This window comes from Rhinoderma darwinii, chromosome 11, assembly GCF_050947455.1.
Source record: "Rhinoderma darwinii isolate aRhiDar2 chromosome 11, aRhiDar2.hap1, whole genome shotgun sequence".
Taxonomy (NCBI): Eukaryota; Metazoa; Chordata; class Amphibia; order Anura; family Rhinodermatidae; genus Rhinoderma; species Rhinoderma darwinii.
The window spans coordinates 96,890,481-96,952,633 of record NC_134697.1 but is presented as its reverse complement, the minus strand read 5'-3'; the positions used below and the strand labels follow the sequence as shown (position 1 = coordinate 96,952,633).

Below are 62,153 nucleotides of genomic sequence, written 5' to 3'. Positions count from 1 at the left end.
TAATGGTGATTCCCGGGGTGATATATACAGGTATGGTGGATGTGATACAATGATGAGGTGTAATGGTCATTCCCGGGGTGATATATACAGGTATGGTGGATGTGATACAATGATGGGGTGTAATGATCATTCCCGGGGTGATGTATACAGGTATGGTGGATGTGATACAATGATGGGGTGTAATGGTGATTCCCGGGGTGATATATACAGGTATGGTGGATGTGATACAATGATGGGGTGTAATGGTGATTCCCGGGGTGATATATACAGGTATGGTGGATGTGATACAATGATGGGGTGTAATGGTCATTCCCGGGGTGATATATACAGGTATGGTGGATGTGATACAGTGATGGGGTGTAATGGTGATTCCCGGGGTGATATATACAGGTATGGTGGATGTGATACAATGATTGGGTGTAATGGTGATTCCCGGGGTGATATATACAGGTATGGTGGATGTGATACAATGATGGGGTGTAATGATCATTCCCGGGGTGATGTATACAGGTATGGTGGATGTGATACAATGATGGGGTGTAATGGTGATTCCCGGGGTGATATATACAGGTATGGTGGATGTGATACAATGATGGGGTGTAATGGTGATTCCCGGGGTGATATATACAGGTATGGTGGATGTGATACAATGATGGGGTGTAATGGTGATTCCCGGGGTGATATATACAGGTATGGTGGATGTGATACAATGATGAGGTGTAATGATCATTCCCGGGGTGATATATACAGGTATGGTGGATGTGATACAATGATGGGGTGTAATGATCATTCCCGGGGTGATGTGTACAGGTATGGTGGATGTGATACAATGATGGGGTGTAATGATCATTCCCGGGGTGATATATACAGGTATGGTGGATGTGATACAATGATGGGGTGTAATGATCAGTCCCGGGGTGATATATACAGGTATGGTGGGTGTGATACAATGATGGGGTGTAATGGTGATTCCCGGGGTGATATATACAGGTATGGTGGATGTGATACAATGATGGGGTGTAATGATCAGTCCCGGGGTGATATATACAGGTATGGTGGGTGTGATACAATGATGGGGTGTAATGGTGATTCCCGGGGTGATATATACAGGTATGGTGGATGTGATACAATGATGGGGTGTAATGGTGATTCCCGGGGTGATATATACAGGTATGGTGGATGTGATACAATGATGGGGTGTAATGGTCATTCCCGGGGTGATATATACAGGTATGGTGGATGTGATACAATGATGGGGTGTAATGGTGATTCCCGGGGTGATATATACAGGTATGGTGGATGTGATACAATGATGGGGTGTAATTCTGATTCCCGGGGTGATATATACAGGTATGGTGGATGTGATACAATGATGAGGTGTAATGATCATTCCCGGGGTGATATATACAGGTATGGTGGATGTGATACAATGATGGGGTGTAATGATCATTCCCGGGGTGATATATACAGGTATGGTGGATGTGATACAATGATGAGGTGTAATGATCATTCCCGGGGTGATATATACAGGTATGGTGGATGTGATACAATGATGGGGTGTAATGGTGATTCCCGGGGTGATATATACAGGTATGGTGGATGTGATACAATGATGGGGTGTAATGGTGATTCCCGGGGTGATATATACAGGTATGGTGGATGTGATACAATGATGGGGTGTAATGGTGATTCCCGGGGTGATATATACAGGTATGGTGGATGTGATACAATGATGGGGTGTAATGATCATTCCCGGGGTGATATATACAGGTATGGTGGATGTGATACAATGATGGGGTGTAATGATCATTCCCGGGGTGATATATACAGGTATGGTGGATGTGATACAATGATGGGGTGTAATGGTGATTCCCGGGGTGATATATACAGGTATGGTGGATGTGATACAATGATGGGGTGTAATGATCATTCCCGGGGTGATATATACAGGTATGGTGGATGTGATACAATGATGGGGTGTAATGGTCATTCCCGGGGTGATATATACAGGTATGGTGGATGTGATACAATGATGAGGTGTAATGGTCATTCCCGGGGTGATATATACAGGTATGGTGGATGTGATACAATGATGGGGTGTAATGATCATTCCCGGGGTGATATATACAGGTATGGTGGATGTGATACAATGATGGGGTGTAATGGTGATTCCCGGGGTGATGTATACAGGTATGGTGGATGTGATACAATGATGGGGGGTAATGATCAGTCCCGGGGTGATATATACAGGTATGGTGGATGTGATACAATGATGGGGTGTAATGGTGATTCCCGGGGTGATATATACAGGTATGGTGGATGTGATACAATGATGAGGTGTAATGGTCATTCCCGGGGTGATATATACAGGTATGGTGGATGTGATACAATGATGGGGTGTAATGATCATTCCCGGGGTGATATATACAGGTATGGTGGATGTGATACAATGATGAGGTGTAATGGTGATTCCCGGGGTGATGTGTACAGGTATGGTGGATGTGATACAATGATGGGGTGTAATGATCATTCCCGGGGTGATATATACAGGTATGGTGGATGTGATACAATGATGAGGTGTAATGGTGATTCCCGGGGTGATATATACAGGTATGGTGGATGTGATACAGTGATGGGGTGTAATGGTGATTCCCGGGGTGATATATACAGGTATGGTGGATGTGATACAATGATGGGGTGTAATGGTGATTCCCGGGGTGATATATACAGGTATGGTGGATGTGATACAATGATGGGGTGTAATGATCATTCCCGGGGTGATATATACAGGTATGGTGGATGTGATACAATGATGGGGTGTAATGGTGATTCCCGGGGTGATATATACAGGTATGGTGGATGTGATACAATGATGGGGTGTAATGATCATTCCCGGGGTGATATATACAGGTATGGTGGATGTGATACAATGATGGGGTGTAATGGTGATTCCCGGGGTGATATATACAGGTATGGTGGATGTGATACAATGATGGGGTGTAATGGTGATTCCCGGGGTGATGTATACAGGTATGGTGGATGTGATACAATGATGGGGTGTAATGGTGATTCCCGGGGTGATATATACAGGTATGGTGGATGTGATACAATGATGGGGTGTAATGATCATTCCCGGGGTGATATATACAGGTATGGTGGATGTGATACAATGATGGGGTGTAATGATCATTCCCGGGGTGATGTATACAGGTATGGTGGATGTGATACAATGATGGGGTGTAATGGTCATTCCCGGGGTGATATATACAGGTATGGTGGATGTGATACAATGATGGGGTGTAATGGTCATTCCCGGGGTGATATATACAGGTATGGTGGATGTGATACAATGATGGGGTGTAATGGTCATTCCCGGGGTGATGTGTACAGGTATGGTGGATGTGATACAATGATGGGGTGTAATGATCATTCCCGGGGTGATATATACAGGTATGGTGGATGTGATACAATGATGGGGTGTAATGATCATTCCCGGGGTGATATATACAGGTATGGTGGATGTGATACAATGATGGGGTGTAATGGTGATTCCCGGGGTGATATATACAGGTATGGTGGATGTGATACAATGATGAGGTGTAATGGTGATTCCCGGGGTGATATATACAGGTATGGTGGATGTGATACAATGATGGGGTGTAATGGTGATTCCCGGGTGATATATACAGGTATGGTGGATGTGATACAATGATGGGGTGTAATGGTGATTCCCGGGGTGATGTATACAGGTATGGTGGATGTGATACAATGATGAGGTGTAATGATCATTCCCGGGGTGATATATACAGGTATGGTGGATGTGATACAATGATGGGGGGTAATGGTGATTCCCGGGGTGATATATACAGGTATGGTGGATGTGATACAATGATGGGGTGTAATGATCATTCCCGGGGTGATATATACAGGTATGGTGGATGTGATACAATGATGGGGTGTAATGGTCATTCCCGGGGTGATATATACAGGTATGGTGGATGTGATACAATGATGGGGTGTAATGATCATTCCCGGGGTGATATATACAGGTATGGTGGATGTGATACAATGATGGGGTGTAATGATCATTCCCGGGGTGATATATACAGGTATGGTGGATGTGATACAATGATGGGGTGTAATGGTGATTCCCGGGGTGATATATACAGGTATGGTGGATGTGATTCAATGATGGGGTGTAATGGTGATTCCCGGGGTGATGTATACAGGTATGGTGGATGTGATACAATGATGGGGTGTAATGATCATTCCCGGGGTGATATATACAGGTATGGTGGATGTGATACAATGATGGGGTGTAATGGTGATTCCCGGGGTGATGTATACAGGTATGGTGGATGTGATACAATGATGGGGTGTAATGGTCATTCCCGGGGTGATATATACAGGTATGGTGGATGTGATACAATGATGGGGTGTAATGGTGATTCCCGGGGTGATATGTACAGGTATGGTGGATGTGATACAATGATGGGGTGTAATGGTGATTCCCGGGGTGATATGTACAGGTATGGTGGATGTGATACAATGATGGGGTGTAATGGTCATTCCCGGGGTGATGTATACAGGTATGGTGGATGTGATACAATGATGGGGTGTAATGATCATTCCCGGGGTGATATATACAGGTATGGTGGATGTGATACAATGATGGGGTGTAATGGTCATTCCCGGGGTGATGTATACAGGTATGGTGGATGTGATACAATGATGGGGTGTAATGGTGATTCCCGGGGTGATATATACAGGTATGGTGGATGTGATACAATGATGGGGTGTAATGGTCATTCCCGGGGTGATATATACAGGTATGGTGGATGTGATACAATGATGGGGTGTAATGGTGATTCCCGGGGTGATATATACAGGTATGGCGGATGTGATACAATGATTGGGTGTAATGGTGATTCCCGGGGTGATATATACAGGTATGGTGGATGTGATACAATGATGAGGTGTAATGGTCATTCCCGGGGTGATATATACAGGTATGGTGGATGTGATACAATGATGGGGTGTAATGATCATTCCCGGGGTGATATATACAGGTATGGTGGATGTGATACAATGATGGGGTGTAATGGTCATTCCCGGGGTGATATATACAGGTATGGTGGATGTGATACAATGATGGGGTGTAATGGTGATTCCCGGGGTGATGTGTACAGGTATGGTGGATGTGATACAATGATGGGGTGTAATGGTGATTCCCGGGGTGATATATACAGGTATGGTGGATGTGATACAATGATGGGGTGTAATGATCATTCCCGGGGTGATATATACAGGTATGGTGGATGTGATACAATGATGGGGTGTAATGGTCATTCCCGGGGTGATGTATACAGGTATGGTGGATGTGATACAATGATGGGGTGTAATGGTCAGTCCCGGGGTGATATATACAGGTATGGTGGATGTGATACAATGATGGGGTGTAATGATCAGTCCCGGGGTGATATATACAGGTATGGTGGATGTGATACAATGATGGGGTGTAATGATCATTCCCGGGGTGATATATACAGGTATGGTGGATGTGATACAATGATGGGGTGTAATGGTGATTCCCGGGGTGATATATACAGGTATGGTGGATGTGATACAATGATGGGGTGTAATGGTCATTCCCGGGGTGATATATACAGGTATGGTGGATGTGATACAATGATGGGGTGTAATGGTGATTCCCGGGGTGATGTATACAGGTATGGTGGATGTGATACAATGATGGGGTGTAATGGTCATTCCCGGGGTGATATATACAGGTATGGTGGATGTGATACAATGATGGGGTGTAATGATCATTCCCGGGGTGATATATACAGGTATGGTGGATGTGATACAATGATGGGGTGTAATGGTGATTCCCGGGGTGATGTATACAGGTATGGTGGATGTGATACAATGATGGGGTGTAATGGTCATTCCCGGGGTGATATATACAGGTATGGTGGATGTGATACAATGATGGGGTGTAATGATCATTCCCGGGGTGATATATACAGGTATGGTGGATGTGATACAATGATGGGGTGTAATGATCAGTCCCGGGGTGATATATACAGGTATGGTGGATGTGATACAATGATGGGGTGTAATGATCATTCCCGGGGTGATATATACAGGTATGGTGGATGTGATACAATGATGGGGTGTAATGGTGATTCCCGGGGTGATATATACAGGTATGGTGGATGTGATACAATGATTGGGTGTAATGGTGATTCCCGGGGTGATATATACAGGTATGGTGGATGTGATACAATGATGAGGTGTAATGGTCATTCCCGGGGTGATATGTACAGGTATGGTGGATGTGATACAATGATGGGGTGTAATGGTCAGTCCCGGGGTGATATATACAGGTATGGTGGATGTGATACAATGATGGGGTGTAATGATCAGTCCCGGGGTGATATATACAGGTATGGTGGATGTGATACAATGATGGGGTGTAATGGTGATTCCCGGGGTGATATATACAGGTATGGTGGATGTGATACAATGATGGGGTGTAATGATCATTCCCGGGGTGATATATACAGGTATGGTGGATGTGATACAGTGATGGGGTGTAATGGTGATTCCCGGGGTGATATATACAGGTATGGTGGATGTGATACAATGATGGGGTGTAATGGTGATTCCCGGGGTGATATATACAGGTATGGTGGATGTGATACAATGATGGGGTGTAATGGTGATTCCCGGGGTGATATATACAGGTATGGTGGATGTGATACAATGATGAGGTGTAATGGTGATTCCCGGGGTGATGTATACAGGTATGGTGGATGTGATACAATGATGGGGTGTAATGGTGATTCCCGGGGTGATATATACAGGTATGGTGGATGTGATACAATGATGGGGTGTAATGGTGATTCCCGGGGTGATATATACAGTTATGGTGGATGTGATACAATGATGGGGTGTAATGGTCATTCCCGGGGTGATGTATACAGGTATGGTGGATGTGATACAATGATGAGGTGTAATGGTGATTCCCGGGGTGATGTGTACAGGTATGGTGGATGTGATACAATGATGGGGTGTAATGGTGATTCCCGGGGTGATGTATACAGGTATGGTGGATGTGATACAATGATGGGGTGTAATGATCATTCCCGGGGTGATATATACAGGTATGGTGGATGTGATACAATGATGGGGTGTAATGGTGATTCCCGGGGTGATATATACAGGTATGGTGGATGTGATACAATGATGAGGTGTAATGGTGATTCCCGGGGTGATATGTACAGGTATGGTGGATGTGATACAATGATGGGGTGTAATGGTGATTCCCGGGGTGATGTGTACAGGTATGGTGGATGTGATACAATGATGGGGTGTAATGATCATTCCCGGGGTGATATATACAGGTATGGTGGATGTGATACAATGATTGGGTGTAATGGTGATTCCCGGGGTGATATATACAGGTATGGTGGATGTGATACAATGATGGGGTGTAATGATCATTCCCGGGGTGATATATACAGGTATGGTGGATGTGATACAATGATGGGGTGTAATGGTCATTCCCGGGGTGATGTATACAGGTATGGTGGATGTGATACAATGATGGGGTGTAATGGTCAGTCCCGGGGTGATATATACAGGTATGGTGGATGTGATACAATGATGGGGTGTAATGATCAGTCCCGGGGTGATATATACAGGTATGGTGGATGTGATACAATGATGGGGTGTAATGGTGATTCCCGGGGTGATATATACAGGTATGGTGGATGTGATACAATGATGAGGTGTAATGATCATTCCCGGGGTGATATATACAGGTATGGTGGATGTGATACAATGATGGGGTGTAATGGTGATTCCCGGGGTGATATATACAGGTATGGTGGATGTGATACAATGATGGGGTGTAATGATCATTCCCGGGGTGATATATACAGGTATGGTGGATGTGATACAATGATGGGGTGTAATGGTGATTCCCGGGGTGATATGTACAGGTATGGTGGATGTGATACAATGATGGGGGGTAATGGTGATTCCCGGGGTGATATATACAGGTATGGTGGATGTGATACAATGATGGGGTGTAATGGTGATTCCCGGGGTGATATATACAGGTATGGTGGATGTGATACAATGATGAGGTGTAATGATCATTCCCGGGGTGATATATACAGGTATGGTGGATGTGATACAATGATGGGGTGTAATGGTGATTCCCGGGGTGATATATACAGGTATGGTGGATGTGATACAATGATGGGGTGTAATGGTGATTCCCGGGGTGATATATACAGGTATGGTGGATGTGATACAATGATGGGGTGTAATGGTGATTCCCGGGGTGATATATACAGGTATGGTGGATGTGATACAATGATGGGGTGTAATGGTGATTCCCGGGGTGATATATACAGGTATGGTGGATGTGATACAATGATGGGGTGTAATGATCATTCCCGGGGTGATATATACAGGTATGGTGGATGTGATACAATGATGGGGTGTAATGATCATTCCCGGGGTGATATATACAGGTATGGTGGATGTGATACAATGATGGGGTGTAATGGTGATTCCCGGGGTGATATATACAGGTATGGTGGATGTGATACAGTGATGGGGTGTAATGGTGATTCCCGGGGTGATATATACAGGTATGGTGGATGTGATACAATGATGGGGTGTAATGGTGATTCCCGGGGTGATATATACAGGTATGGTGGATGTGATACAATGATGGGGTGTAATGGTCATTCCCGGGGTGATGTATACAGGTATGGTGGATGTGATACAATGATGAGGTGTAATGGTGATTCCCGGGGTGATATATACAGGTATGGTGGATGTGATACAATGATGGGGTGTAATGGTCATTCCCGGGGTGATGTATACAGGTATGGTGGATGTGATACAATGATGGGGTGTAATGGTCATTCCCGGGGTGATGTATACAGGTATGGTGGATGTGATACAATGATGGGGTGTAATGGTGATTCCCGGGGTGATATATACAGGTATGGTGGATGTGATACAATGATGGGGTGTAATGGTGATTCCCGGGGTGATGTATACAGGTATGGTGGATGTGATACAATGATGGGGTGTAATGATCATTCCCGGGGTGATATATACAGGTATGGTGGATGTGATACAATGATGAGGTGTAATGGTGATTCCCGGGGTGATGTATACAGGTATGGTGGATGTGATACAATGATGGGGTGTAATGGTGATTCCCGGGTTGATATATACACGTATGGTGGATGTGATACAATGATGGGGTGTAATGGTGATTCCCGGGGTGATATATACACGTATGGTGGATGTGATACAATGATGGGGTGTAATGGTGATTCCCGGGGTGATATATACAGGTATGGTGGATGTGATACAATGATGGGGTGTAATGATCATTCCCGGGGTGATATATACAGGTATGGTGGATGTGATACAATGATGGGGTGTAATGGTGATTCCCGGGGTGATGTATACAGGTATGGTGGATGTGATACAATGATGGGGTGTAATGATCATTCCCGGGGTGATATATACAGGTATGGTGGATGTGATACAATGATGAGGTGTAATGATCATTCCCGGGGTGATATATACAGGTATGGTGGATGTGATACAATGATGGGGTGTAATGATCATTCCCGGGGTGATATATACAGGTATGGTGGATGTGATACAATGATGGGGTGTAATGGTCATTCCCGGGGTGATATATACAGGTATGGTGGATGTGATACAATGATGGGGTGTAATGATCATTCCCGGGGTGATATATACAGGTATGGTGGATGTGATACAATGATGGGGTGTAATGGTCATTCCCGGGGTGATATATACAGGTATGGTGGATGTGATACAATGATGGGGTGTAATGGTGATTCCCGGGGTGATATATACAGGTATGGTGGATGTGATACAATGATGGGGTGTAATGGTCATTCCCGGGGTGATATATACAGGTATGGTGGATGTGATACAATGATGGGGTGTAATGGTGATTCCCGGGGTGATATATACAGGTATGGTGGATGTGATACAATGATGGGGTGTAATGGTCATTCCCGGGGTGATATATACAGGTATGGTGGATGTGATACAATGATGGGGTGTAATGATCATTCCCGGGGTGATATATACAGGTATGGTGGATGTGATACAATGATGGGGTGTAATGATCATTCCCGGGGTGATATATACAGGTATGGTGGATGTGATACAATGATGGGGTGTAATGATCATTCCCGGGGTGATATATACAGGTATGGTGGATGTGATACAATGATGGGGTGTAATGGTCATTCCCGGGGTGATATATACAGGTATGGTGGATGTGATACAATGATGGGGTGTAATGGTGATTCCCGGGGTGATGTATACAGGTATGGTGGATGTGATACAATGATGGGGTGTAATGGTGATTCCCGGGGTGATATATACAGGTATGGTGGATGTGATACAATGATGGGGTGTAATGGTGATTCCCGGGGTGATATATACAGGTATGGTGGATGTGATACAATGATGGGGTGTAATGGTCATTCCCGGGGTGATGTATACAGGTATGGTGGATGTGATACAATGATGGGGTGTAATGGTGATTCCCGGGGTAATATATACAGGTATGGTGGATGTGATACAATGATGAGGTGTAATGATCATTCCCGGGGTGATATATACAGGTATGGTGGGTGTGATACAATGATGGGGTGTAATGGTCATTCCCGGGGTGATATATACAGGTATGGTGGATGTGATACAATGATGGGGGGTAATGGTGATTCCCGGGGTGATATATACAGGTATGGTGGATGTGATACAATGATGGGATGTAATGGTGATTCCCGGGGTGATGTATACAGGTATGGTGGATGTGATACAATGATGGGGTGTAATGGTGATTCCCGGGGTGATATATACAGGTATGGTGGATGTGATACAATGATGGGGTGTAATGATCATTCCCGGGGTGATATATACAGGTATGGTGGATGTGATACAATGATGGGGTGTAATGATCATTCCCGGGGTGATATATACAGGTATGGTGGATGTGATACAATGATGGGGTGTAATGGTGATTCCCGGGGTGATATATACAGGTATGGTGGATGTGATACAATGATGGGGTGTAATGATCATTCCCGGGGTGATATATACAGGTATGGTGGATGTGATACAATGATGGGGTGTAATGATCATTCCCGGGGTGATATATACAGGTATGGTGGATGTGATACAATGATGGGGTGTAATGGTGATTCCCGGGGTGATATATACAGGTATGGTGGATGTGATACAATGATGGGGTGTAATGGTCATTCCCGGGGTGATGTATACAGGTATGGTGGATGTGATACAATGATGGGGTGTAATGGTGATTCCCGGGGTGATATATACAGGTATGGTGGATGTGATACAATGATGGGGTGTAATGGTGATTCCCGGGGTGATATATACAGGTATGGTGGATGTGATACAATGATGGGGTGTAATGATCATTCCCGGGGTGATATATACAGGTATGGTGGATGTGATACAATGATGGGGTGTAATGGTGATTCCCGGGGTGATATGTACAGGTATGGTGGATGTGATACAATGATGGGGTGTAATGGTCATTCCCGGGGTGATATATACAGGTATGGTGGATGTGATACAATGATGGGGTGTAATGGTGATTCCCGGGGTAATATATACAGGTATGGTGGATGTGATACAATGATGGGGTGTAATGGTGATTCCCGGGGTGATGTATACAGGTATGGTGGATGTGATACAATGATGGGGTGTAATGGTGATTCCCGGGGTGATATATACAGGTATGGTGGATGTGATACAATGATGGGGTGTAATGGTGATTCCCGGGGTGATATATACAGGTATGGTGGATGTGATACAATGATGGGGTGTAATGGTGATTCCCGGGGTGATATATACAGGTATGGTGGATGTGATACAATGATGGGGTGTAATGATCATTCCCGGGGTGATATATACAGGTATGGTGGATGTGATACAATGATGGGGTGTAATGATCATTCCCGGGGTGATATATACAGGTATGGTGGATGTGATACAATGATGGGGTGTAATGGTGATTCCCGGGGTGATATATACAGGTATGGTGGATGTGATACAATGATGGGGTGTAATGATCATTCCCGGGGTGATATATACAGGTATGGTGGATGTGATACAATGATGGGGTGTAATGGTGATTCCCGGGGTGATATATACAGGTATGGTGGATGTGATACAATGATGGGGTGTAATGGTGATTCCCGGGGTGATGTATACAGGTATGGTGGATGTGATACAATGATGGGGTGTAATGGTGATTCCCGGGGTGATATATACAGGTATGGTGGATGTGATACAATGATGGGGTGTAATGATCATTCCCGGGGTGATATATACAGGTATGGTGGATGTGATACAATGATGGGGTGTAATGATCATTCCCGGGGTGATGTATACAGGTATGGTGGATGTGATACAATGATGGGGTGTAATGGTCATTCCCGGGGTGATATATACAGGTATGGTGGATGTGATACAATGATGGGGTGTAATGGTCATTCCCGGGGTGATATATACAGGTATGGTGGATGTGATACAATGATGAGGTGTAATGGTGATTCCCGGGGTGATATATACAGGTATGGTGGATGTGATACAATGATGGGGTGTAATGATCATTCCCGGGGTGATATATACAGGTATGGTGGATGTGATACAATGATGGGGTGTAATGATCATTCCCGGGGTGATGTATACAGGTATGGTGGATGTGATACAATGATGGGGTGTAATGGTCATTCCCGGGGTGATGTATACAGGTATGGTGGATGTGATACAATGATGGGGTGTAATGGTCAGTCCCGGGGTGATGTATACAGGTATGGTGGATGTGATACAATGATGGGGTGTAATGGTGATTCCCGGGGTGATATATACAGGTATGGTGGATGTGATACAATGATGGGGTGTAATGGTGATTCCCGGGGTGATATATACAGGTATGGTGGATGTGATACAATGATGGGGGGTAATGGTGATTCCCGGGGTGATATATACAGGTATGGTGGATGTGATACAATGATGGGGTGTAATGGTGATTCCCGGGGTGATATATACAGGTATGGTGGATGTGATACAATGATGGGGTGTAATGGTGATTCCCGGGGTGATATATACAGGTATGGTGGATGTGATACAATGATGAGGTGTAATGGTGATTCCCGGGGTGATATATACAGGTATGGTGGATGTGATACAATGATGGGGTGTAATGGTGATTCCCGGGGTGATATATACAGGTATGGTGGATGTGATACAATGATGGGGTGTAATGGTGATTCCCGGGGTGATGTATACAGGTATGGTGGATGTGATACAATGATGAGGTGTAATGGTGATTCCCGGGGTGATATATACAGGTATGGTGGATGTGATACAATGATGAGGTGTAATGATCATTCCCGGGGTGATATATACAGGTATGGTGGATGTGATACAATGATGGGGTGTAATGGTGATTCCCGGGGTGATATATACAGGTATGGTGGATGTGATACAATGATGGGGTGTAATGGTCATTCCCGGGGTGATATATACAGGTATGGTGGATGTGATACAATGATGGGGTGTAATGGTGATTCCCGGGGTGATATATACAGGTATGGTGGATGTGATACAATGATGAGGTGTAATGATCATTCCCGGGGTGATATATACAGGTATGGTGGATGTGATACAATGATGGGGGGTAATGGTGATTCCCGGGGTGATATATACAGGTATGGTGGATGTGATACAATGATGGGGGGTAATGGTGATTCCCGGGGTGATATATACAGGTATGGTGGATGTGATACAATGATGAGGTGTAATGATCATTCCCGGGGTGATATATACAGGTATGGTGGATGTGATACAATGATGGGGGGTAATGGTGATTCCCGGGGTGATATATACAGGTATGGTGGATGTGATACAATGATGGGGGGTAATGGTGATTCCCGGGGTGATATATACAGGTATGGTGGATGTGATACAATGATGGGGTGTAATGGTCATTCCCGGGGTGATATATACAGGTATGGTGGATGTGATACAATGATGGGGTGTAATGATCATTCCCGGGGTGATATATACAGGTATGGTGGATGTGATACAATGATGGGGTGTAATGATCATTCCCGGGGTGATATATACAGGTATGGTGGATGTGATACAATGATGGGGTGTAATGGTGATTCCCGGGGTGATATATACAGGTATGGTGGATGTGATTCAATGATGGGGTGTAATGGTGATTCCCGGGGTGATGTATACAGGTATGGTGGATGTGATACAATGATGGGGTGTAATGATCATTCCCGGGGTGATATATACAGGTATGGTGGATGTGATACAATGATGGGGTGTAATGGTGATTCCCGGGGTGATGTATACAGGTATGGTGGATGTGATACAATGATGGGGTGTAATGATCATTCCCGGGGTGATATATACAGGTATGGTGGATGTGATACAATGATGGGGTGTAATGGTGATTCCCGGGGTGATATGTACAGGTATGGTGGATGTGATACAATGATGGGGTGTAATGGTGATTCCCGGGGTGATATATACAGGTATGGTGGATGTGATACAATGACGGGGTGTAATGGTGATTCCCGGGGTGATGTATACAGGTATGGTGGATGTGATACAGTGATGGGGTGTAATGGTGATTCCCGGGGTGATATATACAGGTATGGTGGATGTGATACAATGATGGGGTGTAATGGTGATTCCCGGGGTGATATATACAGGTATGGTGGATGTGATACAATGATGGGGTGTAATGGTCATTCCCGGGGTGATATATACAGGTATGGTGGATGTGATACAATGATGGGGTGTAATGGTGATTCCCGGGGTGATATATACAGGTATGGTGGGTGTGATACAATGATGGGGTGTAATGGTGATTCCCGGGGTAATATATACAGGTATGGTGGATGTGATACAATGATGGGGGGTAATGGTGATTCCCGGGGTGATATATACAGGTATGGTGGATGTGATACAATGATGGGGGGTAATGGTGATTCCCGGGGTGATATATACAGGTATGGCGGATGTGATACAATGATTGGGTGTAATGGTGATTGCCGGGGTGATATATACAGGTATGGTGGATGTGATACAATGATGAGGTGTAATGGTCATTCCCGGGGTGATATATACAGGTATGGTGGATGTGATACAATGATGGGGTGTAATGATCATTCCCGGGGTGATATATACAGGTATGGTGGATGTGATACAATGATGGGGTGTAATGGTCATTCCCGGGGTGATATATACAGGTATGGTGGATGTGATACAATGATGGGGTGTAATGGTGATTCCCGGGGTGATGTGTACAGGTATGGTGGATGTGATACAATGATGGGGTGTAATGATCATTCCCGGGGTGATATATACAGGTATGGTGGATGTGATACAATGATTGGGTGTAATGGTGATTCCCGGGGTGATATATACAGGTATGGTGGATGTGATACAATGATGGGGTGTAATGATCATTCCCGGGGTGATATATACAGGTATGGTGGATGTGATACAATGATGGGGTGTAATGGTCATTCCCGGGGTGATGTATACAGGTATGGTGGATGTGATACAATGATGGGGTGTAATGGTCAGTCCCGGGGTGATATATACAGGTATGGTGGATGTGATACAATGATGGGGTGTAATGATCAGTCCCGGGGTGATATATACAGGTATGGTGGGTGTGATACAATGATGGGGTGTAATGGTGATTCCCGGGGTGATATATACAGGTATGGTGGATGTGATACAATGATGAGGTGTAATGATCATTCCCGGGGTGATATATACAGGTATGGTGGATGTGATACAATGATGGGGTGTAATGGTGATTCCCGGGGTGATATATACAGGTATGGTGGATGTGATACAATGATGGGGTGTAATGATCATTCCCGGGGTGATATATACAGGTATGGTGGATGTGATACAATGATGGGGTGTAATGATCATTCCCGGGGTGATATATACAGGTATGGTGGATGTGATACAATGATGGGGTGTAATGGTGATTCCCGGGGTGATATATACAGGTATGGTGGATGTGATACAATGATGGGGTGTAATGGTGATTCCCGGGGTGATGTATACAGGTATGGTGGATGTGATACAATGATGGGGTGTAATGATCATTCCCGGGGTGATATATACAGGTATGGTGGATGTGATACAATGATGGGGTGTAATGGTGATTCCCGGGGTGATATATACAGGTATGGTGGATGTGATACAATGATGGGGTGTAATGATCATTCCCGGGGTGATATATACAGGTATGGTGGATGTGATACAATGATGGGGTGTAATGGTGATTCCCGGGGTGATATATACAGGTATGGTGGATGTGATACAATGATGGGGTGTAATGGTGATTCCCGGGGTGATATATACAGGTATGGTGGATGTGATACAATGATGGGGTGTAATGGTGATTCCCGGGGTGATATATACAGGTATGGTGGATGTGATACAATGATGGGGTGTAATGATCATTCCCGGGGTGATATATACAGGTATGGTGGATGTGATACAATGATGGGGTGTAATGATCATTCCCGGGGTGATATATACAGGTATGGTGGATGTGATACAATGATGGGGTGTAATGATCATTCCCGGGGTGATATATACAGGTATGGTGGATGTGATACAATGATGGGGTGTAATGATCATTCCCGGGGTGATATATACAGGTATGGTGGATGTGATACAATGATGGGGTGTAATGGTGATTCCCGGGGTGATGTATACAGGTATGGTGGATGTGATACAATGATGGGGTGTAATGATCATTCCCGGGGTGATATATACAGGTATGGTGGATGTGATACAATGATGGGGTGTAATGATCATTCCCGGGGTGATATATACAGGTATGGTGGATGTGATACAATGATGGGGTGTAATGGTGATTCCCGGGGTGATATATACAGGTATGGTGGATGTGATACAGTGATGGGGTGTAATGGTGATTCCCGGGGTGATATATACAGGTATGGTGGATGTGATACAATGATGGGGTGTAATGGTGATTCCCGGGGTGATATATACAGGTATGGTGGATGTGATACAATGATGGGGTGTAATGGTCATTCCCGGGGTGATGTATACAGGTATGGTGGATGTGATACAATGATGAGGTGTAATGGTGATTCCCGGGGTGATATATACAGGTATGGTGGATGTGATACAATGATGGGGTGTAATGGTCATTCCCGGGGTGATGTATACAGGTATGGTGGATGTGATACAATGATGAGGTGTAATGGTGATTCCCGGGGTGATATATACAGGTATGGTGGATGTGATACAATGATGGGGTGTAATGGTCATTCCCGGGGTGATGTATACAGGTATGGTGGATGTGATACAATGATGGGGTGTAATGGTGATTCCCGGGTTGATATATACACGTATGGTGGATGTGATACAATGATGGGGTGTAATGGTGATTCCCGGGGTGATATATACACGTATGGTGGATGTGATACAATGATGGGGTGTAATGGTGATTCCCGGGGTGATATATACAGGTATGGTGGATGTGATACAATGATGGGGTGTAATGATCATTCCCGGGGTGATATATACAGGTATGGTGGATGTGATACAATGATGGGGTGTAATGGTGATTCCCGGGGTGATGTATACAGGTATGGTGGATGTGATACAATGATGGGGTGTAATGATCATTCCCGGGGTGATATATACAGGTATGGTGGATGTGATACAATGATGGGGTGTAATGGTCATTCCCGGGGTGATATATACAGGTATGGTGGATGTGATACAATGATGGGGTGTAATGATCATTCCCGGGGTGATATATACAGGTATGGTGGATGTGATACAATGATGGGGTGTAATGATCATTCCCGGGGTGATATATACAGGTATGGTGGATGTGATACAATGATGGGGTGTAATGGTGATTCCCGGGGTGATATATACAGGTATGGTGGATGTGATACAATGATGGGGTGTAATGGTCATTCCCGGGGTGATGTATACAGGTATGGTGGATGTGATACAATGATGGGGTGTAATGGTGATTCCCGGGGTAATATATACAGGTATGGTGGATGTGATACAATGATGAGGTGTAATGATCATTCCCGGGGTGATATATACAGGTATGGTGGGTGTGATACAATGATGGGGTGTAATGGTCATTCCCGGGGTGATGTATACAGGTATGGTGGATGTGATACAATGATGGGGTGTAATGGTGATTCCCGGGGTGATATATACAGGTATGGTGGATGTGATACAATGATGGGGTGTAATGATCATTCCCGGGGTGATATATACAGGTATGGTGGATGTGATACAATGATGGGGTGTAATGATCATTCCCGGGGTGATATATACAGGTATGGTGGATGTGATACAATGATGGGGTGTAATGGTGATTCCCGGGGTGATATATACAGGTATGGTGGATGTGATACAATGATGGGGTGTAATGATCATTCCCGGGGTGATATATACAGGTATGGTGGATGTGATACAATGATGGGGTGTAATGATCATTCCCGGGGTGATATATACAGGTATGGTGGATGTGATACAATGATGGGGTGTAATGGTGATTCCCGGGGTGATATATACAGGTATGGTGGATGTGATACAATGATGGGGTGTAATGGTCATTCCCGGGGTGATGTATACAGGTATGGTGGATGTGATACAATGATGGGGTGTAATGGTGATTCCCGGGGTAATATATACAGGTATGGTGGATGTGATACAATGATGGCGTGTAATGGTGATTCCCGGGGTGATGTATACAGGTATGGTGGATGTGATACAATGATGGGGTGTAATGGTGATTCCCGGGGTGATATATACAGGTATGGTGGATGTGATACAATGATGGGGTGTAATGGTGATTCCCGGGGTGATATATACAGGTATGGTGGATGTGATACAATGATGGGGTGTAATGGTGATTCCCGGGGTGATATATACAGGTATGGTGGATGTGATACAATGATGAGGTGTAATGGTGATTCCCGGGGTGATGTATACAGGTATGGTGGATGTGATACAATGATGGGGTGTAATGGTGATTCCCGGGGTGATATATACAGGTATGGTGGATGTGATACAATGATGAGGTGTAATGGTCATTCCCGGGGTGATATATACAGGTATGGTGGGTGTGATACAATGATGGGGTGTAATGGTGATTCCCGGGGTGATATATACAGGTATGGTGGATGTGATACAATGATGGGGTGTAATGATCATTCCCGGGGTGATATATACAGGTATGGTGGATGTGATACAATGATGGGGTGTAATGATCATTCCCGGGGTGATATATACAGGTATGGTGGATGTGATACAATGATGGGGTGTAATGGTGATTCCCGGGGTGATGTATACAGGTATGGTGGATGTGATACAATGATGGGGTGTAATGGTGATTCCCGGGGTGATGTATACAGGTATGGTGGATGTGATACAATGATGGGGTGTAATGGTCATTCCCGGGGTGATGTATACAGGTATGGTGGATGTGATACAATGATGGGGTGTAATGGTCATTCCCGGGGTGATATATACAGGTATGGTGGATGTGATACAATGATGGGGTGTAATGGTGATTCCCGGGGTGATATGTACAGGTATGGTGGATGTGATACAATGATGGGGTGTAATGGTCAGTCCCGGGGTGATGTATACAGGTATGGTGGATGTGATACAATGATGGGGTGTAATGGTGATTCCCGGGGTGATATGTACAGGTATGGTGGATGTGATACAATGATGGGGTGTAATGGTGATTCCCGGGGTGATATGTACAGGTATGGTGGATGTGATACAATGATGAGGTGTAATGGTCAGTCCCGGGGTGATATATACAGGTATGGTGGATGTGATACAATGATGGGGTGTAATGGTCATTCCCGGGGTGATATATACAGGTATGGTGGATGTGATACAATGATGGGGTGTAATGGTGATTCCCGGGGTGATATATACAGGTATGGTGGATGTGATACAATGATGGGGTGTAATGGTGATTCCCGGGGTGATATATACAGGTATGGTGGATGTGATACAATGATGGGGTGTAATGGTCAGTCCCGGGGTGATATATACAGGTATGGTGGATGTGATACAATGATGGGGTGTAATTCTGATTCCCGGGGTGATATATACAGGTATGGTGGATGTGATACAATGATGAGGTGTAATGATCATTCCCGGGGTGATATATACAGGTATGGTGGATGTGATACAATGATGGGGTGTAATGGTCATTCCCGGGGTGATGTATACAGGTATGGTGGATGTGATACAATGATGGGGTGTAATGGTGATTCCCGGGGTGATGTATACAGGTATGGTGGATGTGATACAATGATGGGGTGTAATGGTGATTCCCGGGGTGATATATACAGGTATGGTGGGTGTGATACAATGATGGGGTGTAATGGTGATTCCCGGGGTGATATATACAGGTATGGTGGATGTGATACAATGATGGGATGTAATGGTGATTCCCGGGGTGATGTATACAGCTATGGTGGATGTGATACAATGATGGGGTGTAATGATCATTCCCGGGGTGATATATACAGGTATGGTGGATGTGATACAATGATGGGGTGTAATGGTGATTCCCGGGGTGATATATACACGTATGGTGGATGTGATACAATGATGGGGTGTAATGGTGATTCCCGGGGTGATATATACAGGTATGGTGGATGTGATACAATGATGGGGTGTAATGATCATTCCCGGGGTGATATATACAGGTATGGTGGGTGTGATACAATGATGGGGTGTAATGGTGATTCCCGGGGTGATATATACAGGTATGGTGGATGTGATACAATGATGGGGTGTAATGATCATTCCCGGGGTGATATATACAGGTATGGTGGATGTGATACAATGATGGGGTGTAATGGTGATTCCCGGGGTGATATATACAGGTATGGTGGATGTGATACAATGATGGGGTGTAATGATCATTCCCGGGGTGATATATACAGGTATGGTGGATGTGATACAATGATGGGGTGTAATGGTGATTCCCGGGGTGATATGTACAGGTATGGTGGATGTGATACAATGATGGGGTGTAATGGTGATTCCCGGGGTGATATATACAGGTATGGTGGATGTGATACAATGATGGGGTGTAATGATCATTCCCGGGGTGATATATACAGGTATGGTGGATGTGATACAATGATGGGGTGTAATGATCATTCCCGGGGTGATATATACAGGTATGGTGGATGTGATACAATGATGAGGTGTAATGATCATTCCCGGGGTGATATATACAGGTATGGTGGATGTGATACAATGATGGGGTGTAATGATCATTCCCGGGGTGATATATACAGGTATGGTGGATGTGATACAATGATGGGGTGTAATGGTCATTCCCGGGGTGATATATACAGGTATGGTGGATGTGATACAATGATGGGGTGTAATGGTGATTCCCGGGGTGATATATACAGGTATGGTGGATGTGATACAATGATGAGGTGTAATGGTGATTCCCGGGGTGATATATACAGGTATGGTGGATGTGATACAATGATGGGGTGTAATGGTCATTCCCGGGGTGATATATACAGGTATGGTGGATGTGATACAATGATGGGGTGTAATGATCATTCCCGGGGTGATATATACAGGTATGGTGGATGTGATACAATGATGAGGTGTAATGATCATTCCCGGAGTGATATATACAGGTATGGTGGATGTGATACAATGATGAGGTGTAATGGTGATTCCCGGGGTGATATATACAGGTATGGTGGATGTGATACAATGATGGGGTGTAATGATCATTCCCGGGGTGATATATACAGGTATGGTGGATGTGATACAATGATGGGGTGTAATGGTGATTCCCGGGGTGATGTATACAGGTATGGTGGATGTGATACAATGATGGGGTGTAATGGTGATTCCCGGGGTGATATATACAGGTATGGTGGATGTGATACAATGATGGGGGGTAATGGTGATTCCCGGGGTGATGTATACAGGTATGGTGGATGTGATACAATGATGGGGTGTAATGGTCATTCCCGGGGTGATATATACAGGTATGGTGGATGTGATACAATGATGGGGTGTAATGGTCATTCCCGGGGTGATATGTACAGGTATGGTGGATGTGATACAATGATGGGGTGTAATGGTGATTCCCGGGGTGATATATACAGGTATGGCGGATGTGATACAATGATTGGGTGTAATGGTGATTCCCGGGGTGATATATACAGGTATGGTGGATGTGATACAATGATGAGGTGTAATGATCATTCCCGGGGTGATATATACAGGTATGGTGGATGTGATACAATGATGAGGTGTAATGATCATTCCCGGGGTGATATATACAGGTATGGTGGATGTGATACAATGATGGGGTGTAATGGTGATTCCCGGGGTGATATGTACAGGTATGGTGGATGTGATACAATGATGGGGTGTAATGGTGATTCCCGGGGTGATATATACAGGTATGGTGGGTGTGATACAATGATGGGGTGTAATGATCATTCCCGGGGTGATATATACAGGTATGGTGGATGTGATACAATGATGGGGTGTAATGGTGATTCCCGGGGTGATATATACAGGTATGGTGGATGTGATACAATGATGGGGTGTAATGATCATTCCCGGGGTGATATATACAGGTATGGTGGATGTGATACAATGATGGGGTGTAATGGTCATTCCCGGGGTGATATATACAGGTATGGTGGGTGTGATACAATGATGGGGTGTAATGATCATTCCCGGGGTGATATATACAGGTATGGTGGATGTGATACAATGATGGGGTGTAATGATCATTCCCGGGGTGATATATACAGGTATGGTGGATGTGATACAATGATGGGGTGTAATGGTGATTCCCGGGGTGATATATACAGGTATGGTGGATGTGATACAATGATGGGGTGTAATGATCATTCCCGGGGTGATATATACAGGTATGGTGGATGTGATACAATGATGGGGTGTAATGGTGATTCCCGGGGTGATATATACAGGTATGGTGGATGTGATACAATGATGGGGGGTAATGGTGATTCCCGGGGTGATATATACAGGTATGGTGGATGTGATACAATGATGGGGTGTAATGATCATTCCCGGGGTGATATATACAGGTATGGTGGATGTGATACAATGATGGGGTGTAATGGTGATTCCCGGGGTGATATATACAGGTATGGTGGATGTGATACAATGATGAGGTGTAATGGTCATTCCCGGGGTGATATATACAGGTATGGTGGATGTGATACAATGATGGGGTGTAATGGTGATTCCCGGGGTGATATATACAGGTATGGTGGATGTGATACAATGATGGGGTGTAATGATCATTCCCGGGGTGATGTATACAGGTATGGTGGATGTGATACAATGATGGGGTGTAATGGTGATTCCCGGGGTGATATATACAGGTATGGTGGATGTGATACAATGATGGGGTGTAATGGTGATTCCCGGGGTGATATATACAGGTATGGTGGATGTGATACAATGATGGGGTGTAATGGTGATTCCCGGGGTGATATATACAGGTATGGTGGATGTGATACAATGATGGGGTGTAATGGTGATTCCCGGGGTGATATATACAGGTATGGTGGATGTGATACAATGATGGGGTGTAATGGTGATTCCCGGGGTGATGTATACAGGTATGGTGGATGTGATACAATGATGGGGTGTAATGGTGATTCCCGGGGTGATATATACAGGTATGGCGGATGTGATACAATGATGAGGTGTAATGGTCATTCCCGGGGTGATATATACAGGTATGGTGGATGTGATACAATGATGGGGTGTAATGGTCATTCCCGGGGTGATATATACAGGTATGGTGGATGTGATACAATGATGGGGTGTAATGGTGATTCCCGGGGTGATATATACAGGTATGGTGGATGTGATACAATGATGGGGTGTAATGGTGATTCCCGGGGTGATATATACAGGTATGGTGGATGTGATACAATGATGGGGTGTAATGGTGATTCCCGGGGTGATATATACAGGTATGGTGGATGTGATACAATGATGGGGTGTAATGGTGATTCCCGGGGTGATATATACAGGTATGGTGGATGTGATACAATGATGGGGTGTAATGGTCATTCCCGGGGTGATATATACAGGTATGGTGGATGTGATACAATGATGGGGTGTAATGGTGATTCCCGGGGTGATGTATACAGGTATGGTGGATGTGATACAATGATGGGGTGTAATGATCATTCCCGGGGTGATATATACAGGTATGGTGGATGTGATACAATGATGGGGTGTAATGATCATTCCCGGGGTGATATATACAGGTATGGTGGATGTGATACAATGATGGGGTGTAATGATCATTCCCGGGGTGATATATACAGGTATGGTGGATGTGATACAATGATGGGGTGTAATGGTGATTCCCGGGGTGATATATACAGGTATGGTGGATGTGATACAATGATGGGGTGTAATGGTGATTCCCGGGGTGATATATACAGGTATGGTGGATGTGATACAATGATGGGGTGTAATGGTCATTCCCGGGGTGATATATACAGGTATGGTGGATGTGATACAATGATGGGGTGTAATGGTGATTCCCGGGGTGATATATACAGGTATGGTGGATGTGATACAATGATGAGGTGTAATGATCATTCCCGGGGTGATATATACAGGTATGGTGGATGTGATACAATGATGGGGTGTAATGGTGATTCCCGGGGTGATATATACAGGTATGGTGGATGTGATACAATGATGGGGTGTAATGGTCATTCCCGGGGTGATGTATACAGGTATGGTGGATGTGATACAATGATGGGGTAACTCCGTTTTCATTCTGTCCTTCAGTTCCCTCCTGAAGTATATAAGATGCCCAGATGCTTTGTTGAGCGATGCCACAATTATGGGGGGAAGAGACTGAACATCATTCTGCACTCGTTCCCCAACCACCTGGAGAAGATAAAGACGTGGCTGCGGTGCATTGAGGGGAGCGGGCACGTGGTCCGGGACATAGAAGAACTGGCTGAGAGGATATTCCAGGGCAAAACCAACAACCGCTTCCGGGTGTGCTCCGAGCACTTCACCGAGGCGTCCTATCAGCCCAGCGGCCTGCGCAAGACTCTGCGGAAGGACGCGCTTCCCACAATATTCCGTGATGTCCCACCACAAAAATGTCCATGGCAGAAAGTGAGACCAGCGCTTAAGAGCGCACGCCTGGAGCCAGGAGAACCCCGCCGCGGGACGTTAACCCCGTACCAGCCCAATCCGCAGAATATGATTCCCATAAACCCATCGGTTGTCCTGGATCATCATCGACATGCCCGGGTACGTTGTGCTTCTAGTATGGGGTCAAAGATATGGAATTCTTGCCACCCATCATCCAACTGGGTTACAACCTTTTGTGACCCGCATCGATCTCTAGAACAGCGCCCCCGATGCCCGTCCTTTCTGTCGCTGGGCTCCGACCGCCGTCACTTCTATGAGTTCCGCAAACTATGTAGCAAAATGTAAAGCCCGGAGCCGAGTGGCAGAAGGTAGAACAGGAGTCAGGGGTGCCCGCTCTAGAAAGGGGTGCGGGTCCTGTCAATGTGCCATAAATGTCAGACTACCACGTTCAGCCTGCTGGCAGACGTCTGACCACGTTGGGAGTAAGAATCCTTCCACAGATGGGAAACTCCTATTGAGAGATATTCTTATGGGGAGAAATCTTTTTGCCAATGGCCAATCTTAAAGATTAACTAAACTCAGAAATCTCCTGACAGGTCATAAGTTCTGATGGGTGGAGGTCCGAGCACTGAGACCCCCACCGATCGCTAAAACGATGCGGCAGAAGCGCTCGGGTGATCACTGAGCCGCTTCGTCTCTGATCGGCTTCTCCCGGAAAGCTCCGGTAACGGTGTACGGGCTCAATAAAAATTCTATGGGCCCGGACGCCGCTACATCGGCTTTCTCATGACTTGGATACCACGGTCACTATTGACAGCGGCGTATAAGCGTTAGACGAGCGGGATGGTGATCGGTGAGGTGTCTGTTGTAACATACAGCCGACGTACGCGAGATATGTCGGGAAGGGGTAAAAGAACTTCCAATATGCCGATTCTTTTCTAAATGTAATACAACAAAAAGTCCCGTTAACCCCTCTGGTGACTTGTAGGGTAACGTGAAGGCCACTGTGAAGGTCACGGAGTATTTCCAACAAAATACCAAGAAAACAGCCAAAGATGATTCCAGTTTGGGCCCGAAGAGAATGGACGTTACACACGTGATCCTTAATCTCACCCTAGAGATCATCTGCCTGCTGACTGGAGAGGTGAGGGGTCTGAGGGGGTCTCAAGGTCGTCCGCACATTTTAAATGTCTTCGGTTGTATGAGATGGAGGATACAGTAAGTCCGGGGTGTATGGGGGATGTTCTCTGTGAGGTGATGAGATGGAGGATACAGTAAGTCCGGGGTGTATGGAGGATGTTCTCTGTGAGGTGATGAGATGGAGGATACAGTAAGTCCGGGGTGTATGGGGGATGTTCTTCTCTGTGTGGTGATGAGATGGAGGATACAGTAAGTCCGGGGTGTATGGGGGATGTTCTTCTCTGTGTGGTGAGGAGATGGAGGATACAGTAAGTCCGGGGTGTATGGAGGATGTTCTTCTCTGTGAGGTGATGAGATGGGGGATACAGGAAGTCCGGGGTGTATGGAGGATGTTCTCTGTGAGGTGATGAGATGGAGGATACAGTAAGTCCGGGGTGTATGGAGGATGTTCTTCTCTGTGAGGTGATGAGATGGGGGATACAGGAAGTCCGGGGTGTATGGAGGATGTTCTTCTCTGTGTGGTGATGAGATGGGGGATACAGGAAGTCCGGGGTGTATGGAGGATGTTCTTCTCTGTGTGGTGATGAGATGGAGGATACAGTAAGTCCGGGGTGTATGGAGGATGTTCTTCTCTGTGAGGTGATGAGATGGAGGATACAGTAAGTCCGGGGTGTATGGAGGATGTTCTCTGTGAGGTGATGAGATGGGGGATACAGGAAGTCCGGGGTGTATGGGGGATGTTCTTCTCTGTGTGGTGATGAGATGGAGGATACAGTAAGTCCGGGGTGTATGGGGGATGTTCTTCTCTGTGTGGTGATGAGATGGAGGATACAGTAAGTCCGGGGTGTATGGGGGATGTTCTTCTCTGTGTGGTGAGGAGATGGAGGATACAGTAAGTCCGGGGTGTATGGAGGATGTTCTTCTCTGTGAGGTGATGAGATGGGGGATACAGGAAGTCCGGGGTGTATGGAGGATGTTCTTCTCTGTGAGGTGATGAGATGGAGGATACAGTAAGTCCGGGGTGTATGGAGGATGTTCTTCTCTGTGAGGTGATGAGATGGGGGATACAGGAAGTCCGGGGTGTATGGAGGATGTTCTTCTCTGTGTGGTGATGAGATGGGGGATACAGGAAGTCCGGGGTGTATGGAGGATGTTCTTCTCTGTGTGGTGATGAGATGGAGGATACAGTAAGTCCGGGGTGTATGGAGGATGTTCTTCTCTGTGAGGTGATGAGATGGAGGATACAGTAAGTCCGGGGTGTATGGAGGATGTTCTCTGTGAGGTGATGAGATGGGGGATACAGGAAGTCCGGGGTGTATGGGGGATGTTCTTCTCTGTGTGGTGATGAGATGGAGGATACAGTAAGTCCGGGGTGTATGGAGGATGTTCTTCTCTGTGAGGTGATGAGATGGAGGATACAGTAAGTCCGGGGTGTATGGGGGATGTTCTTCTCTGTGTGGTGATGAGATGGAGGATACAGTAAGTCCGGGGTGTATGGGGGATGTTCTTCTCTGTGAGGTGATGAGATGGAGGATGCAGTAAGTCCGGGGTGTATGGAGGATGTTCTTCTCTGTGTGGTGATGAGATGGGGGATACAGTAAGTCCGGGGTGTATGGAGGATGTTCTTCTCTGTGAGGTGATGAGATGGGGGATACAGTAAGTCCGGGGTGTATGGAGGATGTTCTTCTCTGTGTGGTGATGATGGAGGATACAGTAAGTCCGGGGTGTATGGGGGATGTTCTTCTCTGTGTGGTGATGAGATGGAGGATACAGTAAGTCCGGGGTGTGTGGGGGATGTTCTTCTCTGTGTGGTGATGAGATGGGGGATACAGTAAGTCCGGGGTGTATGGAGGATGTTCTTCTCTGTGAGGTGATGATGGAGGATACAGTAAGTCCGGGGTGTATGGGGGATGTTCTTCTCTGTGTGGTGATGATGGAGGATACAGTAAGTCCGGGGTGCATGGAGGATGTTCTTCTCTGTGAGGTGATGAGATGGAGGATACAGTAAGTCCGGGGTGTATGGAGGATGTTCTTCTCTGTGAGGTGATGATGGAGGATACAGTAAGTCCGGGGTGTATGGAGGATGTTCTTCTCTGTGTGGTGATGAGATGGGGGATACAGTAAGTCCGGGGTGTATGGGGGATGTTCTTCTCTGTGAGGTGATGAGATGGGGGATACAGTAAGTCCGGGGTGTATGGGGGATGTTCTTCTCTGTGAGGTGATGAGATGGAGGATACAGTAAGTCCGGGGTGTATGGAGGATGTTCTTCTCTGTGATGTGATGAGATGGGGGATACAGTAAGTCCGGGGTGTATGGGGGATGTTCTTCTCTGTGTGGTGATGAGATGGGGGATACAGTAAGTCCAGGGTGTATGGGGGATGTTCTTCTCTGTGAGGTGATGAGATGGAGGATACAGTAAGTCCGGGGTGTATGGGGGATGTTCTTCTCTGTGAGGTGATGAGATGGAGGATACAGTAAGTCCGGGGTGTATGGAGGATGTTCTTCTCTGTGTGGTGATGAGATGGAGGATACAGTAAGTCCGGGGTGTATGGGGGATGTTCTTCTCTGTGTGGTGAGGAGATGGAGGATACAGTAAGTCCGGGGTGTAGGGAGGATGTTCTTCTCTGTGAGGTGATGAGATGGAGGATACAGTAAGTCCGGGGTGTATGGGGGATGTTCTTCTCTGTGAGGTGATGAGATGGAGGATACAGTAAGTCCGGGGTGTATGGGGGATGTTCTTCTCTGTGAGGTGATGAGATGGAGGATACAGTAAGTCCGGGGTGTATGGAGGATGTTCTTCTCTGTGTGGTGATGAGATGGGGGATACAGTAAGTCTGGGGTGTATGGGGGATGTTCTTCTCTCTGTGGTGATGAGATGGGAGATACAGTAAGTCCGGGGTGTATGGGGGATGTTCTTCTCTGTGAGGTGATGAGATGGGGGATACAGGAAGTCCGGGGTGTATGGAGGATGTTCTTCTCTGTGAGGTGATGATGGAGGATACAGTAAGTCCGGGGTGTATGGGGGATGTTCTCTGTGTGGTGATGAGATGGGGGATACAGTAAGTCTGGGGTGTATGGGGGATGTTCTTCTCTCTGTGGTGATGAGATGGGGGATACAGTAAGTCCGGGGTGTATGGGGGATGTTCTTCTCTGTGAGGTGATGAAATGGGGGATACAGTAAGTCCGGGGTGTATGGGGGATGTTCTTCTCTCTGATGTGATGAGATGGAGGATACAGTAAGTCCGGGGTGTATGGAGGATGTTCTTCTCTCTGTGGTGATGAGATGGAGGATACAGTAAGTCCGGGGTGTATGGGGGATGTTCTCTGTGTGGTGATGAGATGGAGGATACAGTAAGTCCGGGGTGTATGGAGGATGTTCTTCTCTGTGAGGTGATGAGATGGGGGATACAGTAAGTCCGGGGTGTATGGGGGATGTTCTTCTCTCTGATGTGATGAGATGGGGGATACAGTAAGTCCGGGGTGTATGGAGGATGTTCTTCTCTGTGAGGTGATGAGATGGAGGATACAGTAAGTCCGGGGTGTATGGGGGATGTTCTTCTCTGTGTGGTGATGAGATGGAGGATACAGTAAGTCCGGGGTGTATGGGGGATGTTCTTCTCTGTGAGGTGATGATGGAGGATACAGTAAGTCCGGGGTGTATGGAGGATGTTCTTCTCTGTGAGGTGATGAGATGGAGGATACAGTAAGTCCGGGGTGTATGGGGGATGTTCTTCTCTGTGAGGTGATGAGATGGAGGATACAGTAAGTCCGGGGTGTATGGGGGATGTTCTTCTGTGTGGTGATGAGATGGAGGATACAGTAAGTCCGGGTTGTATGGAGGATGTTCTTCTCTGTGGTGATGAGATGGAGGATACAGTAAGTCCGGGGTGTATGGGGGATGTTCTTCTCTGTGTGGTGATGAGATGGAGGATACAGTAAGTCCGGGGTGTATGGGGGATGTTCTTCTCTGTGAGGTGATGAGATGGGGGATACAGTAAGTCCGGGGTGTATGGAGGATGTTCTTCTCTGTGTGGTGATGAGATGGAGGATACAGTAAGTCCGGGGTGTATGGGGGATGTTCTTCTCTGTGAGGTGATGAGATGGAGGATGCTGTAAGTCCGGGGTGTATGGAGGATGTTCTTCTCTGTGAGGTGATGATGGAGGATACAGTAAGTCCGGGGTGTATGGGGGATGTTCTCTGTGTGGTGATGAGATGGAGGATACAGTAAGTCCGGGGTGTATGGGGGATGTTCTTCTCTGTGAGGTGATGAGATGGAGGATACAGTAAGTCCGGGGTGTATGGAGGATGTTCTTCTCTGTGAGGTGATGATGGAGGATACAGTAAGTCCGGGGTGTATGGAGGATGTTCTCTGTGAGGTGATGAGATGGAGGATACAGTAAGTCCGGGGTGTATGGAGGATGTTCTTCTCTGTGTGGTGATGAGATGGAGGATACAGTAAGTCCGGGGTGTATGGGGGATGTTCTCTGTGTGGTGATGAGATGGAGGATACAGTAAGTCCGGGGTGTATGGGGGATGTTCTCTGTGTGGTGATGAGATGGAGGATACAGTAAGTCCGGGGTGTATGGGGGATGTTCTCTGTGTGGTGATGAGATGGGGGATACAGTAAGTCCGGGGTGTATGGGGGATGTTCTTCTCTGTGTGGTGATGAGATGGAGGATACAGTAAGTCCGGGGTGTATGGGGGATGTTCTCTGTGTGGTGATGAGATGGGGGATACAGGAAGTCCGGGGTGTATGGAGGATGTTCTTCTCTGTGAGGTGATGAGATGGAGGATACAGTAAGTCCGGGGTGTATGGAGGATGTTCTTCTCTGTGAGGTGATGAGATGGGGGATACAGGAAGTCCGGGGTGTATGGAGGATGTTCTTCTCTGTGTGGTGATGAGATGGGGGATACAGGAAGTCCGGGGTGTATGGAGGATGTTCTTCTCTGTGTGGTGATGAGATGGAGGATACAGTAAGTCCGGGGTGTATGGAGGATGTTCTTCTCTGTGAGGTGATGAGATGGAGGATACAGTAAGTCCGGGGTGTATGGAGGATGTTCTCTGTGAGGTGATGAGATGGGGGATACAGGAAGTCCGGGGTGTATGGGGGATGTTCTTCTCTGTGTGGTGATGAGATGGAGGATACAGTAAGTCCGGGGTGTATGGAGGATGTTCTTCTCTGTGAGGTGATGAGATGGAGGATACAGTAAGTCCGGGGTGTATGGGGGATGTTCTTCTCTGTGTGGTGATGAGATGGAGGATACAGTAAGTCCGGGGTGTATGGGGGATGTTCTTCTCTGTGAGGTGATGAGATGGAGGATGCAGTAAGTCCGGGGTGTATGGAGGATGTTCTTCTCTGTGTGGTGATGAGATGGGGGATACAGTAAGTCCGGGGTGTATGGAGGATGTTCTTCTCTGTGAGGTGATGAGATGGGGGATACAGTAAGTCCGGGGTGTATGGAGGATGTTCTTCTCTGTGTGGTGATGATGGAGGATACAGTAAGTCCGGGGTGTATGGGGGATGTTCTTCTCTGTGTGGTGATGAGATGGAGGATACAGTAAGTCCGGGGTGTGTGGGGGATGTTCTTCTCTGTGTGGTGATGAGATGGGGGATACAGTAAGTCCGGGGTGTATGGAGGATGTTCTTCTCTGTGAGGTGATGATGGAGGATACAGTAAGTCCGGGGTGTATGGGGGATGTTCTTCTCTGTGTGGTGATGATGGAGGATACAGTAAGTCCGGGGTGCATGGAGGATGTTCTTCTCTGTGAGGTGATGAGATGGAGGATACAGTAAGTCCGGGGTGTATGGAGGATGTTCTTCTCTGTGAGGTGATGATGGAGGATACAGTAAGTCCGGGGTGTATGGAGGATGTTCTTCTCTGTGTGGTGATGAGATGGGGGATACAGTAAGTCCGGGGTGTATGGGGGATGTTCTTCTCTGTGAGGTGATGAGATGGGGGATACAGTAAGTCCGGGGTGTATGGGGGATGTTCTTCTCTGTGAGGTGATGAGATGGAGGATACAGTAAGTCCGGGGTGTATGGAGGATGTTCTTCTCTGTGATGTGATGAGATGGGGGATACAGTAAGTCCGGGGTGTATGGGGGATGTTCTTCTCTGTGTGGTGATGAGATGGGGGATACAGTAAGTCCAGGGTGTATGGGGGATGTTCTTCTCTGTGAGGTGATGAGATGGAGGATACAGTAAGTCCGGGGTGTATGGGGGATGTTCTTCTCTGTGAGGTGATGAGATGGAGGATACAGTAAGTCCGGGGTGTATGGAGGATGTTCTTCTCTGTGTGGTGATGAGATGGAGGATACAGTAAGTCCGGGGTGTATGGGGGATGTTCTTCTCTGTGTGGTGAGGAGATGGAGGATACAGTAAGTCCGGGGTGTAGGGAGGATGTTCTTCTCTGTGAGGTGATGAGATGGAGGATACAGTAAGTCCGGGGTGTATGGGGGATGTTCTTCTCTGTGAGGTGATGAGATGGAGGATACAGTAAGTCCGGGGTGTATGGGGGATGTTCTTCTCTGTGAGGTGATGAGATGGAGGATACAGTAAGTCCGGGGTGTATGGAGGATGTTCTTCTCTGTGTGGTGATGAGATGGGGGATACAGTAAGTCTGGGGTGTATGGGGGATGTTCTTCTCTCTGTGGTGATGAGATGGGAGATACAGTAAGTCCGGGGTGTATGGGGGATGTTCTTCTCTGTGAGGTGATGAGATGGGGGATACAGGAAGTCCGGGGTGTATGGAGGATGTTCTTCTCTGTGAGGTGATGATGGAGGATACAGTAAGTCCGGGGTGTATGGGGGATGTTCTCTGTGTGGTGATGAGATGGGGGATACAGTAAGTCTGGGGTGTATGGGGGATGTTCTTCTCTCTGTGGTGATGAGATGGGGGATACAGTAAGTCCGGGGTGTATGGGGGATGTTCTTCTCTGTGAGGTGATGAAATGGGGGATACAGTAAGTCCGGGGTGTATGGGGGATGTTCTTCTCTCTGATGTGATGAGATGGAGGATACAGTAAGTCCGGGGTGTATGGAGGATGTTCTTCTCTCTGTGGTGATGAGATGGAGGATACAGTAAGTCCGGGGTGTATGGGGGATGTTCTCTGTGTGGTGATGAGATGGAGGATACAGTAAGTCCGGGGTGTATGGAGGATGTTCTTCTCTGTGAGGTGATGAGATGGGGGATACAGTAAGTCCGGGGTGTATGGGGGATGTTCTTCTCTCTGATGTGATGAGATGGGGGATACAGTAAGTCCGGGGTGTATGGAGGATGTTCTTCTCTGTGAGGTGATGAGATGGAGGATACAGTAAGTCCGGGGTGTATGGGGGATGTTCTTCTCTGTGTGGTGATGAGATGGAGGATACAGTAAGTCCGGGGTGTATGGGGGATGTTCTTCTCTGTGAGGTGATGATGGAGGATACAGTAAGTCCGGGGTGTATGGAGGATGTTCTTCTCTGTGAGGTGATGAGATGGAGGATACAGTAAGTCCGGGGTGTATGGGGGATGTTCTTCTCTGTGAGGTGATGAGATGGAGGATACAGTAAGTCCGGGGTGTATGGGGGATGTTCTTCTGTGTGGTGATGAGATGGAGGATACAGTAAGTCCGGGTTGTATGGAGGATGTTCTTCTCTGTGGTGATGAGATGGAGGATACAGTAAGTCCGGGGTGTATGGGGGATGTTCTTCTCTGTGTGGTGATGAGATGGAGGATACAGTAAGTCCGGGGTGTATGGGGGATGTTCTTCTCTGTGAGGTGATGAGATGGGGGATACAGTAAGTCCGGGGTGTATGGAGGATGTTCTTCTCTGTGTGGTGATGAGATGGAGGATACAGTAAGTCCGGGGTGTATGGGGGATGTTCTTCTCTGTGAGGTGATGAGATGGAGGATGCTGTAAGTCCGGGGTGTATGGAGGATGTTCTTCTCTGTGAGGTGATGATGGAGGATACAGTAAGTCCGGGGTGTATGGGGGATGTTCTCTGTGTGGTGATGAGATGGAGGATACAGTAAGTCCGGGGTGTATGGGGGATGTTCTTCTCTGTGAGGTGATGAGATGGAGGATACAGTAAGTCCGGGGTGTATGGGGGATGTTCTCTGTGTGGTGATGAGATGGAGGATACAGTAAGTCCGGGGTGTATGGGGGATGTTCTCTGTGTGGTGATGAGATGGGGGATACAGTAAGTCCGGGGTGTATGGGGGATGTTCTTCTCTGTGTGGTGATGAGATGGAGGATACAGTAAGTCCGGGGTGTATGGGGGATGTTCTCTGTGTGGTGATGAGATGGGGGATACAGTAAGTCCGGGGTGTATGGAGGATGTTCTCTGTGAGGTGATGAGATGGGGGATACAGTAAGTCCGGGGTGTATGGAGGATGTTCTTCTCTGTGAGGTGATGATGGGGGATACAGTAAGTCCGGGGTGTATGGGGGATGTTCTTCTCTGTGAGGTGATGAGATGGAGGATACAGTAAGTCCGGGGTGTATGGAGGATGTTCTTCTCTGTGAGGTGATGAGATGGAGGATACAGTAAGTCCGGGGTGTATGGAGGATGTTCTTCTCTGTGTGGTGATGAGATGGAGGATACAGTAAGTCCGGGGTGTATGGGGGATGTTCTTCTCTGTGTGGTGATGAGATGGAGGATACAGTAAGTCCGGGGTGTATGGAGGATGTTCTTCTCTGTGAGGTGATGAGATGGAGGATACAGTAAGTCCGGGGTGTATGGAGGATGTTCTTCTCTGTGAGGTGATGAGATGGAGGATACAGTAAGTCCGGGGTGTATGGAGGATGTTCTTCTCTGTGAGGTGATGAGATGGGGATACAGTAAGTCCGGGGTGTATGGAGGATGTTCTTCTCTGTGAGGTGATGATGGAGGATACAGTAAGTCCGGGGTGTATGGGGGATGTTCTTCTCTGTGAGGTGATGATGGAGGATACAGTAAGTCCGGGGTGTATGGGGGATGTTCTTCTCTGTGAGGTGATGAGATGGAGGATACAGTAAGTCCGGGGTGTATGGGGGATATTCTTCTCTGTGTGGTGAGGAGATGGAGGATACAGTAAGTCCGGGGTGTATGGAGGATGTTCTTCTCTGTGATGTGATGAGATGGAGGATACAGTAAGTCCGGGGTGTATGGGGGATGTTCTTCTCTGTGTGGTGATGAGATGGAGGATACAGTAAGTCTGGGGTGTATGGGGGATGTTCTTCTCTGTGAGGTGATGAGATGGAGGATACAGTAAGTCCGGGGTGTATGGGGGATGTTCTTCTCTGTGGTGATGAGATGGAGGATACAGTAAGTCCGGGGTGTATGGAGGATGTTCTTCTCTGTGATGAGATGGAGGATACAGTAAGTCCGGGGTGTATGGGGGATGTTCTTCTCTGTGTGGTGATGATGGAGGATACAGTAAGTCCGGGGTGTATGGAGGATGTTCTTCTCTGTGAGGTGATGAGATGGAGGATACAGTAAGTCCGGGGTGTATGGAGGATGTTCTTCTCTGTGTGGTGATGAGATGGAGGATGCAGTAAGTCCGGGGTGTATGGAGGATGTTCTTCTCTGTGTGGTGATGAGATGGAGGATACAGTAAGTCCGGGGTGTATGGAGGATGTTCTTCTCTGTGATGTGATGAGATGGAGGATACAGTAAGTCCGGGGTGTATGGAGGATGTTCTTCTCTGTGTGGTGATGAGATGGAGGATACAGTAAGTCCGGGGTGTATGGGGGATGTTCTTCTCTGTGAGGTGATGATGGAGGATACAGTAAGTCCGGGGTGTATGGGGGATGTTCTCTGTGTGGTGATGAGATGGGGGATACAGTAAGTCCGGGGTGTATGGGGGATGTTCTCTGTGTGGTGATGAGATGGGGGATACAGTAAGTCCGGGGTGTATGGGGGATGTTCTCTGTGTGGTGATGAGATGGAGGATACAGTAAGTCCGGGGTGTATGGGGGATGTTCTTCTCTGTTAGGTGATGATGGAGGATACAGTAAGTCCGGGGTGTATGGAGGATGTTCTTCTCTGTGAGGTGATGAGATGGAGGATACAGTAAGTCCGGGGTGTATGGGGGATGTTCTTCTCTGTGAGGTGATGAGATGGAGGATACAGTAAGTCCGGGGTGTATGGGGGATGTTCTTCTCTGAGGTGATGAGATGGAGGATACAGTAATTCCGGGGTGTATGGGGGATGTTCTTCTCTCTGTGGTGATGAGATGGGGGATACAGTAAGTCCGGGGTGTATGGGGGATGTTCTTCTGTGAGGTGATGAGATGGAGGATACAGTAAGTCCGGGGTGTATGGGGGATGTTCTCTGTGTGGTGATGAGATGGGGGATACAGTAAGTCCGGGGTGTATGGGGGATGTTCTCTGTGTGGTGATGAGATGGAGGATACAGTAAGTCCGGGGTGTATGGGGGATGTTCTTCTCTGTGAGGTGATGATGGAGGATACAGTAAGTCCGGGGTGTATGGAGGATGTTCTTCTCTGTGAGGTGATGAGATGGAGGATACAGTAAGTCCGGGGTGTATGGGGGATGTTCTTCTCTGTGTGGTGATGAGATGGAGGATACAGTAAGTCCGGGGTGTATGGGGGATGTTCTTCTCTGTGTGGTGATGATGGAGGATACAGTAAGTCCGGGGTGTATGGGGGATGTTCTTCTCTGTGTGGTGATGAGATGGAGGATACAGTAAGTCCGGGGTGTATGGGGGATGTTCTTCTCTGTGTGGTGATGAGATGGAGGATACAGTAAGTCCGGGGTGTATGGGGGATGTTCTTCTCTGTGAGGTGATGAGATGGAGGATACAGTAAGTCCGGGGTGTATGGGGGATGTTCTTCTCTGTGAGGTGATGAGATGGAGGATACAGTAAGTCCGGGGTGTATGGGGGATGTTCTTCTCTGTGTGGTGATGAGATGGAGGATACAGTAAGTCCGGGGTGTATGGGGGATGTTCTTCTCTGTGTGGTGATGAGATGGAGGATACAGTAAGTCCGGGGTGTATGGGGGATGTTCTTCTCTGTGTGGTGATGAGATGGAGGATACAGTAAGTCCGGGGTGTATGGGGGATGTTCTTCTCTGTGTGGTGATGAGATGGAGGATACAGTAAGTCCGGGGTGTATGGGGGATGTTCTTCTCTGTGAGGTGATGAGATGGGGGATACAGTAAGTCCGGGGTGTATGGGGGATGTTCTTCTCTGTGTGGTGGTGATGGAGGATACAGTAAGTCTGGGGTGTATGGGGGATGTTCTTCTCTGTGAGGTGATGAGATGGAGGATACTGTAAGTCCGGGGTGTATGGGGGATGTTCTTCTCTGTGAGGTGATGATGGAGGATACAGTAAGTCCGGGGTGTATGGGGGATGTTCTCTGTGTGGTGATGAGATGGAGGATACAGTAAGTCCGGGGTGTATGGAGAATGTTCTTCTCTGTGTGGTGATGAGATGGAGGATACAGTAAGTCCGGGGTGTATGGGGGATGTTCTTCTCTGTGAGGTGATGATGGAGGATACAGTAAGTCCGGGGTGTATGGGGGATGTTCTTCTCTGTGTGTGGTGATGAGATGGAGGATACAGTAAGTCCGGGGTGTATGGAGGATGTTCTTCTCTGTGAGGTGATGAGATGGAGGATACAGTAAGTCCGGGGTGTATGGGGGATGTTCTTCTCTGTGATGAGATGAGATGGAGGATACAGTAAGTCCGGGGTGTATGGAGGATGTTCTTCTCTGTGTGGTGATGAGATGGAGGATACAGTAAGTCCGGGGTGTATGGAGGATGTTCTTCTCTGTGAGGTGATGAGATGGAGGATACAGTAAGTCCGGGGTGTATGGAGGATGTTCTTCTCTGTGAGGTGATGAGATGGAGGATACAGTAAGTCCGGGGTGTATGGGGGATGTTCTTCTCTGTGAGGTGATGAGATGGAGGATACAGTAAGTCCGGGGTGTATGGGGGATGTTCTTCTCTGTGAGGTGATGAGATGGAGGATACAGTAAGTCCGGGGTGTATGGAGGATGTTCTTCTCTGTGAGGTGATGAGATGGAGGATACAGTAAGTCCGGGGTGTATGGAGGATGTTCTTCTCTGTGAGGTGATGAGATGGAGGATACAGTAAGTCCGGGGTGTATGGGGGATGTTCTTCTCTGTGAGGTGATGAGATGGAGGATACAGTAAGTCCGGGGTGTATGGGGGATGTTCTTCTCTGTGAGGTGATGAGATGGAGGATACAGTAAGTCCGGGGTGTATGGAGGATGTTCTTCTCTGTGAGGTGATGAGATGGAGGATACATTAAGTCCGGGGTGTATGGAGGATGTTCTTCTCTGTGAGGTGATGAGATGGAGGATACAGTAAGTCCGGGGTGTATGGGGGATGTTCTCTGTGTGGTGATGAGATGGGGGATACAGTAAGTCCGGGGTGTATGGAGCATGTTCTTCTCTGTGAGGTGATGAGATGGGGGATACAGTAAGTCCGGGGTGTATGGAGCATGTTCTTCTCTGTGAGGTGATGAGATGGGGGATACAGTAAGTCCGGGGTGTATGGAGGATGTTCTTCTCTGTGAGGTGATGAGATGGGGGATACAGTAAGTCCGGGGTGTATGGAGGATGTTCTCTGTGTGGTGATGAGATGGGGGATACAGTAAGTCCGGGGTGTATGGAGGATGTTCTCTGTGAGGTGATGAGATGGGGGATACAGTAAGTCCGGGGTGTATGGGGGATGTTCTCTGTGAGGTGATGAGATGGGGGATACAGTAAGTCCGGGGTGTATGGAGGATGTTCTCTGTGAGGTGATGATGGAGGATACAGTAAGTCCGGGGTGTATGGGGGATGTTCTTCTCTGTGTGGTGATGAGATGGAGGATACAGTAAGTCCGGGGTGTATGGGGGATACAGTAAGTCCGGGGTGTATGGGGGATGTTCTTCTCTGTGTGGTGATGAGATGGAGGATACAGTAAGTCCGGGGTGTATGGAGGATGTTCTCTGTGAGGTGATGATGGAGGATACAGTAAGTCTGGGGTGTATGGGGGATGTTCTTCTCTGTGTGGTGATGAGATGGGGGATACAGTAATTCCGGAGTGTATGGGGGATGTTCTTCTCTGTGAGGTGATGAGATGGAGGATACAGTAAGTCCGGGGTGTATGGAGGATGTTCTTCTCTGTGAGGTGATGAGATGGAGGATACAGTAAGTCCGGGGTGTATGGAGGATGTTCTTCTCTGTGAGGTGATGAGATGGAGGATACAGTAAGTCCGGGGTGTATGGAGGATGTTCTCTGTGAGGTGATGAGATGGAGGATACAGTAAGTCCGGGGTGTATGGAGGATGTTCTTCTCTGTGAGGTGATGAGATGGAGGATACAGTAAGTCCGGGGTGTATGGGGGATGTTCTTCTCTGTGAGGTGATGAGATGGGGGATACAGTAAGTCCGGGGTGTATGGAGGATGTTATTCTCTGTGAGGTGATGATGGAGGATACAGTAAGTCTGGGGTGTATGGAGGATGTTCTTCTCTGTGAGGTGATGAGATGGAGGATACAGTAAGTCCGGGGTGTATGGGGGATGTTCTTCTCTGTGTGGTGATGAGATGGAGGATACAGTAAGTCCGGGGTGTATGGAGGATGTTCTTCTCTGTGAGGTGATGAGATGGAGGATACAGTAAGTCCGGGGTGTATGGGGGATGTTCTTCTCTGTGTGGTGATGAGATGGAGGATACAGTAAGTCCGGGGTGTATGGGGGATGTTCTTCTCTGTGAGGTGATGAGATGGAGGATACAGTAAGTCCGGAGTGTATGGAGGATGTTCTTCTCTGTGAGGTGATGAGATGGAGGATACAGTAAGTCCGGGGTGTATGGAGGATGTTCTTCTCTGTGAGGTGATGAGATGGGGGATACAGTAAGTCCGGGGTGTATGGGGGATGTTCTTCTCTGTGTGGTGATGAGATGGAGGATACAGTAAGTCCGGGGTGTATGGGGGATGTTCTTCTCTGTGTGGTGATGAGATGGAGGATACAGTAAGTCCGGGGTGTATGGGGGATGTTCTTCTCTGTGAGGTGATGAGATGGAGGATACAGTAAGTCCGGGGTGTATGGAGGATGTTCTCTGTGAGGTGATGATGGAGGATACAGTAAGTCCGGGGTGTATGGGGGATGTTCTTCTCTGTGTGGTGATGAGATGGAGGATACAGTAAGTCCGGGGTGTATGGAGGATGTTCTTCTCTGTGAGGTGATGGAGGATACAGTAAGTCCGGGGTGTATGGAGGATGTTCTTCTCTGTGATGAGATGGAGGATACAGTAAGTCCGGGGTGTATGGAGGATGTTCTTCTCTGTGTGGTGATGAGATGGAGGATACAGTAAGTCCGGGGTGTATGGAGGATGTTCTTCTCTGTGAGGTGATGGAGGATACAGTAAGTCCGGGGTGTATGGAGGATGTTCTTCTCTGTGATGAGATGGAGGATACAGTAAGTCCGGGGTGTATGGAGGATGTTCTCTGTGTGGTGATGAGATGGAGGATACAGTAAGTCTGGGGTGTATGGAGGATGTTCTTCTCTGTGTGGTGATGAGATGGAGGATACAGTAAGTCCGGGGTGTATGGAGGATGTTGTTCTCTGTGAGGTGATGAGATGGAGGATACAGTAAGTCCGGGGTGTATGGGGGATGTTCTTCTCTGTGAGGTGATGAGATGGAGGATACAGTAAGTCCGGGGTGTATGGAGGATGTTCTTCTCTGTGAGGTGATGAGATGGGGGATACAGTAAGTCCGGGGTGTATGGGGGATGTTCTTCTCTGTGAGGTGATGATGGAGGATACAGTAAGTCCGGGGTGTATGGAGGATGTTCTTCTCTGTGAGGTGATGAGATGGAGGATACAGTAAGTCCGGGGTGTATGGAGGATGTTCTTCTCTGTGATGAGATGAGATGGAGGATACAGTAAGTCCGGGGTGTATGGAGGATGTTCTTCTCTGTGAGGTGATGAGATGGAGGATACAGTAAGTCCGGGGTGTATGGAGTATGTTCTCTGTGAGGTGATGAGATGGGGGATACAGTAAGTCTGGGGTGTATGGAGGATGTTCTCTGTGAGGTGATGATGGAGGATACAGTAAGTCCGGGGTGTATGGGGGATGTTCTTCTCTGTGTGGTGATGAGATGGAGGATACAGTAAGTCCGGGGTGTATGGGGGATGTTCTTCTCTGTGTGGTGATGAGATGGAGGATACAGTAAGTCCGGGGTGTATGGAGGATGTTCTTCTCTGTGTGGTGATGAGATGGAGGATGCAGTAAGTCCGGGGTGTATGGAGGATGTTCTTCTCTGTGAGGTGATGAGATGGAGGATACAGTAAGTCCGGGGTGTATGGGGGATGTTCTTCTCTGTGTGGTGATGAGATGGAGGATACAGTAAGTCCAGGGTGTATGGAGGATGTTCTTCTCTGTGAGGTGATGATGGAGGATACAGTAAGTCCGGGGTGTATGGAGGATGTTCTTCTCTGTGAGGTGATGAGATGGAGGATACAGTAAGTCCGGGGTGTATGGGGGATGTTCTTCTCTGTGTGGTGATGAGATGGAGGATACAGTAAGTCCGGGGTGTATGGAGGATGTTCTCTGTGTGGTGATGGAGGATACAGTAAGTCCGGGGTGTATGGGGGATGTTCTTCTCTGTGAGGTGATGAGATGGGGGATACAGTAAGTCCGGGGTGTATGGGGGATGTTCTTCTCTGTGTGATGATGAGATGGGGGATACAGTAAGTCCGGGGTGTATGGAGGATGATCTTCTCTGTGAGGTGATGAGATGGGGGATACAGTAAGTCCGGGGTGTATGGGGGATGTTCTTCTCTGTGATGAGATGGAGGATACAGTAAGTCCGGGGTGTATGGAGGATGTTCTCTGTGTGGTGATGATGGAGGATACAGTAAGTCCGGGGTGTATGGGGGATGTTCTTCTCTGTGTGGTGATGAGATGGGGGATACAGTAAGTCCGGGGTGTATGGAGGATGTTCTTCTCTGTGAGGTGATGAGATGGGGGATACAGTAAGTCCGGGGTGTATGGGGGATGTTCTTCTCTGTGAGGTGATGAGATGGGGGATACAGTAAGTCCGGGGTGTATGGGGGATGTTCTTCTCTGTGAGGTGATGATGGAGGATACAGTAAGTCCGGGGTGTATGGGGGATGTTCTTCTCTGTGAGGTGATGAGATGGGGGATACAGTAAGTCCGGGGTGTATGGGGGATGTTCTTCTCTGTGAGGTGATGATGGAGGATACAGTAAGTCCGGGGTGTATGGGGGATGTTCTTCTCTGTGAGGTGATGAGATGGAGGATACAGTAAGTCTGGGGTGTATGGGGGATGTTCTTCTCTGTGTGGTGATGAGATGGAGGATACAGTAAGTCCGGGGTGTATGGAGGATGTTCTTCTCTGTGAGGTGATGAGATGGAGGATACAGTAAGTCCGGGGTGTATGGAGGATGTTCTTCTCTGTGTGGTGATTAGATGGAGGATACAGTAAGTCCGGGGTGTATGGGGGATGTTCTTCTCTGTGTGGTGATGAGGATACAGTAAGTCCGGGGTGTATGGAGGATGTTCTTCTCTGTGAGGTGATGAGATGGGGGATACAGTAAGTCCGGGGTGTATGGGGGATGTTCTTCTCTGTGAGGTGATGAGATGGAGGATACAGTAAGTCCGGGGTGTATGGGGGATGTTCTTCTCTGTGTGTTGTGATGAGATGGAGGATACAGTAAGTCCGGGGTGTATGGAGGATGTTCTTCTCTGTGAGGTGATGAGATGGGGGATACAGTAAGTCCGGGGTGTATGGAGGATGTTCTCTGTGAGGTGATGAGATGGGGGATACAGTAAGTCCGGGGTGTATGGAGGATGTTATTCTCTGTGAGGTGATGATGGGGGATACAGTAAGTCTGGGGTGTATGGAGGATGTTCTTCTCTGTGTGGTGATGAGATGGGGGATACAGTAAGTCTGGGGTGTATGGAGGATGTTCTTCTCTGTGTGGTGATGAGATGGGGGATACAGTAAGTCCGGGGTGTATGGAGGATGTTCTTCTCTGTGTGGTGATGAGATGGGGGATACAGTAAGTCCGGGGTGTATGGAGGATGTTCTTCTCTGTGAGGTGATGAGATGGAGGATACACTAAGTCCGGGGTGTATGGGGGATGTTCTCTGTGTGGTGATGATGGAGGATACAGTAAGTCCGGGGTGTATGGAGGATGTTCTTCTCTGTGGTGATGAGATGGAGGATACAGTAAGTCCGGGGTGTATGGAGGATGTTCTTCTCTGTGGTGATGAGATGGAGGATACAGTAAGTCCGGGGTGTATGGGGGATGTTCTTCTCTGTGAGGTGATGAGATGGAGGATACAGTAAGTCCGGGGTGTATGGGGGATGTTCTTCTCTGTGTGGTGATGAGATGGAGGATACAGTAAGTCCGGGGTGTATGGAGGATTTTCTCTGTGTGGTGATGAGATGGGGGATACAGTAAGTCCGGGGTGTATGGGGGATGTTCTTCTCTGTGTGGTGATGTGATGGAGGATACAGTAAGTCCGGGGTGTATGGAGGATGTTCTTCTCTGTGTGGTGATGAGATGGAGGATACCGTAAGTCCGAGGTGTATGGAGGATGTTCTTCTCTGTGAGGTGATGAGATGGAGGATACAGTAAGTCCGGGGTGTATGGAGGATGTTCTTCTCTGTGAGGTGATGGGGGATACAGTAAGTCCGGGGTGTATGGAGGATGTTCTTCTCTGTGAGGTGATGAGATGGAGGATACAGTAAGTCCGGGGTGTATGGAGGATGTTCTTCTCTGTGAGGTGATGAGATGGAGGATACAGTAAGTCCGGGGTGTAATGGGGATGTTCTTCTCTGTGTGGTGATGAGATGGAGGATACAGTAAGTCCGGGGTGTATGGGGGATGTTCTTCTCTGTGAGGTGATGAGATGGAGGATACAGTAAGTCCGGGGTGTATGGAGGATGTTCTCTGTGAGGTGATGATGGAGGATACAGTAAGTCCGTGGTGTATGGGGGATGTTCTTCTCTGTGTGGTGATGAGATGGAGGATACAGTAAGTCCGGGGTGTATGGGGGATGTTCTTCTCTGTGAGGTGATGAGATGGAGGATACAGTAAGTCCGGGGTGTATGGGGGATGTTCTTCTCTGTGAGGTGATGAGATGGAGGATGCAGTAAGTCCGGGGTGTATGGAGGATGTTCTCTGTGAGGTGATGATGGAGGATACAGTAAGTCCGGGGTGTATGGAGGATGTTCTTCTCTGTGTGGTGATGAGATGGAGGATACAGTAAGTCCGGGGTGTATGGAGGATGTTCTTCTCTGTGAGGTGATGGAGGATACAGTAAGTCCGGGGTGTATGGAGGATGTTCTTCTCTGTGATGAGATGGAGGATACAGTAAGTCCGGGGTGTATGGAGGATGTTCTCTGTGTGGTGATGAGATGGAGGATACAGTAAGTCTGGGGTGTATGGGGGATGTTCTTCTCTGTGAGGTGATGAGATGGGGGATACAGTAAGTCCGGGGTGTATGGGGGATGTTCTTCTCTGTGTGGTGATGAGATGGAGGATACAGTAAGTCCGGGGTGTATGGAGGATGTTCTTCTCTGTGAGGTGATGAGATGGAGGATACAGTAAGTCCGGGGTGTATGGAGGATGTTCTTCTCTGTGTGGTGATGAGATGGAGGATACAGTAAGTCCGGGGTGTATGGAGGATGTTCTTCTCTGTGAGGTGATGAGATGGAGGATACAGTAAGTCCGGACTGTATGGGGGATGTTCTTCTCTGTGTGGTGATGAGATGGAGGATACAGTAAGTCCGGGGTGTATGGAGGATGTTGTTCTCTGTGAGGTGATGAGATGGAGGATACAGTAAGTCCGGGGTGTATGGGGGATGTTCTTCTCTGTGAGGTGATGAGATGGAGGATACAGTAAGTCCGGGGTGTATGGAGGATGTTCTTCTCTGTGAGGTGATGAGATGGGGGATACAGTAAGTCCGGGGTGTATGGAGGATGTTCTTCTCTGTGAGGTGATGAGATGGGGGATACAGTAAGTCCGGGGTGTATGGGGGATGTTCTTCTCTGTGAGGTGATGAGATGGAGGATACAGTAAGTCCGGGGTGTATGGGGGATGTTCTTCTCTGTGTGGTGATGAGATGGAGGATACAGTAAGTCCGGGGTGTATGGAGGATGTTCTTCTCTGTGAGGTGATGAGATGGAGGATGCAGTAAGTCTGGGGTGTATGGAGGATGTTCTTCTCTGTGAGGTGATGAGATGGGGGATACAGGAAGTCCGGGGTGTATGGAGGATGTTCTTCTCTGTGAGGTGATGAGATGGAGGATACAGTAAGTCCGGGGTGTATGGAGGATGTTCTTCTCTGTGTGGTGATGAGATGGGGGATACAGTAAGTCCGGGGTGTATGGAGGATGTTCTTCTCTGTGTGGTGATGAGATGGAGGATACAGTAAGTCCGGGGTGTATGGAGGATGTTCTTCTCTGTGTGGTGATGAGATGGAGGATACAGTAAGTCCGGGGTGTATGGGGGATGTTCTTCTCTGTGAGGTGATGAGATGGAGGATACAGTAAGTCCGGGGTGTATGGAGGATGTTCTTCTCTGTGAGGTGATGAGATGGGGGATACAGTAAGTCCGGGGTGTATGGAGGATGTTCTTCTCTGTGATGAGATGAGATGGAGGATACAGTAAGTCCGGGGTGTATGGAGGATGTTCTCTGTGAGGTGATGAGATGGGGGATACAGTAAGTCTGGGGTGTATGGAGGATGTTCTCTGTGAGGTGATGATGGAGGATACAGTAAGTCCGGGGTGTATGGGGGATGTTCTTCTCTGTGTGGTGATGAGATGGAGGATACAGTAAGTCCGGGGTGTATGGGGGATGTTCTTCTCTGTGAGGTGATGAGATGGAGGATACAGTAAGTCCGGGGTGTATGGGGGATGTTCTTCTCTGTGTGGTGATGAGATGGAGGATACAGTAAGTCCAGGGTGTATGGAGGATGTTCTTCTCTGTGAGGTGATGATGGAGGATACAGTAAGTCCGGGGTGTATGGAGGATGTTCTTCTCTGTGAGGTGATGAGATGGAGGATACAGTAAGTCCGGGGTGTATGGAGGATGATCTTCTCTGTGAGGTGATGAGATGGGGGATACAGTAAGTCCGGGGTGTATGGGGGATGTTCTTCTCTGTGATGAGATGGAGGATACAGTAAGTCCGGGGTGTATGGAGGATGTTCTCTGTGTGGTGATGATGGAGGATACAGTAAGTCCGGGGTGTATGGGGGATGTTCTTCTCTGTGTGGTGATGAGATGGGGGATACAGTAAGTCCGGGGTGTATGGAGGATGTTCTTCTTTGTGAGGTGATGAGATGGGGGATACAGTAAGTCCGGGGTGTATGGAGGATGTTCTTCTCTGTGAGGTGATGAGATGGAGGATACAGTAAGTCCGGGGTATATGGGGGATGTTCTCTGTGTGGTGATGAGATGGAGGATACAGTAAGTCCGGGGTGTATGGGGGATGTTCTTCTCTGTGAGGTGATGATGGAGGATACAGTAAGTCCGGGGTGTATGGGGGATGTTCTTCTCTGTGAGGTGATGAGATGGAGGATACAGTAAGTCCGGGGTGTATGGGGGATGTTCTCTGTGTGGTGATGAGATGGGGGATACAGTAAGTCCGGGATGTATGGGGGATGTTCTTCTCTGTGAGGTGATGAGATGGAGGATACAGTAAGTCCGGGGTGTATGGGGGATGTTCTTCTCTGTGTGGTGAGGAGATGGAGGATACAGTAAGTCCGGGGTGTATGGGGGATGTTCTTCTCTGTGAGGTGATGAGATGGAGGATACAGTAAGTCCGGGGTGTATGGGGGATGTTCTTCTCTGTGAGGTGATGAGATGGAGGATACAGTAAGTCCGGGGTGTATGGGGGATGTTCTTCTCTGTGTGGTGATGAGATGGGGGATACAGTAAGTCCGGGATGTATGGGGGATGTTCTTCTCTGTGAGGTGATGAGATGGAGGATACAGTAAGTCCGGGGTGTATGGGGGATGTTCTTCTCTGTGAGGTGATGAGATGGAGGATACAGTAAGTCCGGGGTGTATGGAGGATGTTCTTCTCTGTGTGGTGATGGAGGATACAGTAAGTCCGGGGTGTATGGAGGATGTTCTTCTCTGTGAGGTGATGAGATGGGGGATACAGTAAGTCCGGGGTGTATGGGGGATGTTCTTCTCTGTGAGGTGATGAGATGGAGGATACAGTAAGTCCGGGGTGTATGGGGGATGTTCTTCTCTGTGTGTTGTGATGAGATGGAGGATACAGTAAGTCCGGGGTGTATGGGGGATGTTCTTCTCTGTGAGGTGATGAGATGGGGGATACAGTAAGTCTGGGGTGTATGGAGGATGTTCTTCTCTGTGTGGTGATGAGATGGAGAATACAGTAAGTCCGGGGTGTATGGAGGATGTTCTTCTCTGTGTGGTGATGAGATGGGGGATACAGTAAGTCCGGGGTGTATGGAGGATGTTCTTCTCTGTGTGGTGATGAGATGGAGGATACAGTAAGTCCGGGGTGTATGGAGGATGTTCTTCTCTGTGTGGTGATGAGATGGGGGATACAGTAAGTCCGGGGTGTATGGAGGATGTTCTTCTCTGTGAGGTGATGAGATGGAGGATACACTAAGTCCGGGGTGTATGGGGGATGTTCTCTGTGTGGTGATGATGGAGGATACAGTAAGTCCGGGGTGTATGGAGGATGTTCTTCTCTGTGAGGTGATGAGATGGAGGATACAGTAAGTCCGGGGTGTATGGAGGATGTTCTTCTCTGTGGTGATGAGATGGAGGATACAGTAAGTCCGGGGTGTATGGAGGATGTTCTTCTCTGTGGTGATGAGATGGAGGATACAGTAAGTCCGGGGTGTATGGGGGATGTTCTTCTCTGTGAGGTGATGAGATGGAGGATACAGTAAGTCCGGGGTGTATGGAGGATGTTCTTCTCTGTGTGGTGATGTGATGGAGGATACAGTAAGTCCGGGGTGTATGGAGGATGTTCTTCTCTGTGAGGTGATGATGGAGGATACAGTAAGTCCGGGGTGTATGGAGGATGTTCTTCTCTGTGAGGTGATGAGATGGAGGATACAGTAAGTCCGGGGTGTATGGGGGATGTTCTTCTCTGTGAGGTGATGAGATGGGGGATACAGTAAGTCCGGGGTGTATGGAGGATGTTCTTCTCTGTGAGGTGATGAGATGGAGGATACAGTAAGTCCGGGGTGTATGGAGGATGTTCTTCTCTGTGAGGTGATGAGATGGAGGATACAGTAAGTCCGGGGTGTATGGAGGATGTTCTTCTCTGTGGTGATGAGATTGAGGATACAGTAAGTCCGGGGTGTATGGGGGATGTTATTCTCTGTGAGGTGATGAGATGGAGGATACAGTAAGTCCGGAGTGTATGGGGGATGTTCTTCTCTGTGTGGTGATGATGGAGGATACAGTAAGTCCGGGGTGTATGGAGGATGTTCTTCTCTGTGGTGATGAGATTGAGGATACAGTAAGTCCGGGGTGTATGGAGGATGTTCTTCGTGTGGTGATGAGATGGAGGATACAGTAAGTCCGGGGTGTATGGAGGATGTTCTTCTCTGTGAGGTGATGAGATGGAGGATACAGTAAGTCCGGGGTGTATGGGGGATGTTCTTCTCTGTGTGGTGATGAGATGGAGGATACAGTAAGTCCGGGGTGTATGGAGGATGTTCTTCTCTGTGTGGTGATGAGATGGAGGATACAGTAAGTCCGGGGTGTATGGGGGATGTTCTTCTCTGTGAGGTGATGAGATGGAGGATACAGTAAGTCCGGGGTGTATGGAGGATGTTCTTCTCTGTGTGGTGATGGAGGATACAGTAAGTCCGGGGTGTATGCAGGATGTTCTTCTCTGTGTGGTGATGAGATGGAGGATACAGTAAGTCCGGGGTGTATGGAGGATGTTCTTCTCTGTGAGGTGATGGAGGATACAGTAAGTCCGGGGTGTATGGAGGATGTTCTCTGTGAGGTGATGATGGAGGATACAGTAAGTCCGGGGTGTATGGGGGATGTTCTTCTCTGTGTGGTGATGAGATGGAGGATACAGTAAGTCCGGGGTGTATGGAGGATGTTCTTCTCTGTGAGGTGATGAGATGGAGGATACAGTAAGTCCGGGGTGTATGGAGGATGTTCTTCTCTGTGAGGTGATGAGATGGAGGATACAGTAAGTCCGGGGTGTATGGAGGATGTTCTTCTCTGTGAGGTGATGAGATGGAGGATACAGTAAGTCCGGGGTGTATGGAGGATGTTCTTCTCTGTGAGGTGATGAGATGGAGGATACAGTAAGTCCGGGGTGTATGGAGGATGTTCTTCTCTGTGAGGTGATGAGATGGAGGATACAGTAAGTCCGGGGTGTATGGGGGATGTTCTTCTCTGTGTGGTGATGAGATGGAGGATACAGTAAGTCCGGGGTGTATGGAGGATGTTCTCTGTGAGGTGATGAGATGGAGGATACAGTAAGTCCGGGGTGTATGGAGGATGTTCTTCTCTGTGTGGTGATGAGATGGGGGATACAGTAAGTCCGGGGTGTATGGAGGATGTTCTTCTCTGTGAGGTGATGAGATGGAGGATACAGTAAGTCTGGGGTGTATGGGGGATGTTCTCTGTGTGGTGATAAGATGGGGGATACAGTAAGTCCGGGGTGTATGGGGGATGTTCTTCTCTGTGTGGTGATGAGATGGAGGATACAGTAAGTCCGGGGTGTATGGAGGATGTTCTTCTCTGTGATGAGATGAGATGGAGGATACAGTAAGTCCGGGGTGTATGGGGGATGTTCTTCTCTGTGTGGTGATGAGATGGGGGATACAGTAAGTCCGGGGTGTATGGGGGATGTTCTTCTCTGTGAGGTGATGATGGAGGATACAGTAAGTCCGGGGTGTATGGGGGATGTTCTTCTCTGTGAGGTGATGATGGAGGATACAGTAAGTCCGGGGTGTATGGGGGATGTTCTTCTCTGTGAGGTGATGATGGGGGATACAGTAAGTCCGGGGTGTATGGGGGATGTTCTTCTCTGTGTGGTGATGAGATGGGGGATACAGTAAGTCTGGGGTGTATGGAGGATGTTCTTCTCTGTGAGGTGATGAGATGGAGGATACAGTAAGTCCGGGGTGTATGGAGGATGTTCTTCTCTGTGAGGTGATGAGATGGAGGATACAGTAAGTCCGGGGTGTATGGGGGATGTTCTTCTCTGTGTGGTGATGAGATGGAGGATACAGTAAGTCCGGGGTGTATGGAGGATGTTCTCTGAGGTGATGATGGAGGATACAGTAAGTCCGGGGTGTATGGGGGATGTTCTTCTCTGTGTGGTGATGAGATGGAGGATACAGTAAGTCCGGGGTGTATGGGGGATGTTCTTCTCTGTGAGGTGATGAGATGGAGGATACAGTAAGTCCGGGGTATATGGGGGATGTTCTCTGTGTGGTGATGAGATGGAGGATACAGTAAGTCCGGGGTGTATGGGGGATGTTCTTCTCTGTGTGGTGATGAGATGGAGGATACAGTAAGTCCGGGGTGTATGGGGGATGTTCTTCTCTGTGAGGTGATGAGATGGAGGATACAGTAAGTCCGGGGTATATGGGGGATGTTCTCTGTGTGGTGATGAGATGGAGGATACAGTAAGTCCGGGGTGTATGGGGGATGTTCTTCTCTGTGAGGTGATGAGATGGAGGATACAGTAAGTCCGGGGTGTATGGGGGATGTTCTTCTCTGTGTGGTGAGGAGATGGAGGATACAGTAAGTCCGGGGTGTATGGAGGATGTTCTTCTCTGTGAGGTGATGAGATGGGGGATACAGTAAGTCCGGGGTGTATGGAGGATGTTCTTCTCTGTGTGGTGATGAGATGGGGGATACAGTAAGTCCGGGGTGTATGGGGGATGTTCTTCTCTTGTGAGGTGATGAGATGGGGGATACAGTAAGTCCGGGGTGTATGGAGGATGTTCTTCTCTGTGTGGTGAGGAGATGGAGGATACAGTAAGTCCGGGGTGTATGGAGGATGTTCTTCTCTGTGAGGTGATGAGATGGAGGATACAGTAAGTCCGGGGTGTATGGGGGATGTTCTTCTCTGTGTGGTGATGAGATGGAGGATACAGTAAGTCCGGGGTGTATGGAGGATGTTCTTCTCTGTGAGGTGATGAGATGGAGGATACAGTAAGTCCGGGGTGTATGGGGGATGTTCTTCTCTGTGTGGTGATGAGATGGAGGATACAGTAAGTCCGGGGTGTATGGGGGATGTTCTTCTCTGTGTGGTGAGGAGATGGAGGATACAGTAAGTCCGGGGTGTATGGAGGATGTTCTTCTCTGTGAGGTGATGAGATGGGTGATACAGTAAGTCCGGGGTGTATGGAGGATGTTCTTCTCTGTGTGGTGATGAGATGGAGGATACAGTAAGTCCGGGGTGTATGGGGGATGTTCTTCTCTGTGTGGTGATGAGATGGAGGATACAGTAAGTCTGGGGTGTATGGAGGATGTTCTTCTCTGTGAGGTGATGAGATGGAGGATACAGTAAGTCCGGGGTGTATGGGGGATGTTCTTCTCTGTGAGGTGATGATGGAGGATACAGTATGTCCGGGGTGTATGGAGGATGTTCTTCTCTGTGAGGTGATGAGATGGGTGATACAGTAAGTCCGGGGTGTATGGAGGATGTTCTTCTCTGTGTGGTGATGAGATGGAGGATACAGTAAGTCCGGGGTGTATGGAGGATGTTCTTCTCTGTGAGGTGATGATGGAGGATACAGTATGTCCGGGGTGTATGGAGGATGTTCTTCTCTGTGAGGTGATGAGATGGAGGATACAGTAAGTCCGGGGTATATGGGGGATGTTCTCTGTGTGGTGAGGAGATGGAGGATACAGTAAGTCCGGGGTGTATGGAGGATGTTCTTCTCTGTGAGGTGATGAGATGGGGGATACAGTAAGTCCGGGGTGTATGGAGGATGTTCTTCTCTGTGAGGTGATGAGATGGGGGATACAGTAAGTCCGGGGTGTATGGGGGATGTTCTTCTCTGTGAGGTGATGAGATGGAGGATACAGTAAGTCCGGGGTGTATGGAGGATGTTATTCTCTGTGAGGTGATGAGATGGGGGATACAGTAAGTCTGGGGTGTATGGAGGATGTTCTTCTCTGTGTGGTGATGAGATGGAGGATACAGTAAGTCTGGGGTGTATGGAGGATGTGCTTCTGTGTGTGGTGATGAGATGGAGGATACAGTAAGTCCGGGGTGTATGGAGGATGTTCTTCTCTGTGAGGTGATGAGATGGAGGATACAGTAAGTCCGGGGTGTATGGGGGATGATGTTCTTCTCTGTGAGGTGATATTTAGTGTGTCTTGATTTTCAGGACTATATTGTTGTGAAGAAGACCTCTGGTCATGGTGAAGGATGGCGCCGCACCCAGGGCCCCGTCCTACTGCCTCCCCTAGACTCATTGGTACACGCCAGAAAAAATGAGCAGAAGATCCTGGACCTCACCAACAAGATCATCGAGCTGCTGACCGGAGAGGTGAGCGCTGCCGGGAATACTTGATAGAGTGAATTTTTATCGTATAACCTCTCATTTGGTTTGCAGGGACCTCTGTATATTTTAAACTTGGTATAACAAGTGATTTTATGCAACCTCAATCGTAAAGGTGTTTTCTCTGCACAGGCGCTGGTTGTTCATGCTGATGACCTATCCACAAGCACCGGTACAGTAGGAGAAGGACTCTCCTTAGTGGGCGTGGTCTTCTCCCTCGCGGTGACGCGGTCTAGTGATGCAGAAGACATGCTGATCTCGTGAGATTTACCTATTCTCGCCAGACCAGCCTCTGTAACGCGATCATTCCGGAGCCTCGGCCAGTGGCCTCTGCACCTCTCTTCTGAATGGCGGCGGCTCCGGAATGATCGCGCTACTGTGGCTGGTCTAGCGAGAATAGGTAAATCTCACGAGATCAGCATAGTTCTGCATCGCATTAATTGGACTGCGTCTCTCCGAGGGAGAAGACTACACCCACTGAGGAGAGCTGAGGTCTCCACCGATGCTTGTAATTAGCATATTGGGCGTCAAAACGGGGTAACGGAGGGGACATTGGTGGTGTGGTCCAGGATTCACGATGTTCTGGATGGCGTGGCCCTAGCAGAATGACTTTGAGAAATCGTGCTGTTATTTCACTACCACTATTCCTAAATGCAAGTTTTTCTTTAGGTTTCCATTGTAGTGTTCACTATTTCTCTTCGCAGGAGTGGGAATATGTAGAAGATCCTCAGAAAGATGTCGGGGTGGAGAGCCACCAGGCCCTCTCCTCTCTCGGTAAGATCTTCCGTCTTGTTCTGTATAGAAACATATTGGTAAATCTTTAGGCGAAGAACCGAAACCAAATTTTATCTCTTCTTTTCAGACCATATGGTAAATGGGCTGAGTGATCACCCGTCAGTCGGGATCCTGGAGGAATCGTTGTCCTGTGAAGAAAAGGAGGCAATCCCCTCCCCCACCGATCACACACAACACTGGTTTAGTAATGTTAAGGTGGAAAGCGTCTCACCCGAGGGAAGGAACATCACCGACCCCAACATTTCTACATCCACAGATGAGACCCAGCTCTATCCATCTACTCCTATCAAGGAGGAGCCATCCTCACGTGATGACGGAAACCTCCCCGACCCCGAGATCTCTACACCCACAGATCAGACGCAACCACGTCACGCATCTCCTCATATTAAGGAGGAACACTTCTCATGTGGAAGTGGAAACCTCACAGACCTGGCCATGTCTACGCCCAGGGCTGATGCTCCACCATGTGCATCGTTTATCAAGCCGGAACCAGTCACGTATGAGGGAGGAAACATCGCAGACCCCACTGTTTATAATGTAGAGCATTATTCTCCCGCTAGTATGGAGGAACCCTACTCCTGTAATGAAGGAAACCCCGCAGATTATACACCACAGCATCCGGCTCTAGCGGAACCGGTGTCGTGTGCCGAAGGAATGGCCGTCGATACCGACACGTATAAAGGAACGCAGCCATCATCGACTCATACAGAGTGCGAGAACGAAGATTATTCGTTGTTTGACAAAGGCAATTTAGACACCGATATTTACGCGCTTATAAAACACGCACAGGCCAAATATACGTTTACTCGTATCGAGGACGGCTCCAGTTCAGAGGAAGAGGAGAACTCCAAAGACACGGAGCTCCTTACACCAGCCGATCACACTGCGCAATGTACATCTAACGGGGCGGCCGAAACCGTCCCACAGACTTTTCAGTGTCCCGACTGTTCAGAGTGTTTTACTCGGAAGTCGGGACTTATTAATCACCGGCGCAACCACAGACAGGAGAAATTGACTTGTTCCAAATGTGGCAAAGTCTTCTCCAAAAGATCCAGCCTTCAAAACCACCTCACGCTCCACACCGGGGAGAAACCTTACGCTTGTCCCATATGTGGAAAGTGTTTCGCTCGAAAGAGTAACCTGATCTCACACGAGACGATCCACTCCGGGAAGGCGTCCTTTATATGCGCAGAGTGCGGGAGGTATTTTGTCTGTAAGGTTCATCTCACGAAACATCAGATAATCCATGAAAAATAATCCTTCGGCCCGACTTGTGCGTAGAATATTGAAAGTGTATATCATCTCGAGTTCTTCCACGGTACAAGCCATTTTGATGACCGGAGATGGACAACGGCGTGACGGTTTTCTTACGTTGTATTTACGCTTTCATTGTCTGAACATAGAACTTGTATGCAATTTTTTTTTTTCTATATCAGGGCATTACATAGGTGAGAAGATTAAAAAAAAAAAGTCCAACCTATAATCCCACTGTGTTCATCCAGAGGAAGGCAAAACCGCCATGAGGTCGATGCCAATTGCCTAATTAGGTGAAAAATTCCTCCTTGACTGTTAATATGTCAATCAGAATAAACCCCGGGATCAACGTCCCCTCTCCAGAATCTACTACTCGTAACCTGTAATAATATATTTATCAAGAAAGGCGTCAAGGCCCTTCCTGAACCATCACAACATCCTGTGGTAGAGCTCCATAGTGTCACCGCTCTTACAGTAAAGAATCCTGTCTGTGATGGTGAATCCTTATTTCCTCTAGACGTAGAGGTCGCCTCCTTGTCCCTGTTACATGCCTAGGTGTAAAAAAGATCATTAGAAAGATCTCTGTACTGTCAAGTTATATATTTGTACATTGTCTCATCCCACTGACACCCGGCGATAAGATCGCCAAGTGTCTGTGTCTCTGATGGCAGCCGGGGGGCCTAATATAGGCCCCCAGGTCTGCCTGTAGTGAATGCCTGCCAGGTCATGCCATTTTATATGGACAGGCAGGAACACACTGCAATACAAAAGTATTGCAGTGTATTATAATAGTGATCGGAGGATCATAGTGACGTCCCCTAGTGGGACTAGTAAAAAGTAAAAAAAAAAGTTAGTTAATAAAAAAATAATTAAAAACCCACTTTTTCACCTTATAAACTACTTTGCTATTAAAAAGCAAAATAAAGTAAAAAAGTTACACATATTTGGTATCGCCGCGTCCGTAACGACCCCGACTCTAAATCTATAACATTATTTAACCCGCACGGTGAACGGCGTAAAAAACAATGCCAAAATTGCTGTTTTCTCTGAATGCTGCCATAAATAAAAGTGATCAAAAAGTCGCATCTACTCCAAAATGGCACCAAAATAACTACAAGTCGTCTCGCAAAAAAAAAAAGCCCTGATACAACCGCATCGGCGGAACAATAAAAAAACATTACGGCTCTTCAAATATGGAGACACAAAAACAAATAATTTTGAAAAAAAAAAGGTTTTCAACTGTAAAAGTAGTAAAATATAAGAAATCTATATACATTTGGTATCGCAGCAATCGCAACCCCCCGCTGAATAAACTTATTGTGTTATTTATACCACACGGTAAACGGCGACATTTCTGGTTTTTTTTTTCTATCCCCCCCCCCCCCCCCCAAAAAACAAAAGTTAATCAAAGTTAATAAATACATTCTATGTACCCCAAAATGGTGCTATTAAAAATACAACTTGTCCCGCAAAAAGCAAGACCTTATACAGCAATGTCGACGCAAAAATAAAAGTTATAGCTCTTGGAACGAGACGAGGGAAAAATGTTAAAAAACAAAAAATAGGCCGGTCTCTAAGGGGTTAAATCTTGTCGTTTTCACGCTGGGGTCAGGCGTTCCTTAATAGCGCCGGCCTTGAAGTGATGGAGAATTTTCTTGCCATGCAAGTAACTTTTTTTTTTTTTTCTTTTTGCCCTTTTGGCTTTTATATAATGTTTTTATAATCTGATTTTTTTTTTTTTTTTTTTTTTCAGATTGAAAAGGTCCTCGTCTTTATCAAAGACGGTTTATAACGTCGTCGTGTTTTACGTGTCTCGGTGCTTATTATGTCTAGCGTCAAATCTCCCTGTATCTTAACCCCAGAGGTAGAAGGAGTAGCATGTGTTTTCGGGCTGTGAGACGACCCTCAGGAGGAGCGAAATAAAGAGTGTGGAGCACCCGGTGTTACACGCGCTGCTCTGCAGCCTCAGATTGGCTCCTGCTCTCGGCAGAACGTCTCCCCATCCGGTAGAAATTTCTGTAAGGATTAGTCTAGTAGGAGGAATTTTGTGTTGACCTTGTAGATGTCGAGTCACGTGTTGGGTGTTCCGGTTCACGTGTGTAGATGACGAGTTGTTCGCTGAAGCCATAATTCTCCGGTCCAGTATTCTCACCACTTTATATGTTTTCATCTGTAAATAAAGCCTCTTGTTCTGAGCACAATGCGCTGTCGACCGCAACTTTTTTACTTTGGCTGAACGCCCACAGGTATGTAAAGAAAAAAACGGAAGGACCCGGTTGTGGGCCGTGAAGAAATATCTTCTGACGGAGCGGTATTTTAGTAAGTTTGCAACGCAGGGAGGAAAATCAATAAATGATTTACGCCACTTTTATTGGCGCTGCAAATTTGCAACTTTTAGGAAACAAATTTGACATTTGACTCAAGGCAGAAGGGGGGGGGGGGGTCATGAATTTGTGAAGCTTCCTGTGACTTTTCCAGTGGTTTGTACCCTCGGTGCTCTTCTCTGCCGCCAGGAGTTCGGTGTGGTCCTCGACGGTCCGTCCTCTTCATAGTCGGAATGTGCAGCGTGTTCGTTGCTGATCTTTTTTTCGATCACCTGATGATTGGTGTTTGTCACTTTCCCGTAATACTTCACCCATTCTGACCTCCACCATAACTGGTGCTCTCTGGTTTCTTTCATGGTCGGTGCATTGTCCAAAAAGGATCTTCGGGTGATAGTCCATCAAGGTTTGATTGGTAGGGGTACCCTTAGGTCGGCACGATGACGGGGCGGTGGTGCTCACAGGAGTTAAAGTGCTGGAGACCTAGTTAACTGGTCGGTACCCAAGAAACACCGGCATACAGTGAAGGAAATAAGTATTTGACAGTGGGCAAACTTACAAAATCAGCAAGGGATCAAAGACATGAACAGTCTAGAATTTTTAGGCTAGGTTAATTTTACCAGTGAGAGATAGATTATATAAAAATAAAAAAAAGAAAATCACAGTCAAAATGATATATATTTATTTGCATTGTGCACAGAGAAATAAGTATTTGATCCCCTACCAACCATTAAGAGTTCAGCCTCCTCCAGACCAGTTACACGCTCCAAATCAACTTGGTGCCTGCATTATAGACAGCTCTTACATGGTCACCTGTATAAAAGACTCCTGTCCACAGACTCAATGAATCAGTCTGACTCTAACCTCTACAACATGGGCAAGACCAAAGAGCTTTCTAAGGATGTCAGGGACAAGATCATAGACCTGCACAAGGCTGGAATGGGCTACAAAACCATAAGTAAGACGCTGGGTGAGAAGGAGACAACTGTTGGTGCAATAGTAAGAAAATGGAAGACATACAAAATGACTGTCAATAGACATCGATCTGGGGCTCCATGCAAAATCTCACCTCGTGGGGTATCCTTGATCCTGAGAAAGGTGAGAGCTCAGCCGAAAACTACACGGGGGGAACTTGTTAATGATCTCAAGGCAGCTGGGACCACAGTCACCAAGAAAACCATTGGTAACACATTACGCCGTAATGGATTAAAATCCTGCAGTGCCCGCAATGTCCCCCTGCTCAAGAAGGCACATGTACAGGCCCGTCTGAAGTTTGGAAATGAACATCTGGATGATTCTGAGAGTGATTGGGAGAAGGTGCTGTGGTCAGATGAGACTAAAATTGAGCTCTTTGGCATTAACTCAACTCGCCGTGTTTGGAGGAAGAGAAATGCTGCCTATGACCCAAAGAACACCGTCCCCACTGTCAAGCATGGAGGTGGAAACATTATGTTTTGGGGGTGTTTCTCTGCTAAGGGCACAGGACTACTTCACCGCATCAATTGGAGAATGGATGGAGCCATGTACCGTCAAATCCTGAGTGACAACCTCCTTCCCTCCACCAGAACATTAAAAATGGCTCGTGGCTGTGTCTTCCAGCACGACAATGACCCAAAACATACAGCCAAGGCAACAAAGGAGTGACTCAAAAAGAAGCACATTAAGGTCATGGAGTGGCCTAGCCAGTCTCCAGACCTTAATCCCATCAAAAACTTATGGAGGGAGCTGAAGATCCGAGTTGCCAAGCGACAGCCTCGAAATCGTAATGATTTACAGATGATCTGCAAAGAGGAGTGGGCCAAAATTCCATCTAACGTGTGTGCAAACCTCATCATCAACTACAAAAAACGTCTGACTGCTGTGCTTGCCAACATGGGTTTTGCCACCAAGTATTAAGTCTTGTTTGCCAAAGGGATCAAATACTTATTTCTCTGTGCACAATGCAAATAAATATATATCATTTTGACTATGTGATTTTCTTTTTTTTAATATAATCTATCTCTCACTGGTAAAATTAACCTAGCCTAAAAATTCTAGACTGTTCATGTCTTTGACAGCGGGCAAACTTACAAAATCAGCAAGGGATCAAATACTTATTTCCTCCACTGTATATGCAAACGTGGTACCTACAGCATCTAAAATAAGACAAGCTTCCAATCCTGGAGACAAGGGGGCAGATTTTATAAGACTGGCGTCCCCTATGCCAGTCTTCACTATCTGCTCTGCTGCCATGCACCGTAACTGTGGCAGCCGTGCGCCATTCTTCCCAATTGGACTCAAAGTAAAAAAAAAAAAATTACTCTCCTCGCCAGTTGTCCCCTCGGGGTCCCCTGAGCATGCCGAGCGTTACATACGAGACGCCAACCTGCCGCAAGGCCTTTTATGTGACCCAGCACTCGACGGCCCGGCGTCAGTAAGTCGTATAAGCCGTGTCATTCCGATGGGGACCCGTAGAGGTGAGCATACTTGTTTTATTTAGTTGTTCGAAGGGTTGGGAAGATAGTTTGATAGGGGGGGGCAAGGTAGGGTGCCCAGCACGGACCCCTGTCTTGTTGCGCCCCACAGAGTGAAACCTCCGCCAGTGAAGTCTAGACTTCCACTTAATTATAAATTTGTCAGGTGGATGTGGCCCCTCTGTATGGCATCCGTAACCTTGGGGACCTTTCCCACTGCGGAAATCCCCGGGAAGAACATAAGGTAGCGCTCGGCCCCGGTGAAGCACCTGACGTCATTGTCTGTGTATGGAAAGTGATGTCAGGGACTTTCAACTAGGGTGTCCCTGGCCACCGCATCGGTAGCGCTCTAGCTGGAGACTGTGTTACTGGAGAAGCCCCTGGCGACACGGTCCATATATGAAGTGACATCGGGGGTGCCCTAATAGCGGTACCTCAATCCAGAGCGTGGCCTGGGATTCTGGCATCTCAAAGCCCCTAATGTCACTGTCCATATATGGACAGTGATGTCGGGGGCTTCCCTGGACTCATCGCTTGAAGTAGCGCTGTGCCCGGGCAGTCCCACTGTATGGTGATACGTTGGGACTCCTGTTACTGTATACTGCTGTCAGAAGGGAAAAAATAAAATGAAGTGTGAACATAGCCTCAAAGTACCACTCCCGATGCAGCGCTGGATAGAAACGGCAAAGTAGCCCCAATCCCAGCCAATGGGGCCGTGCTGCAATGATCTAGAAAGTGCCCGATCACGTGAGAAAAGCCAAATGGGCTGCAAATAAAAATCTATGTGATTGGTGACTAAGACCACTATTTATTATAGGTCCGTGTAGGAATGACGGTCCGAAACCGAGTACAAAGCTGAGAAAAGTCATTGTCATGTTCCCGTTTTCTCAAGATCTGTTCAGTAGGTGGGGCGAACTTTTTTTTTATTTTTAAAGTCATGACTAAGTGGGGATCCTTCCGCAGGGGCAGGGACAGACCGGAGATGTCGCCAACGGTTCAGGTACCGCCAGGGTATTTCCATCCCTCGATGCCCTGTAGAGATTTGAGAGGACACATCAGGGGAACGTGGGATCCAGAGAGGATTTGGTTTTTCTGGAGGCCATCATGGTGCGGAGTCACATGTCCGATAATGACCCGTGCCCGGGACGTCTCCTGATCTCCAGAATAGCTGCACCAAAACCACAACGTTATTTGGCAGAGGGTTTGACCAACATAAAACGGGTCGTAGCCAAAATTCCTCCAAAAATCGGAAAAGCCGTAGAAATATTCAGATTAGCGAGGTCGTTCCCTTAGTAAACACTTTATATGGATTGTGATTGGACGGGCCGCCCCCGATCCTCAGCGATGAACTCCAGGTATTTACCGGCCCGGGTCGATCTCTAAGGTTTCATCTTTCTTTTTTTTCCCCTTTAAGTTCAGTTTAAAAACCCCAAATAAATCCAACTAGAAGCTTCATCATGGGCGGAAAATAATGTTCCAAATGGCTGTACACTGTTATGGAGACCCTTACTACACTAATATGAAGGCACTGTGGCTGTACACTGTTATGGAGACACTGACTACACTATATGAGGACGTCATGGGGGCACTGGCTGTACACTGTTATGGAGGCACTGTGGCTGTACACTTATGGAGACACTGACTACACTATATGAAGATGTCATGGAGGCACTGGCTGTACACTGTTATGGAGGCACTGTGGCTGTACACTGTTATGGAGGCACTGTGGCTGTACACTTATGGAGACACTGACTACACTATATGAAGATGTCATGGAGGCACTGGCTGTACACTGTTATGGAGGCACTGTGGCTGTACACTGTTATGAAGGCACTGTGGCTGTACACTGTTATGGAGACACTGACTACACTATATGAGGATGTCATGGAGGCACTGGCTGTACACTGTTATGGAGGCACTGTGCCTGTACACTGTTATGGGGGCACTGTGGCTGTGCACTGTTATGGAGGCACTGTGGCTGTGCACTGTTATGGAGACCCTTACTACACTATATGGGGATGTTATGGAGGCACTGTGACTAGTGACTACACTTTTATGGAGGTACTGTGGCAGTGCACAATTATAGAGGCATTGACTGCACTATTATGGAGGCACTGTGACTACACGGTTATGGAGGCACGGGTTTCACACTATTATGGAGTCACTGTTGATGAACACTGTTATGAATGCACTGTGGCTGTAAACTATTATGGAGGCACTGTGGCTGTAAACTATTATGGAGGCACTGTGGCTCTGTACACTGTTATGGAGGGACTCCGTCTGTATAATATTATGGAGGCGCTGTGCATTACTAT

General features: G+C 47.5%; 1 protein-coding gene across 1 annotated transcript; it reads left to right on the top strand.

The window, feature by feature from the left end:
• Positions 1-25,047: 25,047 nt before the first annotated feature.
• LOC142663412 (uncharacterized) lies at positions 25,048-55,911 on the top strand. Its single transcript, XM_075842031.1, has 5 exons — positions 25,048-25,521; positions 26,351-26,506; positions 52,842-53,003; positions 53,720-53,789; positions 53,878-55,911. The coding sequence occupies exons 1-5, from the start codon at positions 25,066-25,068 to the stop codon at positions 55,065-55,067; spliced, it is 2,034 nt and encodes a 677-aa protein (XP_075698146.1). The 5' UTR covers positions 25,048-25,065; the 3' UTR covers positions 55,068-55,911.
• The last annotated feature ends 6,242 nt before the right edge of the window (positions 55,912-62,153 follow it).

What these genes read in the sequence shown, in the direction of transcription:
- LOC142663412 (XM_075842031.1), top strand. Translation starts at nt 25,066, where the DNA reads ATGCCCAGATGCTTTGTTGAGCGATGCCACAATTATGGGGGGAAGAGA. An exon ending in TCGAGCTGCTGACCGGAGAG is followed by an intron (nt 53,004 to 53,719) that starts GTGAGCGCTGCC and finishes TTCTCTTCGCAG; the next exon opens with GAGTGGGAATATGTAGAAGA. An exon ending in CCAGGCCCTCTCCTCTCTCG is followed by an intron (nt 53,790 to 53,877) that starts GTAAGATCTTCC and finishes TCTTCTTTTCAG; the next exon opens with ACCATATGGTAAATGGGCTG.